The sequence below is a fragment of the Papaver somniferum genome, chromosome 7 (genome assembly GCF_003573695.1).
Source record: "Papaver somniferum cultivar HN1 chromosome 7, ASM357369v1, whole genome shotgun sequence".
Classification (NCBI taxonomy): Eukaryota; Viridiplantae; Streptophyta; class Magnoliopsida; order Ranunculales; family Papaveraceae; genus Papaver; species Papaver somniferum.
Window position 1 is genome coordinate 227,213,175 of NC_039364.1, and position 72,089 is coordinate 227,285,263.

At 37.0% G+C, this 72,089-nt stretch overlaps 4 protein-coding genes across 8 annotated transcripts; 2 read left to right on the top strand and 2 right to left on the bottom strand.

Annotated features, from left to right (window-relative positions):
* Nucleotides 1-7,123: 7,123 nt before the first annotated feature.
* Nucleotides 7,124-14,198, top strand: LOC113299727 (centromere protein C-like). 5 transcript variants are annotated; one of them, XM_026548800.1, is made up of 20 exons: nt 7,124-7,388; nt 7,657-7,913; nt 8,095-8,186; nt 8,297-8,399; nt 8,513-8,691; nt 8,787-9,526; nt 9,618-9,767; nt 10,122-10,271; nt 10,354-10,447; nt 10,788-10,873; nt 11,053-11,152; nt 11,550-11,635; nt 11,880-11,976; nt 12,083-12,187; nt 12,410-12,495; nt 12,764-12,875; nt 12,965-13,050; nt 13,270-13,366; nt 13,503-13,610; nt 13,757-14,198. In XM_026548800.1, the coding sequence occupies exons 1-20, from the start codon at nt 7,233-7,235 to the stop codon at nt 13,885-13,887; spliced, it is 3,015 nt and encodes a 1,004-aa protein (XP_026404585.1). In that variant the 5' UTR covers nt 7,124-7,232; the 3' UTR covers nt 13,888-14,198. The 5 variants fall into 5 exon arrangements, with proteins under 5 accessions (XP_026404585.1, XP_026404586.1, XP_026404587.1 ...); XM_026548801.1 differs by having other exon boundaries at nt 12,770-12,875; XM_026548802.1 differs by having other exon boundaries at nt 7,124-7,244.
* Nucleotides 14,199-14,721: 523 nt separating this feature from the next.
* Nucleotides 14,722-24,581, bottom strand: LOC113293438 (G-type lectin S-receptor-like serine/threonine-protein kinase CES101). The gene is made up of 9 exons (XM_026542074.1): nt 24,335-24,581; nt 23,366-23,568; nt 22,892-23,052; nt 22,693-22,797; nt 22,536-22,606; nt 15,804-15,905; nt 15,561-15,733; nt 15,271-15,483; nt 14,722-15,194 (listed from the first exon to the last, which is right to left on the bottom strand). The coding sequence occupies exons 5-9, from the start codon at nt 22,597-22,599 to the stop codon at nt 15,180-15,182; spliced, it is 567 nt and encodes a 188-aa protein (XP_026397859.1). The 5' UTR covers nt 22,600-22,606; nt 22,693-22,797; nt 22,892-23,052; nt 23,366-23,568; nt 24,335-24,581; the 3' UTR covers nt 14,722-15,179.
* A 420-nt stretch (nt 24,582-25,001) lies between these two features.
* LOC113296056 (putative F-box/LRR-repeat protein At3g58880) lies at nt 25,002-26,709 on the top strand. The gene is made up of 3 exons (XM_026544395.1): nt 25,002-26,048; nt 26,152-26,316; nt 26,404-26,709. The coding sequence occupies exons 1-3, from the start codon at nt 25,002-25,004 to the stop codon at nt 26,707-26,709; spliced, it is 1,518 nt and encodes a 505-aa protein (XP_026400180.1).
* A 9,768-nt stretch (nt 26,710-36,477) lies between these two features.
* LOC113296057 (F-box protein At1g52495-like) lies at nt 36,478-37,833 on the bottom strand. The gene has a single exon (XM_026544396.1). The coding sequence runs from the start codon at nt 37,831-37,833 to the stop codon at nt 36,478-36,480; it is 1,356 nt and encodes a 451-aa protein (XP_026400181.1).
* Nucleotides 37,834-72,089: the final 34,256 nt, after the last annotated feature.

The window sequence follows — 72,089 nt, forward strand, 5'->3', positions numbered from 1 at the left end:
ACATGAACCAATTGATATACCCTTATATTCCCTAATAACAACCTAGAAATATCAATCACCTCACAATAATCTCAATCGTATGGTAGCGAAAAATGATATTGTGGAATTACAAACGATGAGATGAATATGTTTGTGACTACTTTTTATCTTGCCTATCGGAGACTAAATATCGAGCAAATCTTAGAGAAGATAGTACTTAATCACGATAGAAAAAAGCAAGATCAGAACACACAATTACAGAGAAAATAGTTGGGTCTGGCTTCACAATCTCAATGAATTCTTCAAGTCGTTAACCTACAGGGTTTTAGAAAAACCTAAGGTTAAAGGAGAATCGACTCTAGTCGCAACTACTATCACATAGGAGGTGTGGGGATTAGGTTTCCCATTTGCTAGAGTTCTCCTTTATATAATCTTCAAATCAGGTTTTGCAATCAATGTTACCTTGGTAGCAATAGCATTCAATATTCACCGTTAGATGAAAACCTGATTAGACTCAAGCTAATATATTTTAATTGTTAGATCGAACTTAGCTTGTTACACACAAATGAAAAGTGACTTCATTTAGAAATGAGTAACCATACCTAAACGTGTACACCTTTGTTGGCTCAACAATAGTTAACCGAAGTTAGCCATATGAACACTTTCATATCAACCATATTCATCTTCACCATAACTAGTTCAAATAACTCAAATGAAACTAGTTCTAGAGTTGTTCAATTGTTTATATATTCTCATACAAGTGTACAAGACACAATGAAAGCAAAATCGATTTTGATTCACTCGAATCAATTCAAGAACATTTTAGCCACGGTTTGCAAAAGATTGCATTCCTTATTATATAAATGTATTAGTTCATGAACAAACCGATTTTAGAACATAACCTACTCAAGTATGCAAACAGGTACGCATACCTAAGTAGCAGGACTTGGACCGTGTTCGCCAGTATGAAACGGGTACGCATATTGTCGTACACTTCCAAGCTTCAGTTGAATCCAGTACGCGTAAAAGTACGTATACTATAGTACTCGGACTTCAACTGACTTCGCCAATACGCGTACTTTAGCTCCCGGACTTTACCTGACCTCGCCAGTACGCATAAGGGTATGCATACTACATTCCGGTCTTGGATCAACACATATGCAAGTACGCATACTGTGCTTATAATCCAATTATGGTTAAGTGTTTTAAACTCCCATTTCAATGATTGAAGCATTCTTAGAAGATGACAATAACTGTCCCACACAAACTATTAGCTTCAAAGTAATTTTCAAGTGATCAAATGATCATTATGAAACATTCCGAGTCTACATCAAATGACTGTCTCACACAAATCATGTAAGATGTTACAAGGCGATTTTCACATGATCATCTTTTGACTTTCGTCAAGAATATAAGATGAACCTGGTTAAATCTAAATCTTACCAACACATATTTCTAGAAATATATAAGCGAGTTAAACTCAGCTCGAAATATCAAATGTGTATAATCGAAGTCTATATAGGTATACGACTTTTGTCTCAAATAGGAGATAGAGTAGATAGACTTTTGAGTGATAGATGAGTTCAAGTCTCCACATGCCTTTTGTTGATGAAGTTCCACAAGCTCCCCTTAGTAGTTATTCGTCTTCAATCGAAGAATGCCGTGAAGTCTAACGCTTAACTACACTTTCTATCATAATCCGACACTTAGAAATAAGTATACTAGAAATCAAGACTTATAGTTTTGGCAGCTAAACTTGATAACAAGCTTGAGATAGCAACGGTTGCGAGTTCGACCGAGCAGTGCTCTAACACCTATGGGTATAACATACCTCGTGTAAGCACTTCTATGGATGTTGGTCTAGTTACGTCCCCCCTCAGGATAGTACTGGTCCCCCTGGTTTTAAGTAGAAAAAGCTTTAGAAAGGTTGCGAGTTCGACCGAGTAGTGCTCTAACACCTATGGGTATAACATACCTCGTGTAAGCACTTCTATGGATACTGGTCTAGTTACGTCCCCCCTCAGGATAGTACTGGTCCCCCTGGTTTTAGAAAGGTTGGTCAAACAGGATCACCCGAAGTTACGGGGCCATTTTGTCGAGTTCCTTCGACATGGTTCTCTCAAACGCACAAGAATTATTTTCGAGCAGGTTGGCTCCTCAACTATTGATAAACCTAAAAACATTCGTCAAAAGCTGCATCACTTTTTTCTTCTTTGTCAAATGTTGTTTCATAGCCCAGAGTCTATTCCTTCTAATCATGCTAGTTATGAAGCGGCTTCCTCTATCCCACTCTAAAAAATGTTGGATTTCGTTTGTACTGGTTGTACTTGATTCACCGACTGACCCACGAAGCTTATAACAGACGAAACTGATTTCACCTTATCCAAATTAGAAGTTAATCCACCAGCTTCTTCCCAGGAATATTAACTACTAGAAATGATCTGGGGGGGATTAATGTGGATCAGACCGCACTAACCTCAATTCGTTTTCTTTTTATTCCAAGGCAAGGATTCATCAAGCATTTACCCAACATCAAGGAACTATTCGTGCGTCGGTGAATCTGCATCCCGCGCATATTCGACATTATAGCCCGCAACTAATTCAGCTTCCGCTTTTCGGAGATCAAACGGATCTCGATTCGTGCAATGCGTTCTAACAAAGTCAAAATACCAAATCAAGAATCAGTGAGACAGGATGAAGAGAGAAACATTGCATGAAATTTAGACATTTATCTTTTGCTTACGTTTTATATTCTTTAATGCAAGGCTTCTCGCGTTCAGGCACAAAGAGATTTCAAACTATATAAATAAATAAAATATGAAAAATGGAACTCCGATATCGAATCGAACCATAAATCTATGGAGCCAATCCAACACGACGATGTCATTTCAATCGAAAACCAAGTCAAACGAAAACCCTGAATATCTAGTGAATGACCTCATTGATCACATACGCTATCTCTTAAAATTCTCTCGCTACTTCCAGAAAGGAATTCCGCTTAGATCGGAATAACATTCACACCAAAATTTTATGATTATGACCCAGAAATCGGGTGAATGGCGAGCCATTCATATTTATTTTTGCATTGTAGGTACGGCTAACCGATTATAACAATTATATGAAAATGAATGGGATGGTATTTTGATTATAGAACAATTATTTTATTCATTTTTCTTTTTTGAATCATAATCCAATAAAAAACTTCTCGAGTTAACATAATTTGTAGGAAATATTAATTTCATGTTTAGAACGAGTCTTTTTTTTTAATGTTATTTCGTCATGTACAATTTATTTGTTTGTGGGATTCTTTTCCGCCGGGCGTACAAAATAATTTATCTTCTCTATACGATGAAAGAGAGACAAGGATAGCTTAGAGGGTAGATTATGGCGGTTTTTACTTTGTTGGGTAATCAAGAACTCCGGTTTCAAACGAAGTAGATTGAAAGGTTATTTGTATATCTTCCCTCATTAACCTTGTTCTGCGCCACGAATCGCGCTTTATCAAATCTAACGTTTCGACATACCAAATCCCCAAACAACTCATGGAAATAGACAGGGGTGCAAACACTAATAGAGTTAGGAACCATTCATTATCTCTGAACAACGAATTGGGCTATGCTCTCGAATAAACGATGAGTTGGGGGCTTCTTATCTTGTCCAAGTGCTAACAGGATACCTCAACCTTCTTGCATAAAGTCAGCATCGGTAGAATTGGAATAGTGAGCAATTAGGAGTCACTAACAAGACTACATATGATGAAAGTATAGGTGTGGACGGGGTAGCCCATAAGCAAAGAGTAGGAAAGGAGATGGTAGATAAGAGGAGGAAAAGCTCAGCGCATAAATTTCCCTAAGATGGACAGGATTTATTCCTTCTTGACACCTTTTAAATAAGTGGGGTCATTCTTCCAAGATGGGAAGGACGGGCATGCATCTTTTGAAGCATGGGCTCCGACCCCTCCCGGGCAGAGGAACGCGGATGAATTTTAAAATCCTCGAAGACAAGCACGTCCCCTATAGACGTAAAGAAAGAACTTAGATCAAGTCAAATCGTCTCACACATCAGCGGGTTGATTCTTCATTCTCTCTTTTTGTAGGAGCAGATCCGCTGATCGGTTATCGTTCAGTGGATCTGCTCCTACTCAAGGTCAGCAGACCGATTACCGTTCAGTGCCTTACTTCAAAGTCATTTATTCTTATCAATAATACGCGCACATCCCACTCCAGCAAGTATCTTTCCAGTGATCTAATCCGTCAGCATGCGTAGAACCTTGGTCATCGCTTTCTAGTTTTTTCATCATCCAATCTTGAATGAAAGCTAGTATTCTTTTCAAGCTCTAACCCGCTTTCGCTCGCCACGACCAATGAGGTCTCGGTTGATTTCCTTTTCTTTAACTACTCAGATGTTTCAAGAACAGGAAGAGCAAAACATGAGTGAAAGGTACGAAATCTCTTATATATTCCCTTAGCATTGCTTCCCTACCTCTCTTTCAAAAGACGATTCTCGTTCCTCCCATGTCATGTCAACTATGCAAACTCGTCGAACATGAACAAGGCTAAGCGATCTGCCGAAGCTGTGGGATGTCAAAATGCATCGGTAGGGGAGCGTTTCCATAGAGGGAAGCACCCGCGAAAACAAGTGTGGACGAAGCGGAAGTTTTCATCAAAGTCATTCTTAACGTTTTTGGCCTTTCAAAGAATTTCATCTGTCCCACATTTGAAAGAGGAAGCATAGATCCAATTGGTCAACTATATGTGCAGTGGCTTCGTTTTCAAATCTTTTTAACTCGTTGGATGCCTAGCAAGGGAAATGGTGTGAGTTTCTCTTCTTAGGTCTTGATCCGATCAATCGGGAAAAGCATGGAAAAAAGGATCGAATGGTACGATTTCTCCGTCACCCCTTTCATTCTGGGATAATCTCGTAGTTTTTGGTCTGTGAAGATGCGTTGTTAGGTGCTCCGTTTTTCCATTGAGGCCGAACCTAAACCTGCGCTCGAGAGAGAGTCATCCATACACTGATAATGGGTGTATGGATTATCGAGAAGAGAGGAGTCGCGGTGGTCCCCCCGGACCGCCAGGATCCCACGGGTGAATAGAAAGTTGGATCTGCATTGGATCTCACCTGAATCACCCCATCTATCCTCTCCTGATGAAAATTTTGGTTCGGACAGGAGGAGGAGTTCTTTGGAATTGTAGGAACTCTTTCGCTCAACCTTTCTGATTTTTTGTCATAGATTACACTCTATCTGATGGAATTATTACAAGCAACTCAACCTTTCTGCAGTTCGGTCCTAACGGATGTAGTCCTTCCTAGCGCAAGCACAGAAGTGCAACCAAGTTTTCATCGAAGTCATGCGTAGTCGCTTCATTTTTTGCCTTTTCCATATGTCACATTTGAAAAAGAAAGCATAGATCCAACGGATCAACTATATGCGTAATGGCTTCGTTTTCGAATCTTTAACTCGTTCGATGCCTAGCAAGGGAATTGGATCAACTATCTGATAGTCTCAGTTAATAAATTAAAGCAGCAACAATGTGGATTTGTGGGTGTTCATATAGAGATTCAGTAGAGAGTATTAAGGGTGTATTGGATCAGGATTTGTATGGATAAAAACAGATAGTCGTTTTCCTGAATCTAGTGGATTTATAATGTTTCTTAAATGAATCTTATAGATTCTTATAGATATATAATTTTAGATTATAATAGATAAGCTAGGATGAGTTCAGATTTACAAATTGCATCATATATTCCTTTCAAAAGAAAAAAAAACATTCATAAGTTGAGGTGGTGGGTGATGTGTGGAGGTTGGCAGTGATAGTGGTTGGTGGTGACTGTGGTGATTGTTTTCAACGGTGGTAGTTGGTGGTCGATGGCGGTGGTTAGTGATGGTTGTTACTGGTGACCAGTGGTGGTTGTTATTGGTGGTGATGCGGTGGTTGGTGGTGGGTGGTGTAAAAACATAGCATGATGTGATAAAAAATAAAAAATAAAAAAATTGTCCATAAGAATCCATGAAACTCTTGCGTTGTGGGTTGAGATTGATATAAGATAATAACATACATATTTTGCCTACAAATATCCATAAGAATCCATATGTATCTTGGCCCTGAACTATCCTAAGAAATCTTAAATGAATTGAATACGTAGGATATTTGTGGAATCTAAAACTATCCTAAGAGCAAGTCTTATGGTGGAATCCAAACTATTCCAAGTGTGGAAAAACCATGGAATGTCAAGTTTAGTGGCTTCCAAGTTGGGGTCTTCCACAGAAAATCCAAGCAAGGTTCCACGATTTCGTGGAAGGGTTCGCGGAATCCATCTGAACGCCAATAAGAATAGCGCTAAACGCTAATAAGAATAGCGCTAAAAAAACGCCATTAAGAATTGCGTTTTTTTTATCCGTAGATTTAAAATGAGTTGTTGAAATATAACGGCTGAGAAAAAAGCTCCATTGTTAATAGCATTTTTTTAGCTCCATTCTTAATTGCATTTTTTTAGCTCCATTAAGAATAGCGTTTCTACTATTCCACCATTACACTTGCGCTTCCATCCACAGTTCCAAGTGTTGAGGTGGCGTGGAAGATGGATTGATTCCACCATAAGACTTGCTCTAACTGAATACCATGGATATTTAATGATTCATTATAAATCCTAATCGAATACCTAGGAGTTTTTAGGATTGTTAAATATCTATTTAAATCCTAATCCAATACACCCCTGTTAGGTTCTCCCGACAGTCGATAGATAATCTAAGGGTAGGAAATTACAAATACACCCCTAAATTATCGGATGTCGAATATTAACTTAACGGAAGCAGCCTAATCCGATTCCGATATCGTTAAGAGGTAAAATCCGATAGAATATCCGATTACGATATTCGATAACCGATATGTCGGATTAAATCATATAGGATGTCGGATTTTCGAAAACGGATCTCGGATATTGGTTATCCGTTGCCAGCCCCAACCATAGTGCTAGCTCTCACGCAGATACTACTCCAACTCATGGAACAGGGCTCAAATCAACCAGGTTGTCCGACGCATGGGTGCTACGTGGTAATAAGAACACAGTCACTACCCGCTACGTGTAATTTCCATTTACAAATTACATTGCATCCACATCAGTCTCCCTAGTCCTACTCCCGCTCTGTCTTTTCATTTCAAACCCACACTTTCTCTCTCTCTTAGGGTTTTTCCCGTTCTTCATCTCGGATCCATGCGACCAGACATCTAGTTAGGGTTTTTTCACTAATAATGGTAGCGGAAGTAAGTAATCCAGACTTGATTGATCCTATTGATTTTACTACTGTTCTCAATTTGCTTCCTCGAACTTTCAAGGGTTTGAAAAATACTACTTCAAGCACGAACCAGAACGATATGGAATTGATCAAAAATTATCACAAATCTGTGGTAACTTTCATATTTTCTTGTCTTTTAACTCAAATTGGTTTCTTAATTACTTGTTCTGAGCTTAATTTCAAGTAGTTTGAGAAAATTACCCTAAATTGTTCTCGATTTTACTGATGATAGGGTTTTAGAGTGTTACTTGTGCATTTTGAGTTACGAAAATACCCTATTTATGTGTAAAATGTTTGGTTGTTTTAGTTGATAATTATCTCATAGAAAAAATGGATTTTCTGGGAAATTATTGTAAACAAATATGTGTTTTGAATGCTAGGCAATTAAAAATTCTGAGAACTTTATGGGACAAGCGAAGACAATAGTAAACAGAAAATCTGAACATGCAAACAATGAGTTACCATGCGCTGTCCAATCTGATGATAAGGAGGAGGAGTTACCATGCGCTGTCCAATCTGATGATAAGGAGGAGGATATAGTTGTTGAAATGGACAAGGGTCGGGAGAAAGAAAGACGCCCTGGCTTGTTGGGTAATCAGAGACGGCCTAAGTTTTCTTTGAAGCCAAATGTTATGAGGTAAGGGAAGTTGAATTTTTTACTTTAAGAGTTTTTGTTTGTTAGTGGTTGATGTTATCTTGTTACGAGGTTTGTTTACTCGTAGAGAAAAGGGCCCATGATCGACCAATTCACTGACAGGGTCTTACAAGAACACTTGTTTGGTTTGTAGTTGATTGGTGTTTTTATGTTTTTGGAGCAGTCAGACGAATTTGAATCTTGAAGACATGGAGAAGGAAATTGAAAAAATAACTGACCCGATTGAATTCTTTAAAGCACACGAAAGGCTCGAAAGTAATTCTACTTCTTCTTTTGATTTTTGTCCCTATTTAGATCCTCCTGCAAGTTTATGTGTTACAATTTCTCTCTTTCTCTTATCCTCTCTTTCATGATATTGTTCGTAGATGCCAGAAAGGAAATACAGAGACAAACGGGTGGTGTTCCTACAAATTCAATCAAGGGTGATATATCCACGAAAACTCGAGTTCGTCGACCTGGACTTGAGGGGTATGATTGGATTCTCAATCATTCTTTGCTTAATATTAATATATATGATTAACACCATCCTACATTATTATATTCAGTAAGGAATTTCAAATGTGGATTGTGATTGATGTCAGGAGGACGGTTGGTCACAAACACCGTTATTCATTGGTGGGTGCTGGTAGTAATGACGTCTTCTCTTCGCAAATTGAGACTGACTTTTCTAGTCAATCAACGGATGAACCAACCACTGGGACAATGGATCAGCAGGACCCAGCAGAGGAAAGCATATCGATGGATGTTGGCTTAGAAAAAGGTTTTGAACCACCATTTATAAGCACATACGATTCCTTTCTAATATTCCTCTGTTTGAGTGTTGTCCTGATAAAAGAGTGGTAAATCTCTGAACAGATTCAGTAGCTGCAGCACAGAACAATGTCGATCGCCTTTTGCATGAGCTTTTGTCACCTGCATGTACTGCTCTGGATGGAGATGGAGCGCTACCTTTCTTGCAAGAGCGATTACAGATTAAACCCATTCATGTGGATAAATTATCTTTTCCCGATCTTGATAGTTTTCGATCAGTTAATGTTATGGCACCGCCTGAGCCTGCGGGTAAGTCAAGGGAATCATTATTAGAGATGGAAAGTCTTGTAAGAGAATCAAGAAATAAAGCATCTACAGAAATTCACCTGTCGACAAACACTTCTATGTATCAACGGGCTTCACCAACTTCGCCAGAGAGTCCGTTGGCTTCACTATCTTTGTTGCAAAAGCGTCTTTCGCTGAAGGGTCAAACAGCCAGTCCATTCTCATTTCGTGGTATCGACTATTCACCTGTCAAGAGTACTGGTAAAGACATAGGGGACCTTTCACCTGATGGTGAGCGTGATCATAATAACGAGGCAAATGATACAACAGCTGAAGCGCCGGATAAGAAGGCTTCAAGTGCTGCTTGCGAGTTCCAGTCTGCGACACTTGTAAATGATGATACTGCAGGAACTAATACATTCCAGTCTGCGACGCTTGTAAATGATGATACTGCAGGAACTAATACAGTCTCAAAAGAACTTCCAATGGAAACAGTGGTTTGTTCGGCTAGCAGATCAATGGATGCAGGTGGACCAGATGGTGTCTTGCAGGAGGATAAGGTGAGTGTGTCTAGATGGTTGTCATTACCGATGTTTAATAGTATTCTAGTACTGATAGCGCTAGTTTGTAAATATTTGATCAAAATTGCAGGTTGAAAATGTATGTCAGGAGACTGCAACTTCTCAACAAAAAGAGATTGACCTCGAAGGTTTGCAGACTGACCTTGTAAAAGAAACAGTGGTTTGTTCGGCTAGCAGATCAATGGATGCGGGTGGACCAGATGGTATCTTGCAGGATAAGGTGAGTGTGTCTAGATGGTTGCCATTACCGATGTTTAATACTCCCTCCGTCCCTAATTAGATGACCTACTTGGTTTTAAGTTTTGTCCCATAAATAGATGACCTATTTTTGTTACTATAAGAAATATGTATAATTTGATAGTTATGTTTATGTTCGTTACGTAGGTGTTTTAAAATGCTTTTCAACGGTATAAAGTTTACGAAAAACCGTGATATAGTTTAAGAGATAAATCATTTCTGAGTTTTACTAACATCCTTGTCTTAAAAATTGTGCAAACTACAACTAGGTCATCTAATTAGGGACGGAGGGAGTAGTATTCTAGTACTGATAGTGCTAGTTCGATTAAAATTGCAGGTTGAAAATGTATGTCAGGAGACTGCAACTTCTCAACAAAAAGAGATTGACCTCGAAGGTTTGCAGACTGACCTTGAAAAAGAAACAGTGGTTTGTTCGGCTAGCAGATCAATGGATGCGTGTGGACCAGATGGTGTCTTGCAGGATAAGGTGAGTGTGTCTAGATGGTTGCCATTACCGATGTTTAATAGTATTCTAGTACTGATAGTGCTAGTTTTGATTAAAATTGCAGGTTGAAAATGTATGTCAGGAGACTGCAACTTCTCAACAAAAAGAGACTGACCTTGAAGGTTTGCAGAATACGGATTGTAGTGGGAGTCTGTTGGGTATGTTCATGGTGTCTCCTTCATCTGTGTATATTATATGGGATTATTATGATGTCTTTTATTTTCTTCCTTTATTTGTTCTTTCTTGAAATTAGTGTTTCTCAAAATAAATTGTTTCACATTATTTAATTGCTGGTAGAATCACCAAATAGCATTTCAATCTCTAGTATGGATAAGCTCATATTATAGTCTCAGTATCTCTTGGAAACCTGGCGAAGAAATGCCCCAAATAATGCACAGTTCAACTCAATTCTTGGTTTGAATCTGGTTCAGAAATTCTGTTAGTCCAAATTCACTAATAGTGGCCATTGATTCTAGTTATTTCCTGCTTTACATACAGATGGAGTCAATTCTACTGCTGGAGAGCATCGGTCAGGAAATGGGGACTCTCTAACTGCAAACAATCTTCCTATGCAAAATAGCGAGGTTGATCAATACTTCCAATTGATGTTTCATATTGAATAAACTTTTCTGAACTATGTCAATGACTTTAAGATGTGTCAGCTTAGACTATGCGTCCTAGTAGTTCCTAGTAGTGGGGTTGTTATCGTATCTAAAGAAATTACTGATATTGCTCGGTTCTGGATTTTTTGTGCGAGTTTTAGGTCGAGGATATGAGGCCTAATGGAGTTGCTTCGGAGCAGAAAGAGCCTGGATTTGAAGGTCTACCTCCAGGAGATATTGGTTGTACTGCAAGTCACTTGGGTACGTAAACTAATATTTTCCCTGTCTTCCTTACTGGGTCCGTGTAGCATGTTCGACTTGGAATCATGCAGACAATTGCCTAGGATCCCTCATTAGGAGTCTGAGCTGCAGATTTTTATTATCTTTCCTGGTTTGAAGTTATAGCCTATATCAAACTGGATGAGCATTTATGTCCCACTGAAACAATATAACGTGTGTCTGTCTTTGGTGACTCACAATGTTAAACAAGTATGTCATATCCATATTTTAGGTTTAATCTTATGAATATTGTGCCATGTTTGGTTTGTTAGGAAATAAATGAAAGCCAGCTTCATTTGTTTCAGCTTCATATGTTTGTGATGGGCTTCTTGATGACTTCTATCTCTGGGCTTACGCATCTGTTATTTCCCTTTGACAGATGAATCTGTTTCTGCTAAGGGAAAGCACCAAACAGGAGATATATTCTCACAAAATCCTGACATCCTTACTGAACAGCACGATGAGGTATTTCATCACCTATGCTTCGATAGAAAATGTGTTTCTGTGGTATTGTGCGAGTGCTCTGTGTCTCCCGAGTCTTATGCATTTGAATATTTCTTGTTTTGTGTGTGAATCATATTATTCAGTTTGTAGTTTGTGTGCAAGTAAGATGAGTGCTCTATTTGGTTTTGGTAGGTGTTCCATTCACAGATCCACTTTTTCATTTGCTTTGGCTATTTTTTTCATTATGATTTCATCTCGTGGACAGACGTACCCGGAGCCTTCTCTGAATGAAAGCAGAAAAAGGAGAGCACCTCCAGGAAACAGAACTAAGACACAGAAATCTCGTCAGAAAAATCTTGCAGGTGTTTATTCGAGTATTGGTTGTAACACTAATATCTTCAGCTTATCTTTCATGTACCATGTGGTTGCAGTTTTGCTGAGTTTACAAGAATGCTTGTGCATTTTCAGGAGCTGGGACTCAGGGGGAGTCCGATGTGAGACGAAGCACCAGACCCAGAACAAGACCATTGGAGTATTGGAAAGGGGAACAATTCTTACCTGGAAGAGTACAAAGTATGTATACTTATTCTCACTTGAGTACGACAAAGTTCTGTCTAATATTTCTGGTTACTATTTTCTCAGTTACATCTCTTTCGGGTTTTCAATTTTCTGTAGATTTGAATATTTTACCGTTGTTGCTTGGTTTGGGAAGCTCTTTTGACTCATTTATTAGTGATGGGCTTCTTGATGATTTCTATCTCTTGGCTTACACATCTGTTTTTTTTCCAATGACAGATGGGTCTGTTTCTGCTCTGGGCAAGCTCCAAACAGGAGACGTGTTATCAGAAAATTCTGACATCCTTCCTGGACAGCACGATGAGGTATTTCATTGGATTGAGTAAATTTAGTATACTTGGATAGAAACATGTTCCCCGGATTCGGGTTTTGTATAAGTGCTCTTTGTCTCCCGAGTCTTGTGGATTTGAGTGTTTCTTGTTTTTGCGGGTTTCTTATTCACTTTGTAGTTTGTGTGCAAGCTAGAGAGTGTTCTATTTGGTTTTGGGAGGTGTTCTTTTTATAATCCTCCTTGTTCATTTGCATTGGCTATGTTCTTCATTAAATTAACTTCTTTTTCTGATTTGATCTTAGGGACAGACATACCCAGAGCCTTCTTTGAATGAAAACAGCAAAAGGAAAACACCTGCGGAAAACATAATTGAGAAACACAAGTCTCGTCGGAAAACAGCAAAAAGAAATAATGGTGCTTATTCGAGCATTGGTTTCAACACGAATAGTTTTCAGCTCATTTGTTTATGATTGGCTTATGCATCTTTTAATTTCCTATGACAGATGAATCTGTTTCTGCCACGGGCAAGCACCAAACAGCAGATGTAATCTCACAAAATCCTGAAATCATTACTGAACAGCACGCTGAGGTATTTCATCGTATTGAGTAAATTTAGCTATGCTTGGATAGAAATATGTATCAGTATTGTATAAGCTCTCTGTGTCTCCCGAGTCGTAGGCATTTGAATATTTCTTGTTTTGTGTGTTTCATATTCACTCCGTAGTTCGTGTGCGAGTAAGATGAGTGTCCTCTTGTCCATTTGCTTTGGCTATTTTAACATTCTTTTCTGATCCGTACTTGTGCACAGACGCTCCTGGAGCCTTCTTTGAACGAAAACAAAAAGAAGAAAGCATCTCTGCGAAACAAAAGGGAGAAACAGATTACTCGTCGGAAAAGTCTTGCAGGTGCTTACAGGAGCATTAATCCAACAGGAATATGTTCGGCTTATCTTTGTGTGCCCATGAAAATAAAATTTTGCCCTTCTTGACAGATGGGATTTTAATTTAGCTGAATTTACAAGAATGCTTTATGTATTTTCAGGAGCTGGGACTAAGTGGGAGTCTGGTGTGAGACGAAGCACCAGACACAGAATAAGACCACTGGAGTTCTGGAAAGGGGAACGATTGTTATATGGAAGAGTACACGAAAGTATGTATACTTTTTCTTAAGTACGGCAGAGTACATCTGTCTAGTTTTTCTGGTTATGTGTATTTTTTAGGTTACATGTCTTTCAGGTTTTCAATTTGCTTTGTTATTGCTCCTCAGTGTATATCTTTTTTAAATGTTTTCTGCAGGCCTGTTAACAGTAATCGGAGTGAAGTATGAATCTCCACCAAAGAGCAAAACAGAAAAGCCGACATTCAGAGTGGAGTCTTACGTCTCTGATGAATACAAAGAGCTCGTGGAGAATGCAGCTCTGCATTAAACAATATCTCCATGACAGTTTCTTAGGTCACTTGGAGAACTTATCTGGGCAACCTACTCATTGCTAGAGGGTGTTGTTGGTCCTTAGTTATCTATATGACTGTTCTGTACATGCTTTTGTCTGTATAGGTACGGAAGAGTTCCCCTGGTCATAGGTGGCTAGGGTTCTCAGTACAATTGATGATGAAGATATTCGGTTGTGTAATTGCCAAGCTGTAGGTCTGTGATCTTTTGTTCCGAGTAAGAACATTAGTATTCTTCCAGGTTCCTTCTTCATGGCTTCTAATGTTTAACCGACACCATATGTTACTATCCCTCTTCCCGCTTGTTATTTTCCTATCAATGAAAAAAAAAAGATTAGACGGAATTATCATCCGTCTGGTAAAAAGGTATTGTTGGTAAAATGTCAGTAGTCGTTATAAGTCGCAACCAACATGGGAAAATGAATCTTTAGTTCTTTGTAGTAATGCGCTATCGCCTAAATCCGCTCTGTCATGTTCTAGAATTTGTAACAGTCTTTAATATCCACCTGTGCAGTCTTCCCAATATCATCCTCAACTGCCTTTTTCATCCTCAACTGCCTTTTTCACTTTGGGTATCCAAATTTTCTTAGAATCCCTACTTCCGGAAACATCAGGACATTTGCCATCGAAATTGCCGAAGGTTGAGCAAAACTTTCAACTTTGCAATCAAGAAATCAGGTGATGGTGACAATAATAGTTTCTACAACGAAAACTAGTTAGTTGCTCGTTTCTTCGTTTTTCAATGTATAAGAACAGAAGAACTAGACTTGTTCAAACATAAACAAAAAATGAAGCAAATTTTTCAACGACCTTCGATGCTTGTGATAGTTACATTATTTACAGAAAAAAATGGCTTTGGCGTCTCAGAAGATGAACCTGAAGGAGAAGACACCTCTCTCTCAATGAATGCAGGTTGCTTTGGAGTCGGAAGATTTACAATTTCGCTTGTAAGCATCGATAGTACAGTAGACATAGTTGGCCTGTGTTTTGCAGATTCTTGTACACACAACAGTCCCACATGAATGCATCTCAGAATGTCTGCCTCAAAATTTTGTTCAGATAACAAACTTGGATCAATCAATGCTTGCGCCATGCTCTCCTTCCACAATTTCCATGCCTGAAATTTTAGGATTCAGCTTTTCATCTAGCAAAACGTTACTTGCCTTCAAATCTCTATGAATTACTCTTAATCTAGAATCTCTGTGAAGATAAAGAATCCCACGGGTTATCCCCTCGATAATGTGGAAGCGCTTCCTCCAATCCAAGAGTGTTAGTTGGGTTGGATCTGATCCACAAACCACATAAAACAAGTCAATACAAAAGCATATACTAATACCAAGAAACTTTAAGAAAGGTCTTACCAAAGAGAAATATGCATCCAAGCTTTTGTTAGGCATATATTCATATACCAATATCTTCTCATCCCTTTCAGTGCAACAACCTAAAAGTCTAACTAGATTCCTGTGTTGAAGTTTAGAGATCACCAGAACTTCATTTTTGAACTCTTCTAAGCCTTGACCGGAACCCTTGGCAAGCCTTTTCACAGCTACTACTTGTCCATTTACCAAATTTGCCTGATAATAACCATTGACTAATTAGTTTATACGACTAACATTTTACCAGGCGTGTAGGTGAGAACAATAGTCCATACCTTATAGACTGAACCAAAACCACCGTGCCCAAGTTTTGACGCGTCGCTAAAATTGTTTGCAGCGTTAGCCAGGGTTTCAAAATTGAACATTTCCAGTTCTTGGTTGTCCCCAAACATGTTTGAATCTGACGTCTCTCCATAACTATCAAGTAAGTAAAGTTCTGTGCCTTTTCCTGCAAACATTTGTAAATAGTCAGTATTAAAGATTGTGGAAATTGACATTGTCATGGTAATTTTTTATACCTCTCTGTTTTGTCATCCACCTCCAGCAAATGAATGTGCAAAGACCGGTTACAGCTATTCCTATGATGATCGCAATTACGTGGACATTTCTGAGGCAGTACCCTAGAAATATGCAAGTCAGAATAAAATTTGACATGAATGTAAAGAAAAAAGTTACTAAGTGAACATGACAGAGTTATGGATTTTTGAGCATAGGTTGATTGTAGATAGTGCCATTGTGCCCCATTCGAACAGACTTTTTTCCTAAACACTTGTTGGCTGTTGCCCAACAACAAAGGAAGAAATCAGATCAGAACTCACTAAGATTCTTCTCTCTGAATTATCGTAATTCAGCAAGCCTAAAATTTGAGGCCCTTGTTGATAAAGCTTGAACAGTTTAGCTTAATTATGAATTTTAAAAGATTGTACTGAATTATCAGTTGCATATCTGTCAACTCAAGTTTCATAACTTTAGTTCATATCTTGTTTTGAATTGAGTTTTTATCTTCTCTCAAACAACAAGACCGATAATTCTACAACTACCGCGGCATGAATCCCGTGAGATTCACCGCAACACATAGACCACGGTGGGACCCATAAGCTATGTTGTAAAAAGCTCTAGGCAAGGCAAGGCGAGGCGCCAAACCTAGCACCTTTGGCGTCTAAGGCGTCCCAGACGAACGTCCGAAATTTAGAGAATGACAGAAAGAAATATAACTTGGCGCCTGGACGTTTTTTTTCTGCCAGGCGCCAGCCCAGCGCTTAAGCCCCAAAGGCGCTCGCCTTTTACAACATAGCCCATAAACCCACCCCTGCAAGCTCCAGCGGGTCCCAGGGCTGTGATTTGCGGCGAATCTCAAGGGATTCCACTGCGGTAGCTGTAGCATCGTTCCAACAAGACTGGTGGTCACTGTCGAGTCAAGGAGACTCAGAAGTCAAAACTATTGTAACTGTTGTATGTGTTCAATTAGTTTGGTTTTGTTCCTGCTTTGTATTATTTTTCATTCTATGAGCAATAAAATTACTCTTTAAGATTCCCTAAGTTTTCAATCTTCTTCTCTATATCGTATCATTCAATTATGTGGTTTAGCTGTTGGGAAGCCATATGTTGATGCAAGTAAGTTTCTCTTTAGTTTTCACGTGCTTTTAGATTCCTGATACATAGTCTCTTTCCCTCTCCCGCAAATTCTATTAAGTAAGTTCTCTTTTTGGATTGCAGATTGAAAATGATTATGGAACTATCAATAATGCTTACAGGCTGCTGCTAAATCTTACACAGGTCTGTGAAGCAGCATATTTTGCTCTCAACTTTTATTTCCTACTCTCTTGACCAAATTAATGCAATAGTACAGGCCTTCCAGTGGAAGAAAGGAAACGGTTACTACATTGGATAGTGGTAGGGGGTGGTCCTACTAGAGTAGAGTTTAGTGGTGAACTGAGTGATTTTATTATTAAGAGCAGAAGGATCTCGTCGTTCTGATCCTAATCATAAAACAAACATCCACAGCGATGTTGAGTTTTGAAAACGAGGTTTGGAAGTTGTTTCCAGTATAAGTGGAGAACTGGAAAATGCCAAGAAATCTGCTACAATGGATTCTGACATTCTCAGTAGTGACATCTCAGAACTTGCCAGAGGATTGTCAAACATTGGTGAGGTCATGAGATAGGGATTATCAAGCATCGGTGAATTGGCTTCTACAATGAATTCTGCTAAAAAGGTCATTAATTCATTAAGCACTTTGTTTTTGTGTATCTCCCATTCCTATATTATTCTGGTTCTAGTTTTTATGTTCATGTTTTCCATTTATGTAGTTGAGGGAAGAAGTTGAAGAGGTTAAGGTTCAACAAATTGAAAAGACTAGTCTATTGGAGATGAAACTGGTACTATCAACTTGTATACTTCTGTGAATTTTGCATTTTGTTCCAGTATATTTTTTTAAACGTGTAACTAACAACTTTTTCCCTTGACTTTTCATACTATGACAGAGATTCAAGTTCAACAGTTGACAGAGCGTATCAATGGTCTGGAGTTAGAATTGTTGTTTATTTCGGGCGGTAAAACATCTCCTTAGATTGGACGTGGGTAACCCTGATACGCATCGTTGTTTGGTATACCTTTGAAGCTAGTTCCCTTGCTTGATGCTCAATACTGTGGAGCAAAGAATATGCAACCTTATACTGCAAAGTTCTCTTTTTATTCCAGTTCATAAATATTTTTTGTTATTTTTGTGGCAGACTCGGTTTTTTCATAAAGTGGATACTACCTTTTGTCTTTTGTAATCTAGGATTGAACGCCTAAAAAAGCTTTATGGATTGTTGGTATGTGCTTGAATTTGACTGAGACAGAGTGGGTCCTTGTTGTGTTTTATTAGAAATGCAGCACCAGGTCCTGTGAAGCAATGGAGGCTCAAATACTATGTTGTAGTCCACAAGTTGCTCGGAACAGTTCTAGGTGATTCGGATGCAGCTTCCAGTAAGTTACTCTACTTCATTCCCTTCTCTATGATTCTGTCTTGTGGTGGTAAACTAATTTCTGTTTCCGTTTGTGTGAATGATGAATCAGAAAAAATTGTAGAAGGTTACAACCATGGAATACAGTTTTTCCTGTGAGGAGTGTCCTTGCAACAACCGTCCATCACGTATTCCTGTGGATGCCACACATACTCGAAGCAACATCACCATTTCAATTCCTATAACTGAGCAGACTAAATCACAACCAGTCACCGAATATCTGGATCTGGCGACCACAATTTGTCTTGCCACTACAAAATTTTAACGGCAAAATTTCAGATTTGCTTCGTATTCATTTAGATAACGAACCAATTTTTGTCTGCATAAATAGATATAAGGACAAAAGTTACACGTTGTCAGCAATAAATTTTCGGAGACCAATTTTTTTTTTGTCGGTAGAAAACACTCCATTTGCGACAAAAATTTGTTTGGATACTAATAGTTCTAACAACAAAATCTTTGTTTGATGGGTATTCATTTTGGAGACAAACTAATTTTGTCGCTGTAAGATATATTCAGGGACAAAAGTCTTGGATCGGTAGCAATAATTTGTTTGGAGACTATAATTTTCCTTTGTTGTTAGAAAACAATTCCGTGACCGAAATAATTTGTCACAAAGAAAACTTTAGAGACGAAGACAGGATTGGTCACTATATTTGGTCGCAAAAAAAATATTTAGAGGCGGAGACAGGATTGGTCACTATACTTGGTCACAAAAAATTTCAGTGACAACTTTAAAGACTAAGTTTACCACTTGTCATGGAAAAAATATATATGGTGACCAAAAAAATATTCCTCCTTAAACATTAGATTTGTAGACAAAATTTTAATGGTCACATAAAATTTTGTCACTAAACGTGTGTTTTGTTGTAGTGAGTTCATGACTGGCTCAATTTTTTTCCTGTTAAAGGGTAACCCTCCTTCTTTTTCATCCTCATTGAAGATTATGTTTAAATCATCAATTAACACTCATGGAATTTGGTTAAGGTTAACCCTTTGAGATATATCTTCTAAATATCCCATCACTTATAATTTTAAATCAGTTTTAGGTGATCCATAAAAACAAGTGAGTAACTATTCCTTGGAGTGGAAATTGTTTTTTACAATTACATTAATCATGTTTAGGTTGGATTGAACCACTTCAAAGTGAAACTCATCTACCCGGGCAATTGCAAGTCCCCAGCTATTCCATCTGGGTCTACAATAGAATGAAAAGGAATGGAAACAAGAAGGGGATTTTAAGAAAATGCCACACTTCCATTATCTGGTTTAATAAAGTGTCACCATTTTTTTTCAATATTAATGAAATGCCACAACCGTTAGCTTTCCTATTAGGACCCACACACATGGTCTTTTTCATTGACTCGGTCAAAAGAATCTGTCACAATTTACATATATACCCTTGAAAACCCTATTATACTAGTCAAGGATTCAGAATCTTTATCACCGGTAAAAAAAACTACCTCTCTTCTGGTGTTGTTGCATGTATAGCTTTTCCATTAATGAATTTAGAAGATTGGGAGTGTTAGAGGGGAAAATTGATTGAGTGATGAATTAAGGAGATAAATTTGGTTATTGGGTTTAATTAAGTTTTTTATTTGTTCATGTGTTATCAATTAGGGTTTATAATCGAAGAAGAAGACGAATTAGGGGTAATTTAATTTGGGTTCTTCACTGGTGAATAAATCAGAGATAGGGTTTGAACGTGATTTAGGGTTTTGAAAAAATGGGTATGAATCAGAGAAAGGGTTTGCACATTATTTGGGGTTTTGTCCAAAATTAAAGAAGGTGATGAGTTCTGGTAATGGACTGAAGATGTGTTTGTAGTAGTGACTGATTGAGGGTTGGAAACAGATGAAGAAGAAATGGAGTTATCATGTGATAGACGCATTTATATGTCTAATATATATCTCAATTGTATATATTATTAGCACTCGTTTTTGTATTTATTTGGTTATTTTATGTATTTGTAGGTGTTTTTGGAACAATAAGGTTTTGCGGCGAAATTGGCTAAAATATAGCATTTGGACCTCCGTTGATAATGTACCGGAAGCACCCCAGAAGCGTACCGGAAGCACCCCAGAAATACCCCGGAGGAACCCCGAAAAAGTGCGGAAAACACCCCAGAAAAATCGCTAAAGGCACCTAAGAGAAATTGATGAAGGGACCCATAATTTGGATAAGGGCACCCTAGGGCAACCCCTAGGCACCTTCTATCGGCACCCCTACTCTGGATAGAGGGCATTCCTTCTCAAAATTAAAATATTGAAAATGGCGGGAAAAAGAAGTGTATCGCTGGCAGATTGGCATTCGAATTTTTGAAGAGTTTCAGAGAGATTCAACTGCAGATTTCTATTGGGATGGACCTGTTACATTATAACAAGGCTGGTATACATGAGTGGATCGAATTATTTGGGCTGGATAAGCCGGAAAAAGGAATACAGGGAAGCTCTAAGTCATTGCAACCTGATGTGATTCCATGAAACGTCATCAACAGAACCTCTCTACATCACAATCCCCTGCATGACTGAGGAATTTCCTATCTTCACCAATCACATCCAGAATGGAGACTGTCGTTGTTATCTGCCACAAAAACATCGATTTCCCGACGAAGCTGCTTCACAGTAAATTCATATTCAATGGTTGAAATCCTAGTACACCTTCATCTTAGAAATGCTCAGCTCACCAATTAGTTCGTGCATGTAAAGGCTCACTGGATGGAGGAGCAAAGACTATCATCTACGGTCTCCGTAGTAACTCAAACCATGGTAACGACATCAACAAGGATATGTGGAGGAACTCCATTCATGGTGTCAGCATCAACAAGAATTTCTTGAGAAAATTCAATTGTGATCTCAACATCAATCTCATGCGCAACATCCGGCTTGTTTAGCTATCCATTCTCTAAAGCATTACTCTACAGGTTGTACTTCTTCAAGCCCTAATGATTCATATCACGATGTGTAGACATGAAAACGTTCTAACATACACGTCTTTCCAGAGCTTGCACGACAGACAGGCACAAATCAAAGTCTTCTCCAAGATGTTCTCATCGCCTCTGCAAATGAGATACGACATGCTTCAGGCCATGGGTTTAAAAAAAACGTACAAATAGTGAGGAATGGGACAATGCTTCCTCAACGAAAGATGTCTGTCTATGTCTCTGCTAAAACATACCAAAAGGGCACATCAATCGTACGTACGAGCAGCAAGATATGACTTCGACATTCAAGTTTATGGAATCTGAAAATTTGCACGGGATTACAAGTTATGAATGTGCACGCGTTATTGAATGCTCTAAACATCTCCAAGCTGAAGGATTCTTTTTGCATATGATTCCTAAATCTCTTAGTTTCGAAAGTTAGGGTCAAGCATTGAATTCCGAAGTCGTATGAGTTTCCTACAGCTTCTAGAGCACACAACATGCAAGCAACAATTCTTAGACGAGATTCATAACCTCCACAGTCGATCGATGTCCACCAGGTTCTTCTGCTAAGTCCTTCATCAAGGTACCTCCAACTTCGACCACCTAGGTCCTTACATCAATTTTTCTACCTGGGTCCTCTATCTAGGTCTCGCCAGAAGAAGGGAAAACGAAAGGGAGAGATTTAACAAAATACTGGGGACTGACGGTCCACTGGTCATGACGATCAATTTCACGTCCAAGGCAGGCTCATGTATCAACCTAGGGATTCAGGTTGCAAATTAATCAACGCCATCTAAATCCTTCATCAGTCTTTCAAGCGTTCAAGACACAAGCAAATGGTCTAAAGACACAATAGAGACGTTTTGCAGCAAGTCTGTCTAAAGTAATTTTACACTGCCCTGTACAAAGCAACGAGTTGGGAGCAATTTGTAAGGAATCTAAGTTGAGTCATATGTCATTATCTTTGTATGGATGTCCTCTATAAAATATCCAAAATTCATATTAATAGGATAAACGAGCAAAGAGATGTATCCAATACATTGGACTACATGTTTCGCCTATTTAGGCACCTAAACATGCTCAAAACTCAAACTATTCTTTGATAAAGCTTGGAAATTTCCTGGGCATGAAAAAACATGGGTAGATCGCGAAAATCCGACATCGGACGAAGATTCTACAACGTTTTTACTGAAAGACTGAAGTCTGGATTTTTCTTATTCTATCTCCTATCAGAGGTGAAACTTCCTGATACTTGGATGACCATTTTCATCTAAATTTGAGCTCAGATAGCACATTCAATCATTAAGTCAGCAAACCTTGTATGTCACAGTTTCTGTCATCCATCTTTGTTTGCGTAGAATACGCGTATGTTTCTACCATCTAATAACTGAAACATTGTAAAGTCCAACATTCAGTTAAAACCAGAGCCTCCTAGTCCAGATGGAACTATTTTAGTGTTTTCGAAAATCTTACCTGACCGTCAATTCTTCTAAAGCTGTGCTAGCTGACTTTTCAGACACGAACTGCACAAACCATACCCTTTTGATTCCCCACTCCGATGATCACATATAACCTTAACTGATTGAGCAAATAACGTTCATATCCTTAAAAGTATAGTCTCAGTCATTTAGTAGCTTCAGAAAATGCAGACTTGGGAATCAAAATGGAATACCTTCAATGATTTCTCCGTGTTGCTCAAAAGCTTCCTTGAGTACAGGTTCGTTGTCTAATTATCAACAATCTTGCAAGAGGGAATGCTTTGAAAGCAGTCGGAAGATTCGAACACTGCATTTCTTTTTCTGATCAACTAGCAGGCATGCACGCAGAATGAGCCTGAGGAAAAAGGTAAGGATAAATTTATACATGCCGTTGCAGATGTCAATATGTTTAAGTGTCAAACTCTACTTAATACATAGTTGCGTACAACTACAACTTAGTTTTCTTTTGAATCAATCAAACTCTATTTAGAACATAGTTACATACAAGCACATATAGAAGTGCTGGAGTTCATAGCTGCAAAACATGATAGACCAGCGAAAGAAACTTTCCAAACATTCATCATCAGAGTACTAATTACCACAAATTCATTCAACTTCTAAAACAACTTCACACCCGGTCTTATAACCAGGAGAAATACTCCACAAACCTGAATGGGTTAAAAAAATTGATGCTTCGACGACCGGTTCTCACAACATTTTAGGTTTGGAATTCGTACTTTATGATTCTGCAGGTACACCTATGACTGCCCAAACAACCACCATGAAGGGCAGAACTATGGTTTGGAACATCATAACCAAAACCGCATCCACTGTTAAAATCTGATGGTGATCACCCATATCATGAGAATGACTGCCAAAAAAAAAAAACGCTGAAATGACAAACTCTTTGAGTTCAAACTCGTCAAAAAATCGAGAAGCTTAAGACACTATCAAGCTTGCCTAAGGCCCTAAGAACACTTTCTAGTTTTGAAGTGTTGACCTGCAGACAGTGTTTCAATTTTTCTATTGTGTTTCTCCTACAGAAGTTCTACATACTTAAGGTGTCGAACTAAACTGAGGCAAGCTTGAATATCGAGCCTAAGCTAGACCGGTTAGTAAACATGATAAGCAGGACCAATTTCACATTTAAGCAACCGCAAGCTACACTCAGTTCTGTAAGTCCCCGTGACAAATTATTTTAGCCAAACACAAAAAGAATAACATCTCTGGACCGAAATGACACTTAAAACCTTTTAATCCACCACAATAAACAAAGAAGACCATCAAGCAGGACTACGTTGCGGTTTTCTGAACCAGGGATCTAATTTATCACTTCCAGTCATTTTACCAAACAGATGATGCGCAGCTGTTTAATCAGACAAGTGAATGTCTTTGCTAATAAGATGATAACCTATCTTCGAAATCTCACAAAATAAACAAGACCCATAGTCAATCCGACTTTAATGCACAAAAACATTTGATCAAATGGTACAGATAACGACACTGGGTCGGATTCCTATCAGGTTTCATTATCTTATATAACATTGAAATAAAAGAATAACATTTCATTGTTGAAATTGAAATTGATAGCAGATTGAATGTTTTAATAGAGGCATTAAGCGCGGAAGAGATCATACCTTGATTTGTTTCGTTTTCAAAAAGAATTTGGATTCTATTAATTTGATTAGTTAGTGTAGTTGAAGTTTTCATTTTGGTCGGATTGAATTCATGGACTCAAAAAGTAAGTTCCTTCGACTTGGGTTCACTAGAACTGTGATGGAAAGAAGATTGATTTGGTAAGTGGTGTATTGTTTGGTGAATGCCCTTTCCATTTGACTTGGGGGTTCCTTTCAGCTATCCGCCATCATTATAAACAATTCACAACAGAAGCAATCCCTCTCTTCAACCGGGTCTGATGATATTAATAACAAACCTAATAACAGTGAATCATATTTTGACTACCTATTGACCTTGTGATTGACTTTCTTAAGTAACTAACCAACTTATCCAGGTTTCAAATTCTTGTGAGAAGTACTTAAAAGAAATTTGCTGGCTAGTGCAAGAACTAACAACAACGAGCAGAAAACCCAAAAATCAAGTTTACCACCATTACAACTCCCGCAAACTTCCAATACCATGATCATGTTCATCACTTAAAGACGCTCAATTTCAGGTTTCCAAGATTACTTTTTTTACTAATTTAACAATAAAGATTTCAACAATTTGGGTAAACTTGATAGATATCTTTCTCGATCAACTACAGCAAAGGGTTTAGCAAGAAATCAGAAGTTCTCTTCAAGAACAATGCAAGAATCCAAGAACAGCCAATTCGCTTCTAGTATTATGAATGAAGAAGAGAAAGAAGAAGAAGAAGAAAAACATGATAGATTTGACAGTTTACCCGATGATCTAATTCATCTCATCCTCTTCTATTTCAATGACACGAGAGATGTAGTGAGAAAATTTATTCTCATCTCTAAGCGATGGTTAAAACTCTGTAAATCTCTCCCCTTTCTTATATTTTACAGAGCTTCTTTTCCTCAAGATGAGGAGTTGCATGATCAGAATTTTATCGACTTTGTGGACATGGTCCTCCTTCATCATCAGGATTCCCCTATTTTCAGTTTCACTTTGCATTGGTTCTACTCTTCTGATGATGATGCGGTTATCAGAAATACTAATAGGTGGATTCATGCTGCCCTGCAGCGCGATGTTCAAGAATTAGTTATAAATACAGGGCAGAATGAACACTTCACATACAACATTCCATACAAACTCTTGAATGCGAAGCAATTGAGGAAGTTAAGAGTTAACTTCTTTTGCGTTTCTGGGTATTCCCATATTGTTCTGCCAGATAGAATCCATTTGCCAAATCTTAAGTATCTCTGGCTTGCTGGTTTGTCGATTTCTGATGAATCACTAACAAAGAAACTGTTGTCGAGCTGTCCCTTGCTTGAAACTTTAGAGCTGCATGACTGTGATATGCGCACAGATAACAAAAGAACTTTGACAGTGGATTGCCCAAACCTTCAGAGGTTTGAATTTGTTCATCTCTTTCCGCATGTGTTGTCGTTAAACAACACAATGGCCAGAGTACTAAGGTTAACAGCGCCGAATCTCCAAAAGTTTACTTGTCGATCTTTCTTCGGACAAGCTTATTGTTTAGAAAATTGTTCTCCTCTGTCAGATGTTAGTTTCGAAATGGTATTAGAAGACGAGGATGATGCGAGCTATAAAGCATTGACAAGTTTGCCCGTGGAGATAAAGAAAGTGTATGTGAAAAGGGTGATGCAGTTTATAAGAACAGTTTGCAAGGTCAAAAGCATGACATTGTCTTCGGGAATCCTTGAGGTACGAATTCCTTTTGTTTCAAAGCCTTGTAGATTTTACCTGCAATGATTTTTCTCAACCCTTGGTATATTAAATTTGATAATAGTGTTCAATGTTTATTTAGGTTCTGTCTCTAGCTCTTGACATGCCTGATTTGCAACCACCTGGCTTGTGTAATCTTCAATGTTTGAAGATTGAAATGGCGTTCACAAAAAGTAGCTTGCGGGCATTAGCCTACTTACTCAAGATCACTCCCATCGTCGATTCAGTTTTCCTTGTATCGGAGGAGGTAACATATCATCCCTTTGTATGTGATTGAATTAGGTATCGCTCCTGTTGTCACTTAATGACATTTCATAATTATTGCTTTATATAGTCGAACCTAGAAGATGCTGGAGATGAGTGGGGAGAAGGAATGGTATTGCCACGAATGCTGTCTCACCTCAAGTTTATTCAAATTGAAGGAATGGAAGGATGTGATAATGAGCTCAGAGCTCTGCAATATTTGCTACGAAATGCAAAGGTTTTGATGGAAGTTCAGCTTGTTTTCTGCTCTTTTGTTGGTGCACCTGAAGTAGAGCAATTTGTGGAAAAGGTAAGAGGACTTCCTACAACATCTTCAAATATGACAATCACGAAGAAGCAAGATTTCGAGGAAGGTCAAATGTTTGGGGCAGAATGAAGCAATGCAAAACAAATCTTACTTGCAAAGTCACATATCAACTTGGTTTTTTCCCCCCTTTTAAAGCAAATGTTAGACTGATTTTAGTTATTCGTAGTTGGCATGTCCTGTAATCTTGTAGTCAGTTCTCTTTCTATACAATGTTTTCCTTTATTTTCAAAATTGAAGTGGTTTACGTTCTTCTGAGTCTGTTATTAACATGAATAAGTGGACCAATATGAGTTACCAAAATACGAAATAGCAAGGTAAGATGTGGCATTTTCAAGTTAAGCGAATGTGCACCAAGTCGAATGACTTGATTCAAACCCAAGATGGAGAACCCATGCACCTTTGGTCGTATCAAGTATATTTGAAGCATTGGCACTTGGCAGAGTGTTGTGCCACTCTTGTCAAGGTTGAGAAAAACACACTTAAGCTGACAGACATTTAGACAAGTGAAGGTAAAGACTCTTTATTCTCTTTTCTTTTATCCCGTCAAATTGATTGCCAAGTTCTGTTTTCACCTCCTCCTCTTTTTCCCCCATCGTGTTTCTTCCTAACTCGAGTCACATGACTTGATTTCTCCATCTAATTCCCAATTCTCTGGTTTATGAGGGCTGGTCACTATTCAAGATGAAGTAAATAGAGTCTTCAACTTCGCTGTGGAGTTGGGACTACATTTTGGTCGTAGGGAACAAACTGCCAAAAGAAGAAGATTTTGGTATTACAAATCTCCCACTCGACCAGCAGTACTCCAGTCAAGTGCATGACCCAACTAGATCTTTTTTTTTTAATTTTGTTTTTATAGGTGAAAGTCGGACTCAAATTCCTTTCCGAATCCAGCCAGTTGGACTGGCTCAACTGTCAGACCCAACACGACTAAACCCACTATACAACTAATTTAATACAAATCTTTGTTGGGTACAATAATCAAAAACAAAGAAAAATCAAATAAGCAAAAGTTCTTGATACTTAACTCCTTTATAATGGAAGTGATCGCTTTGACGAAACGAACAGGCTCCCCATATCTCCGCAACAACAACAAGGCAAAAATTTAGAAAACAGAGTGAGTCACGTGTTCAACACGTTGCCCTTACGACATTAGCGCCCGACTACGTTCAAGAGTGATTCTATGACCCTCACAGGACGGATATCTCCGGGATAAAACACCCTACTACACCTACTACTGGCATATGTAGTAGATGCTCAACTTGAGCTTGGCAACTCCGAAAAAACTATTAAGGAAAATCTCGAACGCTTAAGGAAGCAATATAAAAATATTTTTCCTTGGGGGTCTCTCTAAAATATAGAGAAACCCTTTCCCATAGATTTTACAAAAAGTAGTGAATTTGTTTATATAATTGACAAATACAATTTAAGAAGAGCAACTCTCCGATGTGGGACTAAAAATCTTATATAGTCTTTTAAATGAACTAAAGAGTGGAAACTCCACGATGTGAGACTAATAAGTTTTTCATTCAAAAAAGAAACAATTAATTATTATTTTATTAAAACCTTTAAAAATCAATTTTATTAATCGTTTTTCCAACAATCCCCCACATGAATGAAAACTCAATAAAACGTGAAAAATATAAATAGATCTTGGTAAATCAACACCCCAATCCCACGACCTAACCTGATCGAACAGGAAGAAATGTCGTGCGTTTGTTGAAGTCATTCAAGCCATTTCAACGTCCTCTCCTTCACACAACAGTGTGTTGATCCCAGGGTCATACTATGGATTGCATAAATCATAATAGTATAGAGAGCGTTCATCTTTAGTTTCTCACAAGTGAGACTAAAGGTTACTTTCACTAAAGTGAAAAATCATGAACTAGTGAACCTATAGTGACCCTTTGGTCCTAAGTTCCAATAATAGCAAAACCATAAAATCGAAAACCACATAAAAAGCGCAGGAAATACCATTTTAGGCAGAGGTGTCCATGAGGTCTTGAACCTTTGCTTAGTGAGATATTACCGGAATTACTTGCTAGAGACAGTGAACTATGTCTTGAACTTCTAGCGTTTGATGTAATTCGCGATAACAACCACGGATGATATCTCCAATGTTGCTTCCAAGCTCGTGTCGTATTATCCAATTTGGCCCTGGACATATCCTGTTTCTCAGAATGCTCTAGAGAATCAAAGCTCATATTCTCATAGGAAGCTCATATCCTGTTTTGAATGATTTTCAGGCCGATTCAATGGCTGAAACTCATTGGGTATCTTCTTATGGAATAAACAAGGATGTTGTGGAGCTTCGTTTCGATCCAGTTGGGCTAGATTCAGAGTTTGAAGAAAATCAGGGAAGTTTGTGCATGGGTAAATATTTCACGGGATTGATCGAATTCAGGCGTGTATTGCACGAGTTTAAGGGAGTAAAGATGCATTATAGATTATGTAGAATGTATAAAATGATACTACACCAGAAAAAAACACAAGCAGATGCGTGCAAGGGAACAAAAATGGAAAATATTCGAGAATATCTTCTTTCACTGCCGAATACAGAGAGGATTATTCGCTTTAACCTCAAGGGATTTGGGTACTGCTTCGATATAAATAGGTGTTATGGATCACAGAGAGCGGTGTGGAGAGTTGGGAGGAGAAGAGAGGAAGCTGCAGAGGAAGAATCACCAATTCTCTTTGTTGTTGCTGCTGTTCGTGATGAAGATGAAGAACACGAAGAACAGACTCGCATAGACAGTCGTAGTGTGAGTCGTAGTTTGGGTCTTGCAACAACATTTTATATTATCGTTCTTCTTGTAACAGTTGAATTCAATTGTTTTACCCTCTTTAATCAACTTTTGAGCTTTCTACATGTATTTTGAGATTATGATTAATATGAGGAGCTAAACCCCAACACTGGGCGATGGAGGAATCCTTATTTCACACTTGGATAATTATATTTAATTCTTTTCATGACTTTTGCATTAATTTTAATTGAAATTATGATTTAAATTAATTAGTTATGATTTGATTTTATGAGTCATGCTTAGCTTAGATGATTTGATGTCCCATGCTTAACATTTACACCTAATATTTTGAGAATCTACCTTGGCAATAAATTAGAGTCAATATATTTAATATATTTTTCGAGCTATTATTGATAAAAGAATTATTATTTGAACCTTAAGAAATGAATTTGGCCGAATCATAAGCCCCAGTAACTCTCACCATTGTTAATATTTTTATTGTATATATATATTTTTTAATTAAATCTAAAAAATTATCCTTCACAAGTCCGAGAGTTTGAACCTCATTACTATAACCCCAGAAAATCCTTAATCAATCTCCAGTCAGCTATGTTGAGTATCCTCCATGGCAAGTTTAATATATGAGCTTAAGCCCCAACCCCCTCGATGCATTTTTAACTATCTCTTTGTACAAACCTTTCGTCAAAGGTTGCGCGAAATTCTCCTTGGACTTTATCCAATCAATGGAAATAACACCGATTGAGATTAGTTATTTCTTAGCTTTAACTATTACAGCTTGGCTAACACAATGTATAGATATAGCTGGCACAGGCCCATGCCAGAGACGAATGTCTTCTAAAAAGCATCTTAGGCACTCGGCCCCCTCTCGTGCTTTATCTAACGCAATACTCTCAGATTTCATAATGAATTGAGCAATATATATATGTTTGGAAATCTTCCAAAAATTAACCCTCCTGCTAGAGTGAAAACATATCCACTCGTAGACTTAGAATCCTATGAGCAACTATCTAGTTCGCTTCACAAAGTCCCTCAAGGACAACAAGATACCTTTCAGAAATCAAACAAAAGGTAATAGACTATTTTAGGTACCATAATACTCTACTCAGTGCATCTGAATGCTCTTGCTCTATACTACAATTATATCTACTTAACTTACTCATTATATAGGCAGTGTCTTGACTCTTACAGTTCATTAAATTCATCAGACACCCTATAACTCTTGAGTATTCAAGTTATGATACTTCATTATCCTTATTTTTCTTGAGTATACAAGAAGAATCATACGAGGTACAAGCAGGCTTACAATCATATTAATTGTATCTCTTAAGCACAATTCAACACGATGAGAATGACTAAGACTATAAAAGTTTGTTTATCTTCTAATCCTCATCCCTAATATTACATCAAAAGGGCCTAAGTCTTTCAAGTTAACATTCTCATTCAGTTCATGTTTTTAGTGGAATCACATCTATGTTTGTATCAAGTATAAGCATATCATCGACATACAAGCATACAATCACACATGCATCCTTAACAAGTTACTTATAATATACTTGTCAGATTCATTAACTTAAATCCACTACTCATTATCACATAATTAAATTTTACATGTCATTGTTTACGTGCTTATTTTTTAAAAACCGTACAAAGATTTGTTCAACATACAAACTTTGTCTTCATAACCTTTCACTACAAAGTCCTCAGGTTGGTCTATGTAAATTTCTTTATCTAATTCACGGTTTAGAAAGCTGTCTTAACATCCATCTGATGTATCTCCAATTTGTTTATGGAAGCAATATCAAATAGCATCTTGACAGAAGTAGTTCTCGTCACAAGCGAATATGAATCAAGCAAATCTACGCCTTATTTTAATTTATAGCCTTTTTGGATCCTAATATTTTTCCACAGTTCCATCTACCTAACGTTTCCTCTTAAAAACTCATTTACATCTCATGGACAAGTCTGGTTCCGACGGACTGAGTCCCTTTCACTAAATGAAGTTTTTTACCAGAATGGGGTTTCAGTAGATGTCAATGATTCTTTACAAGTCTGGGGCTCAGACTAAGCTAGGCATGTTATGAAGTCGGCTTCATAAGAAGTCTCAAGTCTATTATTTTACTTCTCTTAGGATCAACCTCAACTTCATCTTCCTTTAAGATAAGTTCTGACTATTTGAAAATAAATCTAGGGGATCAACATCACATCTTTAATGAGTTACAAGATTAAGAATAAACATGTTCAAAGAACTCATCATCCCTAGATTCCGTAATAATTTCACACCAAATCAGAAAAAATCACACCAAAGTCTGAAAAATCAGAACATACAACCAAAAATCTACATGTAGAAGTATATTCAGCATACTATATATGAAGATACAATCAAAATTTTTGGTTTTTATCTAGTTCTTTTAGAAAGGGGAATGAAAATTTTAGTCAAACACCCCCACACTTTGACGCATTCATAAGAAGGTCATCTACCTTTCCATAAATCATATGGAGTTTCATCTGATCCTTAAAGGGTAATCTATTCAGGATATACTAGTTAAGAGAACTGCCTCCCCCCACAAGGCCGCAGGTAATCCTGAAATCAACATGAAAATTATCATCTGCTTAAGGATACAGTTATTAGGTTCAAGGCTTCTAATTGGTTTTGAACTTCAACTTTATACATCTTAAGGATTTTAAGGCATCATCCTTATCCCTAAGCAAGTATACAAGATAGTACCTCGTACAATCATCTACGAAAGTTATAAACCATATTTTACCATAGTGGTTTTGGGTTGAACTCATGTCAACTAGGCCTAAGTGAATTAATTCTAAGGGCTTATAATTACTTTGAACATTTGTGCTAAAAGGTTTTATAGCATATTTTGATTCTTCAAAGATTTCACTTTTGTGTTAAAAAATCCAAACTAAATTTGGGTACGCAGTCTATGCTTGCCAGTTAAGCATTGACTTATCAGTTTACATTTCCAAGTATACCATGCAAAACATTCAATCACACAAAAGAAAACACAAGAATCAACTATGTTCACTTCATCAGTTTTTTTCCATTAAGCTTATATAAACCCCAAGTCTATTAATCGTTGCCTAAAAAATCAGTGCCCTTAGTTACAACAAGTTTTCTAGATTTAATTTAAATCTTTTACCATCTACAACAGAATAAGATAAAAGATTCTTGCATATGCCTGGAACATGAAAACTTCATTCAATGTGAGAATATTACAGATATGAGCTTCTGCTCGACCTTTTCCTTTTATGCAACCTCTGTTACAGATGAGTTACTCATAAAGAGTTTCTCAACATCCTCTATCCTCTGATAGAAGGTGAACAGGTCTTTGTTTCAACAAAACATGCTTGGTGGCTCCAAAGTCCACCCACCAATCTCTCAAATTGGTTATTAAAATAACTTCCGACATCATGCCACTGAACTCGTTCTAGTTTGTTTCAACTAAATTAACATTAATTTTCTACTTATTAAGGTTTTTATGCTGTCTAAAATTTAGTGTCGTATGGATAGGATTTTACACACATAAAAATCACCCTTAATTAAAGTAATGCTAGATTCAGGTTTACGAAACATACATTTCTTAAGAAGACTACGCTTAGAGTTGCATTTGATGTTCCCACCTTTATCAGCTTTGAAAAATTTGTGTTCATCCACATGCGCCTGTTAGCCATGTCCCTTTCCAGTTTCATGTCACAATCTTCGTTTATACTCTGACTAGGAAACGGTAATTTCCCAATCACCTAAAACACCACATCTCACAAACCTTAGTTCCGAATCGGAAAATAAAATATGATTTTTGAAGATAACATCTATATTTACAAACTTCCTTTGAATCAACATTTCAAAAAACTCATGGTTACCCCATAAAAACTACTTTAGTTAACAACAAATTTCTGCTCGTCATAATTTTTCAGGAACGTTTCACTGTTTTGTAAAATATCAAAAAAAATACTTTTACAACTCCAAAAACTCCGAAATTTTATATGGGTAACTATCAGGATGCCTACTACATTAGGTCAAAAAGATAATTCCTTCTAGATTAAAATCTAAAGTTGAAATTCTACAGCTGACCAGAAATTCGTTTTTGTTTTTCACTCCACAATTAACATCCATGATTCACAAACCAATCAATCGTTTTCGATTATTATGAATACTAATGTTTTAAGATTGTTGGGTGCAATAATCAAAAACAAAAAAAAAATCAAATAAGCAAAAGTTATTGATACTTAGCTCCTTTATAATGGAAATGATTGCTTTGACGAAACGAACATGCTCCCCATATCTTCGCAACAACAACAAGACAAAACTTTGGAAAACAGAGTGAGTCACGTGTTCAATACGCTGCCCTTAAGACATTAACACCCGGCTACATTCAAGAGTGATGCTATAGCCCCCACAGGACGAATATCTTAAGGATGAAACACCCTACTACACCTACTACTAGCATATGTAGTAGATGCTCAACTTGAGCTTGGCAACTCCGAAAAACCATTAAGGAAAATCTCGAACGCTTAAGGAAGCAATATAAAAATATTTTCCCTTGGGGGTCCTTCTAAAATATAGAGAAACCCCCTTCCCATGGATTTTACAAAAGTAGTGAATTTGTTTATATAATTGACAAATATAACTTAAGAAGAGCAACTCCCCGATGTGGGACTACAAATCTTATATAGTCTTTTAAATCAACTAAAGAGTGGAAACTCCACGATGTAGGACTAATAAGTTTTTCATTCAAAAAAGAAACAATTAATTATTATTTTATTAAAACTTTTAAAAATCAATTTTATTAATCGTTTTTCCAACAATCTTCACGGTGACGGGGATTAAACCCCTGACTTCCTCCTCACTGGTATTTGTTGATACCTTGATGTATCAAGTAATGCATCCTCCAACTAGATCATATATGGAGGATGCACTACTTGATACACCAAGATCTCAACAAACTAGAAAGGGTTCGACCAAAAGAGCTGCACTTAAATTCATGAGTTATTCTTTTAAAGCCAAAAAAGAAAAATGAAAAAGGAAAGAAGAACGACCTTCTCATATGCACTGTTTTAATAAATAATACTTTCTTCGTTTCAGGAAAAATGATACTTTTACGTTTTTAATTTGACCTATCCATTTCAAGAAAAATGAAACTATCACTTTTCCTGAAATGGAGGTAGTAATATATAACCTTATTTTTCTTGATGATGGCATCCGAGCACATATACAGTAAAACTTCGATAAACTAATAGTCTTGGGACTGCTAAATTTTACCAATTTAGCGAAGTATTAATTTATCGATAAATTAATAACTTATTATTATATCGAAACATACCAAATTTAACTTAAATTTCTAAAATAAGTGTGTAATATCAAATATTTAGAGATTTTATTTTTAATTCAAATTATTTTATGACATATTGTGTGTATAGATGTATATGCTTTAACATTAAAATTAAAACAAAAAAAAGAAAAAGAAAAAAAAAATAATATCATTTCGGAACTTCTCAAGGAAGTACAAAAAATTAAAGATGAAGTACGATGTATAATAAATGTGAACAAAAACAAATAACCTTAAACGCCTATTTTAATAAACACCATGATATAATTGAACACTGATTATCAATTAATATATCAGTTGGGCCCTATTGGAAACATAAAATTCTTATTATATTACAAATTTAGCGGGATTATTAGTTTAGCACACTGGCTCAAATCGGGACCGACAAAATTTTTTATGTTAGCAAAGTTATTAATTTATCACAGATTAATTTAACGAAGTTCTACTATACATGCAACCCGCTAGAGTCGAATGCTAAATGGTTAACAGCCTTAACATGCAATAGATTCTCGGAGAAAGGTGTAATAGAATAGCTCTTATCGGAGGAAGCAATACGATCTAATAAAATCTCAAACGGATTTCTACAATATTTCTTTACTTTACGGTTGTAATAATGGATTAGTTTATGTTATTGCTCAAGAAGAAAGGAAGCCACGAATTCTCGTAAGACTATCCGTATTTACTTTACGCGTAGGCACTTTAAGTTTCTTTAATATCTTTTGAAGGAAATAAAAAACTCACCATACCAAAGGCTTTTCATGTTTTTAGTTTTATCGAGATGTACCACAGGCTACCTTCAGCATCTGAAGAAGTACGGATCAACGATTGGATAAAGGTGTGACAGGCTGGTATAAAATATTACTTTTCTTTGATTGATAAAGAATTTGGTGCTGACGAGTTTCGAGCTCAGATCACTGGTATCATCAACCGATAACTTTACCACTGTATTACAGTGACATCGGCTAAAAATTTACTTGTCACTAGGTGACCAGAGGATTGTAGCCAAAAATTACATTATCAGACCAAAACCCGAGTTTGAGGTAAGTTGTGTGTATCTTATATATCATGCCAAGTCCTAAGAAATAAACATGTTTCACGGGGTATCATGGAAATGGTGAAAAGATCCAAGATGTGCATCGGTGTGTAATAGTATACATCTGGCATTATGGCTACACTCAGTATTCACAAATGTTTGCATGATGATATGAAGATAAAAAATGTCTCAATTTTTTTTTTAAAATCGAAGGTTATATTAAAGTTTAAACCTCAAAGAGGTCTATTATTTATAAGTCCGGATAGCTAGGAAAAGAAAAATAAAATCCCCCACTTGAATACTGACGAGTTTCGAACTCAGGTCTATGATATCGTCACCGAATAATTTTATCACTGTATTACAATGATAACTGTCAAATTATTTATTGTTAATTCTGAAAGCTACTTTAACTTCGATCATAGTTTATTAATTTTGTATGAGTACATTAAGAAAGAGTCAAAAGGATTTGTATGTAGTTTTGCTATTAAGTGTGAAATATATTCCATGTCTCTTTACAGCGTCCTTTCAATACATTCCAACCCCAAGTCTCAAAAACTTAAAAATTGTATCCATTAGAGGCCAAAGAAAGAAAAAAAAACCTTCTCATATGCACTGTTTAAAACATAATACTTTCTTTATTCCAGGGAAAATGATATTTTTAAATTTTCAATTTGACCTATCCGTTACAAGGAAAAAGGTGAAACCATCACTTTTCTTGCAACACAGGTAATATAGTCGGATGGTTGACAGCCTTAACCGGCAATAAATTCTCGAAGAAAGGTGTAATAGAATAGCTTTTAGCTGGGGAAGCAATAGGATTTAATAAAATCTCAAACCGATTTCTACAATATTTCTTCTCTTTACGGTTGTAATAATGGATCTCTTCACGTTGTTGCTCAGGAAGAAAGGAAGCCGAAGATTCTCGTAAGGTTTTTACGACTATCATGTCTAAGCCGCTAATGGCTTTCAAATCTACATATTTTATGTCACTCCAGAGACAAGGCATCTGGATCGTTTTTTTATCCCAAGTACCACTCACGACACCGATATCATTATAAATCCACATGTTGAGGCAGTCGTCTCCTTCTCGGACTGAAACACTTATGTGTCCATCCACTTCTACTAACTTACGAACCAACTGTACTTGTATATTCGAGTGCCAGAGATCAAGGATGAAACTAGGGATTACAATCTCTCTAAACGTCTCGCTTCCAAGATCAAATACCATTATGACATCATTCTTGTCTTGCCCCGCCTGGCAGCACATCCAATATATAGAACCATGCACATGAACAGTTTCGCTACTAACTGCAATGTTCGATGGAACTCGGTTACCATCGATCTTTCTCCATATATTATCACCTACTGTTAAGACCTCACAAACGAATTCATGGCTAACAATCATGAAAGGAAAGTACCTTACAGAAATATCATATGCGGAAAACACTTTGTGTTGCTTAGTGGCTGGGTCAATTCCAAATCCAAACATATACTTGTAAAGTCCAGTTTTCTTTTTGCGACGAAATTGTACTTTAGGATCAATACTGAGTTCTCGAGTACTTGCTGGTTTAATCCATGGTGTTTTTTGTCTGGTGCAGGGATTATAGATGATAACATAACCATGTTCATCTAAGTTGACAAAACAGATCAAACCGCCCACAGGTTCGAGCATTAATATGCAGGACCGGACATAAAGTGTTATGTCTTCACTGGAATAATAACTTGGAGTAATTTTGGTGGTGTCTGGTAGTTCACTTGGACGATCATCAAACACCAAGTCCTGTTCGGAGAATAAAATACGACTGATTTGTATGGATACAGAAGCACGATGGGTTGGATATATAGCAGCACGGTGGGTTGGATAAATAACGAAGGTGCTGGTGTTAGTACTATTCGATGATGTAAAGTGTAGATCAATGAAGTAACGATCTTGTGTAATCATCCATCTCCAACGTTTAGATACAGACTTGAATCTCATCAAGGATTTCGGAGGAAGTCTGCGTAATATGTCAATTAAAACTAAGTTGTTTCCCTCAACCCAACAACCACTATCCTGAGACATTGAGAAAAAAACACCTAAGAGATTGTTAGCTGAGCAACTTTCTCTGAATCAATCTGATTGTTAGGAGGATGAGAAACTGTGGTTCAACAGAGAAGCCAAGAGTATATATATATATATATAGAAGAGAGGGAGCCTAAGAATCCTAATCCAAAACAAATGCTAATTGAAAGCAAACGCACAAGTGTCTGACGAACGTCCGATAGGAGACAACACAAGAAGGCGTGTCCTAATACAGCTCGGCTTTTTAAAAAGACTAACATCCTTCTTATTACTTGCAGAAAAAAGAAAACTAACTAAATTTAACTGGATTCCAAATCCGTGTGTATCTTTGTGCACCCTGAGGCATAGCTTTTCTTTCCCTTTTCTCCTGCGAACCAAATCGTGCTCGGATCAGGTATTTTCTCAGATCAAGTTTGTTATAATCTGTATTCCACCTTAAATTTATGACACCCCTCAAATTTTCAGAACTTGAACATAAGAACACATGGCAGTAATGTAGGCGGAATAGTTAAAATCTGTTATATTAACAAACTTTTTTGATTTTTATTAATTTTTATGTTGTTTCCTGTTTCACTTAATGGTGATGATTCTCAAGTAAGTAAATAGGAGTAATACAAAATTTGGACTTCGCTTATACAATAGGCACGGAGGGAGTATTAGTATTGGACAATGGGTTTTTTGATTAAGTTATTTAGTGTAGGCAAATAATTACACAGGGTGATTCTTTGATTTAGCGGCATTATAGTATTTTTGTAATTTTTAATATACTAAAATAAATTTGTGCTACACAGTTCGTAGAAGGTTCGTACAGTGATGTGGAAGCTAATCAATGGCCAAACAATCAGTTTCCACATATAGCATCGGTTACTCATTTTGTGATTCAGAAAGGTGTATTTGGACATGATCAAAAGGAGGGTACTTCAATATTACGATCCTTCGCACAACAGGCACGAAGAGAAAAATAAAAACAAGAAAAATTGCGATGGGAAAAACATTAACAAGGTTTGTCAAACAACCAGTTTCCACAAATAGCATCGATCACTGATTCAACAGTGCCTCAGAAATGTGTCCTTGGAAATTACGTGGTTCAACTCATAGCTTACATCCACAGGAAAACAGAAGCAATCGTATTACAGTGATGTGAAATACAATGGAAGCTCCGGCACTAAATAGGAGCTTGAGGATATATTCTTGCCATAAACAAAAGACGTATTCAGAGCAAGAATATCACCCACAGTAAATGACAGTGTGCACACTCTTAACACACAAGGGAAAGCGTATAACCATATCATATCCTCAATATTCTCTTCTCCGCCAACACTCCCCCTCAAGTTGGTGCGAAAATGTCAATTGAACCCAACTTGCCCAATATTTCACGAAACTTTGCAGTTGGTAATCCTTTCGTGAAGATGTCAGCTAACTGTTGCTCACTGCGAACAAAGGGAGTGCAAATGATTTTGGCACTCAATTTCTCACGTATAAAATGACAGTCTACTTCAATGTGCTTGGTCCTTTCATGGAATACCGGATTTGATGCTATATGAATTGCCGCTTGATTATCGCAAAACAATTTTGCTGGTTGAGAAGAACCAAATCCTAAATCTCTTAAAAGGGAACGGAGCCGAATAATCTCACAAGTAGTTGATGCCATTGCTCGATATTCTGCCTCGGCACTTGATCTGGAGACAACATTCTGTTTCTTGCTCTTCCATGTAACTAGATTTCCTCCAACAAAGGTACAAAAGCCTGTTGTAGATTTCCTTTCTACTGGACAACCAGCATAATCAACATCAGTATATGCAGTTATGCAACTAGCCGTTACAGAACTGTGGCCATTTTTCCGCATCCAAATACCTCTTCCTGGAGAACCTTTCAGATATTGGATAATTCGATCGACTGCATGCATATGACTGATTTTAGGAGCATGCATGTATCGGCTGACCAAACTCACTGCATACGAGATATCTAGGCGGGTGATGGTCAGATAGATTAGCTTGCCTACCAGTCTCTGAAACAAACCAATATCTGACACTAGCTTTCCATCATCACCAAGTTTGCTGCCACTATCAATAGGTGTGTCAGATGGTTTTATTCCCATCTTTCCACTCTCCTGTAACATGTCTATAACATATTTCCTTTGGTTAAGAAATATACCTTGATTTGAATAAGCCACCTCTATTCCAAGAAAATACTTCAATATACCCAAGTCTTTAATGGCAAACTTTTTATGTAAGAATGCCTTTAACTTCAGGACTCCTTGTTGATCATCTCCAGTGATAACAATGTCGTCAACATAAACCAACAAAATAGTGGTACCTGCCATTCCTTTTCTAGTAAAGAGGGATGGGTCTGCAATGCTTGTTTTAAAACTACTAGTCTTGAGAACTCCACTCAACTTCGCATACCAAGCTCGTGGCGACTGTTTAAGACCGTAGATGGCCATCTTAAGTTTACAAGCATATCCATACCGAGTCTCTTGAGGGTGACCAAGGGGGTATACTCATATACACCTCTTCCTCTAAATCTCCATGTAAAAACGCATCTTTTACATCCATTTGAAACAATTTCCATTCTTGATTGACTGCCAAAGATAGAAGTACTCGAAATGTATTCATTTTTGCTACAGGTGCAAATGTTTCCATGTAGTCAACTCCATAGGTCCGAGTAAATCCCTTAGCCACCAATCTAGATTTGTACCGTTCAATGGTTCCGTCGCTCTTATACTTGATCTTGTATATCCAACGACATCCAACTTTTTTCTTCCCTACCGGCAATTTGACAATATCATATGTGTCATTGTCATCAAGAGATTGGAATTGTTCTTTCATGGATTTCCTCCAAATTGGTTTTGAGTTAGCCTCTCTGAAATTTGTGGGTTCACGTTCATTTGATAATGAACTCAAGAATGAAAAATGAGGTTGAGTGACATTATCATATGTTATATAGTCTTCTATAGGGTAGGAAACTGTGTGATATGTGAGATAATCTTTTAGATTTTCTGGTGGGTGACTGTCTCTTCCCGAACGTCGTAAAACAGGAGGAATTGGTGCCGATGGTTCTGTAGATGATATCTCAGAAGAAATTGTGTCACCATTATACACCTCTTCGGGTTCAGATACTAAGGGAGAGATCATGTTACTACCAACTGGAGATGTATCCTCTTCGGTTGTTTCACTTGTTTGCGGAGCACGACCAGTTGAAAGTGGTAGAGAACTAACAGGTGTTAAATCACCGAAATACTCTCCCTGAGAACGATTCTCGGAATCAAGCATTGGACGAAAGAATGATTCTGTTTCAACAAACCTAACATCACGGGAGACAACCAACTTTCGAGAAGTAACATTGTAGCATATATATCCTTTCTTGGTTGATGAATAACCAAAAAATACACAACGCATTGCTCGGGGGTCTAGTTTATCACGGTGAATTGCTTGGAGATGCACGTAACAAACACAACCAAAGACCCGCAGGTGAGATGTAACAGGTTTGTGACCCTTTAAGACTTCTAGAGGAGACTTGAATTTCAATAATACGACTAGGTAGTCGATTAATTAGATAGGTAGCCGTTAAAACCCCATGAGACCAGTATTTTTTTGGTACATTCATATGAAGCATAATGGCCCTGGCTGTTTCAAGAATGTGTCTAAGTTTCCTTTCGGCTACCCCATTTTGTTGGGGCGTTCCCACACAACTAGACTGATGGATAATCCCTTGATTTATAAGAAAAATAGGAAGTGAACCTTTGAAAAATTCAGTACCATTATCATATCTAAACACCTTAACTTTCGCACTAAATTGAGTAACCACCATAGCATGAAACTCCATAAACGCAGAATACACTTCAGTTTTTGATTTCAATAAGTATAACCAAGTTGCTCGAGAAAAATCATCAATTAATACTAAGAAATACTTGTATCCATCATATGAATCAATAGGTGCAGCACCCCATAAATCCGAATGAACTAAAGCAAATGGTTCACTAGAAACAGATGTTGACTTAGGAAAAGGTAAGCGAGCTTGTTTAGCATATTGACAAGCATCACAAACAGTTGATACACCTGACAAAGATGGAAAAAGACTCGACAAAATACGAGAAGACGGATGCCCCAAACGATAATGTAGAATCTGGTTGTCCAAAGAGCTGGTAGTGTGTAAAGCTTTGTTAACAGAATTGCAGGGATTAAATAGATAGAGTCCATGCGAATATATTCCTTCACCAATCAATTTCTTCGTCGTTCGATTCTGAAATATGACGGATGTAGGAGTGAATAAAACATTACAATTCAATGAATTTGTAATTCTCCCAACCGATAACAGTTGAACAGGGAATGATGGAACAACTAAAGCATCATCACTTGAAGAGTTTGGAAAAATATTAATTTTACCACTTCCTAAAATCGGTACAGATTTTCCATCAGCAACAGAAACCGTTTTCTTTTCACAATTAGACATAAATGATTGGACTGAATCTGGATTGTTTTCCATATGATCAGTGGCTCCAGAATCAACAATCCAACTATTCATTTTATGATTCGAAGTAAGATAGGATTGAAGAATACCTGAGGCATTAGTAGAAGGATCTTCAGATGACCTCTTTGTTGAATTACTATATTGTTGAAGAATGTGGTTCAACTGACTTAAAGTGATATAAGTATCATCTACAGCGGCTTGATCCTTTTGTTCTTTCTTTTTATTGCTGTCGAACATGGGTTTTAAGTGCGGGTGAAGCTGCCAACAACGATCCTTTGTATGCCCGGTTTTATTGCAATGATCACAACGGTAGATTTCTCGTTTCCCTTGGCCCTTATTGAGATTACCATATGACTTCCCTCTTTCAACAGCAAGAGCACTGGATTCTTCTCTGACAGGAACAACTTTGGAGTCCATAACTTCTTTTCGAGTTTCTTCACGCTGAATAGTTGCACAAATGCTAGACAGTGAAGGAACAGTTGAGTTCATAAATACATGACTCTTAAGAGCTTCATATTCAGGCTTTAAGCCGTGAAGTAATGAGAAAATTTTATCTTCTTCAGCGCGTTTAAGAAGTACTTTTGGATCTATATTATGTGGTCGATAAATAGCTAGTTCATCCCACATTCGTTTCAAGTTCCCATAATGCTCAATAAAGGGTTTATCGCCTTGAGTTGCTGCTGCAATTTCATGTTGCAGCTGGAATATCCTTGCAGCATTATTTTGATTACCATATAACTCCTCTATAGAATCCCACATGTCCTTTGAAGACTCAGAAAAATTAAAAACATTAGAAATAGTTGGTTCCATGGAATTAAGAAGCCAAGTCATAACAAGATGATCTTGAGAGATCCATTCTTCTAATTTCTTATCATCACTTGGCCTACTATTTTTGTCGTTAATGTAACCAAGTTTTGATTTTCCACCAAGAGATAAAGTCACAGCTCTTGCCCATGCTACATAGTTGGTACCATTAAGAGGGACATGAGATAGCTTTATGTTTGTATTAGAATCGGACTCCGACATTATCAAACAAGATATATTGATTCAGATCAAAAAAGAAGAACAATAACCTCTTCAAGAAGAAATATGACAGACAAAAAAAATCCAGCAATAACAAGTTTCAGAAGGTTTCAGAAATCACTGACCAGATATCGCAATAACCTGCTCAGATGCCATAAGGCGGAAGATAAAATATGAACACACAGCGGAGAACACAGGAATTACGTGGTTCAGCTCATAGCTTACATCCACAGGAGAAGAGAAGCAATCATATTACAGTGATGTGAAATACAATGGAAGCTCCGACACTAAATAGGAGCTTGAGGATATATTCTTGCCATAAACAAAAGACGTATTCAGAGCAAGGATATCACCCACAGTAAATGACAGTGTGCACACTCTTAACACACAAGGGAAAGCGTATAACCATATCATATCCTCAATATTCTCTTCTCCGCCAACACTCCCCCTCAAGTTGGTGCGAAAATGTCAATTGAACCCAACTTGCCCAATATTTCACGAAACTTTGCAGTTGGTAATCCTTTCGTGAAGATGTCAGCTAACTGTTGCTCACTGCGAACAAAGGGAGTGCAAATGATTTTGGCACTCAATTTCTCACGTATAAAATGACAGTCTACTTCAATGTGCTTGGTCCTTTCATGGAATACCGGATTTGATGCTATATGAATTGCCGCTTGATTATCGCAAAACAATTTTGATGGTTGAGAAGAACCAAATCCTAAATCTCTTAAAAGGGAACGGAGCCGAATAATCTCACAAGTAGTTGATGCCATTGCTCGATATTCTGCCTCGGCACTTGATCTGGAGACAACATTCTGTTTCTTTCTCTTCCATGTAACTAGATTTCCTCCAACAAAGGTACAAAAGCCTGTTGTAGATTTCCTTTCTACTGGACAACCAGCATAATCAACATCAGTATATGCAGTTATGCAACTAGCCGTTACAGAACTGTGGCCATTTTTCCGCATCCAAATACCTCTTCCTGGAGAACCTTTCAGATATTGGATAATTCGATCGACTGCATGCATATGACTGATTTTCGGAGCATGCATGTATCGGCTGACCAAACTCACTGCATACGAGATATCTGGGCGGGTGATGGTCAGATAGATTAGCTTGCCAACCAATCTCTGAAACAAACCAATATCTGACACTAGATTTCCATCATCACCAAGTTTGCTGCCACTATCAATAGGTGTGTCAGATGGTTTTATTCCCATCTTTCCACTCTCCTGTAACATGTCTATAACATATTTCCTTTGGTTAAGAAATATACCTTGATTTGAGTAAGCCACCTCTATTCCAAGAAAATACTTCAATATACCCAAGTCTTTAATGGCAAACTTTTTATGTAAGAATGCCTTTAACTTCAGGACTCCTTGTTGATCATCTCCAGTGATAACAATGTCGTCAACATAAACCAACACAATAGTGGTACCTGACATTCCTTTTCTAGTAAAGAGGGATGGGTCTGCAATGCTTGTTTTAAAACTACTAGTCTTGAGAACTCCACTCAACTTCGCATACCAAGCTCGTGGCGACTGTTTAAGACCGTAGATGGCCTTTTTAAGTTTACAAGCATATCCATACCGAGTCTCTTGAGGGTGACCAAGGGGGTATACTCATATACACCTCTTCCTCTAAATATCCATGTAAAAACGCATCTTTTACATCCATTTGAAACAATTTCCATTCTTGATTGACTGCCAAAGATAGAAGTACTCGAAATGTATTCATTTTTGCTACAGGCGCAAATGTTTACATGTAGTCAACTCCATAGGTCTGAGTAAATCCCTTAGCCACTAATCTAGATTTGTACCGTTCAATGGTTCCGTCGCTCTTATACTTGATCTTGTATATCCAACGACATCCAACTGTTTTCTTCCCTACCGGCAATTTGACAATATCATATGTGTCATTGTCATCAAGAGCTTGTAATTTTTCTTTCATGGATTTCCTCCAAATTGGTTTTGAGTTAGCCTCTCTGAAATTTGTGGGTTCACGTTCATTTGATAATGAACTCAAGAATGAAAAATGAGGTTGAGTGACATTATCATATGTTATATAGTCTTCTATAGGGTATGAAACTGTGTGATATGTGAGATAATCTTTTAGATTTTCTGGTGGGTGACTGTCTCTTCCCAAACGTCGTAAAACAGGAGGAATTGGTGCCAATGGTTCTGTAGATGATATCTCAGAAGAAATTGTGTCACCATTATACACCTCTTCGGGTTCAGATACTAAGGGAGAGATCATGTTACTACCAACTGGAGATGTATCCTCTTCGGTTGTTTCACTTGTTTGCGGAGCACGACCAGTTGAAAGTGGTAGAGAACTAACAGGTGTTAAATCACCGAAATACTCCCCCTGAGAACGATTCTCGGAATCAAGCATTGGACGAAAGAATGATTCTGTTTCAACAAACCTAACATCACGGGAGACAACCAACTTTCGAGAAGTAACATTGTAGCATATATATCCTTTCTTGGTTGATGAATAACCAAAAAATACACAACGCGTTGCTCGGGGGTCTAGTTTATCACGGTGAATTTCTTGGAGATGCACGTAACAAACACAACCAAAGACCCGCAGGTGAGATGTAACAGGTTTGTGACCCTTTAAGACTTCTAGTGGAGACTTGAATTAAATAATACGACTAGGTATTCGATTAATTAGATAGGTAGTCGTTAAAACCCCATGAGACCAGTATTTTTTTGGTACATTCATATGAAGCATAATGGCCCTGGCTGTTTCAAGAATGTGTCTAATTTTCCTTTCGGCTACCCCATTTTGTTGGGGCGTTCCCACACAACTAGACTGATGGATAATCCCTTGATTTTTAAGAAAAATAGGAAGTGAACCTTTGACAAATTCAGTACCATTATTAGATCTAAACACCTTAACTTTCGCACAAAATTGAGTAACCACCATAGCATGAAACTCCATAAACGCAGAATACACTTCAGTTTTTGATTTCAATAAGTATAACCAAGTTGCTCGAGAAAAATCATCAATTAATACTAAGAAATACTTGTATCCATCATATGAATCAATAGGTGCAGCACCCCATAAATCCGAATGAACTAAAGCAAATGGTTCACTAGAAACAGATGTTGACTTAGGAAAAGGTAAGCGATCTTGTTTAGCATATTGACAAGCATCACAAACAGTTGATACACCTGACAAAGATGGAAAAATAGGAAGTGAACCTTTGACAAATTCAGTACCATTATTAGATCTAAAATAAACAGATCCCATGATTTATAAGGGAGTTGTCGGTGACAATTAATTTATCATTACCACATTTGTGTCACATGACATGATTAATTAGCAGGGTGACAGTGTTGGCTTCTTTTGTCCATTTGTGTTTAGTAAAGTATACGAGTTGCAACAAGATGATTGGGCCATGGCGGCAGTAGAGGTGTAAACCGTGCCGGCACAACCCATTAAGTGGTCAGCCCGCCGTAAGTGTTATCTGTCGTGCTGTGCTAAAAATTATGGCGTGCCGTGTTGTGTCGTGTTTGAGAGCTTGATGTGCCTGGCACATTTATTTTATATTTTTCGAAATAAATATTTTCAACATATTTGGATGTTATATGTGTTGTTATTGAAATAATTTAACACAACAAAGATAAAATGTCAAAAAATGGTTAAAACAAACATTCTTTTGTGAAATATAGAAGAAAAAAGAATGTGTGGTGTTGTACCGTATTGTATAGTATGCTATACATGTTAGGATGTGATGTGTCGTGTTGTGCCACGTGCTTATCCGTGCCATGTGTTGTGCTACTGTGCCGATTATTCTGACCCAGCACAACACATTAAGTTAACATGTTGTGCCGTGCTGGGGTAACTCACGTGCTGTGCTGGGAGGTGCCCATGATGGCGCATAACGACCATATTTTTTCTACCATATAGACGTATTACAAGACGGTCCGAGCATGAGTACGAGTAAATAAAACAATTAAGATATGTTCATTTCTCTTTGCAACATAGAAGACATTCGAATAATGAGGTGCATCTAAACATATTCGAGCGCGATTGTCCTTTACATAATCTCTCAAGTCAAGTACCAGTGGTATATGCAGGATCAATTATCAGTATTAAGAAAATAAATAATGCAAAATGCAAACTAAGACAAAATAAGGTTAATTATTTGGGATTAGCCCAGTTGGTCAGGAGTCTGACTTTCAAGTAGGAGGTCATCGGATCGAGTCTCCACTCAAGAATTTGGAGATTTCATGAAAAACTCTTCTTATATAAATACTTATAACTTTATTGTGGGAATGGTCTTGATCTGCTCAAGCGAGTAGGCTCAGTAGCTTCAGCTTCCAAGGTATGCCAAGTTACAAAAGAAAAAGAAAATGTTCATATTCATCGGTTAATATATCTATCATTCTCCTTAAAATTAAGAAGAGTCAAAGACGCTAATCTCTCATTCAAGGATAAATAATCATGATATAACATTTCTTTTATACAAGGAATGGATTAATTTCATGAGCTAAAGCATTGGTTCCCAGCATTGATTGTCTTTTAAAAGCACGAAAAAAATTTCAGAAAAACATAGCAACATTAAAAGATTCTAATTTACAAAGATGCTTGACATAATCAGTGAAAACATATGTTGAAATTCTGAAATTAAATCATACCCTGGATTATCAAAACTTATTCAGTTAATGGTTTTGTCTTTATACTCAAGTCGGGATTGGGTGCGGGGTGAAGCCCCACCACAACAAAGGGGGAAACCTCATCGTCGTCGGTGCGTAATAAAAATTATCACATAGAAAAATTGAAACTGATGCTGCCGCACGTGATGTTCTTATACAAAGCCACAATGGAATTTCTAAAAGGGTTAATGATGGGATTAATCTGACCACTACATGGGAAAATTTGACCGCGCAACTAAGTGATTCTACTATGAAAAATGATAGGGATAGTCGAATAATAATAATAACTTTGACAATTGTTGAGCAGTTTCAAAGTATGTATAACACTCAAATTAAATTAAGGTTAACGACATACTTTAACATAGATTGAAAGGCATATGACAGTACAACATTTTTTAACACAAATTAAAACAATTTAATTTTTAATTTGAGATTTGCATTGCGAATAATGTGAATGATCACATGATAGATCTTTCGACAGTCCTGTAAAGCTACAGGAGTATACATAAATCTCTATGTACCAAATTTGGAAACTCATACGGAAAATGTATGTTATGAGAAACACATGTTTGAATTGACCAACTTAATGTGTAATAAATTATTGATGATTTTAACATTGATATGTTGGCGACAAGAAATATATACCACTATAAGATATATGTTTCAGGAATTCCAAAACAAACAAAGGAAGAATTGATGTTTGGAAATCGTAAAACACTCGACGAATAACTAAAAATATTACATGACAAGGGCAAGTTTATGGTGAGATCCGAAAAAGTGGTTCAATTTAAATTATACTTCAGTGCAGAAAAATATCGTATAAAAGAGTCCAATGCAATGTAGGGCGCAACCTTTAACGTTAAAGGAACCATTATTGGAATCACAAAATTGGTTAAAAAGACCAAAATCAATAATTCCTGGGTGAAATGGACAGTTAGATTTTGATACTGTTTAAATGGACAAAAATGTAAAAATAGGCAGGATGTAACCAGTTTCATCGTGCCCATTTTCAAATATTTTTTCTTATTTTTAATTTACACATGATGTATCCAGTTTCATCCTTGCTATTTTTTAAATTTAAGCTAGGATGCATCCAGTTTCATCCTTGCTATTTTTTTGGCCATTTCACCCAAACTATTTTTTACTCGTCCATTTGAACCGTGATTTAAAAATATTTGGACAAATGACCCATTTTCCGGATTGGAATTGAGGCAAGATCCCCCTGGTATTATATGGCATGTCCAGGATGCAAAGAACAACATGTCTACATGAAAGATGAGCCATGGGTAATGTGTCATAGTAAATCCACAAATACCACGATAACAAGTAGAAATATTTAGTCATAAAAATTCAGTTATTTCTTATTACATGTTACAAAAAGAAAATGTTGCAAAACTAACGATACGGTAAAAATCTCTATCATCAGCGTTTTTGGTACACAATGATGATTTTTACTCCGGATTCCTTCCATGTGGAAGTAATGAACTAGTGCGGAAGAACATTTTGATTTGTGCAAAGAAATTTCTTTAACGTATGGTTCTTAGATAATTATATAAGCTTGGCATGTTCGGATCCAGAATATCCCCATCTTGCAAGACAACTCGTGCTCAAGTTCCAGTAAAACTGATACTTTCAACTGGATGTAATCATGTACGGAGCGTGAGGCTCTAAACTGTCAATCACCACATTTCCTTTCACTAACAGTAGCCTGCTAATTTTCCAAACTAATCTCAAAAACCCTTGGATACTCATCCTTTAAGTCTCTACCGTTTCCCAAAACAGTTCTGATTAACTACCTCATGATCACTAAATAGTTGCAAATATATTTGAAAATCTTACCTGATAATTTTACAACACTCATTAACTTTCTGTACCAAAAAAATAAAATGAAAACCGGTAGCTATCGACTTAAAGATGCTAAGTATATATATTATTGAATTCTTTAAAGATTCTCAAATTCTCTAATGACTGAAACTCGAACACTATTTTTAGTTAGATATATGTTTCATCAAAGCTCTTCATTTCCAAAATTTCCTTCTAATTTATGATTATCAGCATGTACCTTTGTCTTACGTAGCTTCAACGTATTTGCAAAGGTCATTAAATTGTATACCAAACAATCATAGAGTGACACTGTACCGGCATTTTAGTGTTTGGTGGTTAGTTTAAAAAATAAACCATGAAAATGTCATTTGTGCTGCTACTGATACGGATCGATTTGAGAAAATGTTAATTGACCATATAAATTAGAACCTTAAAAACAAAAGGCTATTTCTGAATTAACTTACCTGCATCATTTTAAAGTAATAAATTAGACATTATGGTTATTGGCTTTTTCAATGTTTGTCCTCCACTTAACAGTACCATCCACTGAAACCTCTATACAGGAACTTTTTGCCATCAACTGGATCATCCATTTCGCAAATTCTTAAATAAAAAAACATGCCAAGATGTACCAAATAAAGCACAGGCAATTCGCTAGTCCAAAACTCTGTACGTACGTACCTTATTAAAAATGATGTATGCTACGGATGGAGTTTAGCCCAAGTACCAATAGACCCAAGTACCAATAGTATACTTACATTTGATTAACATGGATACACTACCTTGCTTTTTTATTTTTATTTTGAGGGAAATACACTACGTTGATATCATCATTGTGACGGCAGTATACTACTTAAACCTTCATAGGAATATATATAAGTTGTTTTCCATGAAAAAAAAAACCGTTATCAATATCAACCATGGAAATATGTACATATTTATTATTGGTCAGTTGATTTGCAATACTGGTATAATGAAAGATATATGATCTCTTATTTTACCCGGCTAAATTGGGCCTATGCCTATAGATTATTTCATCCAACCAATTCAAATGATAAGGGGTGTCTAATGTTTATGTAAACTACCAAAATTACCCTCAAAAAATATTAATATTACTAAATTATCCCCATCAATCCTTAATAAGCCTAACTAACAAAAAATCAGTTTTTATTTTTAACATAAAAACCGATTCATCTCCTCCTCCGCTCCCTCTTTTTCCATTTTTTTCAAACCAAAAATCGTCGATGATCGACGACGATTATTCTTTTCTTTCTTCTATAAAATGTCGAAACCAACAACAAGAATGAAGTATGCTACTAACAGGAATTATTCTAGCGACGACGATCCCGAACTTGTTGAAGCGATTCGAAATAGAACGAGGGAAGTGCAAGAACAATCCGAAGCCGCTCGTATCGCACATGAGGAAGAAATGGGTCGAATCAGGTACTTTTCTATGAACCCAATCCTCTAAACTATGTTTTAGTAACATGCTTTAGGTTAGAAATCGAGAATTTTGAAATAAAAAAATTTCAGTGTTCACAGAATCGGATTACGTTAGTCAAGAAGTAAACCGATTCTTATTAGAAACGGATTTTGTTCATAAAATTATAGCCCGATTGTTCTGTATGTGAAAAGGAAACGGGGAACGTTATTGTATAAATAACCTGATTGTGGTAGCCACTGTTCCTGGATCTTTTTTTTAGGAATCGGATTACATATGTCTTCAAAAAAACCGATTGTATAGTTTAGAAACGAACTTTATATGTATATCGAGTAAACCGATTCTAGGACTACTCTTGGGGCACTGCCATCCTTGCACACTCTTTGACGCAGTTGAGAAAGGCTTCTAGGGCTCAAAGGAACCAACTCGGAGGGAATATGGCTTTTCTGCAGGCGTGGATATATTTGCACTTCCCAATATTTGCTAAAAGGGCTTTTGAGAACAAGGATTGGGACAGACAATAGTATGGAACCAAGTACACCTACAGAAGTAAGCCGAAGAAACAAAAAATGGATTATTTGAATTTGAGACGCCAGTTAGACAACTTGACGACGAAGGATGTTGTCTTTGATCCTTACAAGGAGGCTTCAGCTAAAGGAAAAGGAAAGATGGTTGGGTGCTCAGACCAAAGTGAATATCATGGGATTTTGTTTCACCCAAGAGGATATGTAATGTACAACCCGTCGAGAGTCGCAAGACAATGCGGTTACATACAAAGAATCCCAAAGGCGCACAAGGATTTCAAATTCAATGACACAAAACGAAAGCACATGACAGTGATATTGTCATTGTTCTCAAGCCTTTGCCATCATGTGAGTATTGGGATAACAGAGCGTTTCACAAATATCCTTTGGTTGGTCCTTCTCGAACAGATGACGATGCAATTGCGGGTTACATGCCGTGGTACCTCAATGTTTCGCATACTCGAGTGATACGAGTAGATGAGAGGCCCATGATAGAGGAGAAAGATACGTCTCTCGAATACTTGGTGTGTATTGTTACTCAATTACGATTTTGTTAATGGTTTTAGCATTATATATTGAATGTTTGTTATTTGAAATTGAAACATAGAAAGACGAGTCGAATACTTGATAACCCGGGCAAAGATGGAAATCAGGGAAGGGAAAAATGTAAAGGCCAATGAAAAGCTAATTGATGAATTGAACAGTCTCTAAGATGTAGAAGCAGGTGCAAAGTTTGGGGAGCAGGACGAGGATGATTCTAAGGAGGAGGAGGAAGAGGATGAGCCAAAGAAGAAGAGAAAAAGAGCCCCTTCCAAAAATATGTCTGAAGGTGTATCGAGCAGCGCCCGACCTACTAAACGAGCACGCGGTGGACGTGGTCGTGGTGGGGATGTTCATGAATGAATGGTTGTAGTCATGTTTATGTCTTTAAGTATGGATAATTATGGAGTCAAAACTTATGTCTTGTCTTAAACTTATCGTCGAATTATGTTTGGTTACACTCCTAGTCTATGAATGACTTAATCTGGTTTCTACTTTATGAATGACTTAATGTGTTTGAAATAATTTCAGGATCCTAGCATTTTTCTATCAGAATCGTGTTACATATAACTATATGTAACCCGATTCTGACAATTTCCCAGAGGTTCAGTTTCAGAATCGGTTTACATTTAACTTTATCAAACCCGATTGTGATGAAGAAAACTCCTGTAACTTTTGAAGCCAAGAATCGGTTTTCATCAACCAATATGTAGCCCGATTGCTAAGAAGAAAAGTTCTGTAACTTTGACAATCGGTTTAAATGTGCATTAAGAAAGCCCGTTGAGAGGCACAATTTATATGATTTTGTAAGGACATAATCGGTTTATGTGGACATACATAAAATCCGATTGTTTGATTTGAATTTGAAAAAAATAGCCGTTGAGTCCTTATCTATATAAAGACAACCTCTTTCACCCACTCCCATATCACACACTTAGCCTAGAAAATGGAATGGGATCCGCATGAAGATTTGTGTCTCGTTAAATCCTTTGCTAATACGTTCCGTGAATGTCCGAATGAAATCTATTCAATGTTTTGGAAGAGAGTTAAAGAGTTCTTTTATGGGCGTACCGCGAATCCCAACAACCGCAAATGGAGAGACTTGGCATTTCGATTCCAATACATTAAAGGGGCAATGCGAGAGTACGTAATAGTTAGAAATATGGCGTACCACTATCATCCAAGAGCTCCTCTTAGGGAAAAAGTGAGTAATGCTATCATTTTTATACCCATGTCAACTACACTAGTTTCACATACTAACATATAATAATTCATTGAATTTCAGCTGGAACGTTTCAACGGGTTATGGAGAATTCGTAATGGGGAAAGAAAGTTCATTCACCACAAAGAATATACGACGTTGTATCGACGTGCTCAGAGGTTCATTGATGGGCATTTGATGTGTCAAATTCTAGAATTCCCATACTGAGTCCTATATATATGTAGTGGGCTAATTTCCTAAACTATGTAATGAATATTTTGTTTCTGAAAGTAAGGCATAATCGGTTTACATATGCATCACAAAAGTCCGATTTTAGGAGTCGGTTTATATAGGTATTGATTAAAATCCGATTCTGGGTTTACATCTTCCTAAGCGTAAAACTCAACCCAGAATCGGGTTACAAATGCACTAATATAAACCGATTCTGGATCGAGTAAAAATTAATTTTTTTTACAAGTTTTGATTCTCGATTAATGAAAGTTAATTTCAGGATTAACTTGATTAAATATTATTTAATAATCCAAATTAACACTAATTTAATAAGGGTATATTGAGCATTAATATAAATATTGGATAAGGGGTTTCTATGAATTTTCTCCCGATGATCCTATTTTGTCATGTAGTTATATGCCCCAATTAAGTGTCATAGGCCCCAATTTAACCAGATTATTTTATCGACAATTTTCATTTTCTTTTCTCGTCATCCGTATGAACTCCTACACACAACATATACACACGGTGATTACTTTGTATTATTTAAAAGGTCAACTCTAAATTTCAAATTACTAACCACTGGAAAAACCTATGAGGAAATCAATAGGATTCATACCTATAAGTGGTTTTTTTTTTGCCACAGCTTGAATGCATTTCACCTGGCAAACTGCACTTGTGAATCCATGGAAGTAGACTTTCTCCCTAATTATTATTCCTCAAAATTCTAACATCTTCTTACTAAAAATAGTATTCGTTCCAGTTTTGGTGATGAAAAAATATGGATCGATGCTTCCTTGATTATTGCACCACGAAACCTAACTATATAGGGGGATAAAACTTACCAAAAGACATGTCTTTTGATCCGTTGTTATTTAACCGTAGATCGAAACTTTGAACAGAAGAAATATTTTAGAAATCATATCTCCATACACTTCTGTTTCACATCCAGTCTATATTTCAAATTGTAGACTGTGTGTGATTCACGCCCATTCATGGATTCAACATTGGAACAAAAGTAAAAAAACAGGAAACATATACTGGTTTAGAACATTGGAACTCCATAAGCAGACAAATCTTTAACACTGTCTTTTACGGGGAGATATCATCAGCATCTTCAAACAAAATCTAGTTAAAATCAAAACAAAATCAAGAAAACAAATACCAAGAATACCATAGACATATTTTAGTTGATGGTCATATGGTAGACATCGCAAGTTATCGCTGCTAACCCCGAGATATGCATCATGTAACTCAATTCATGAGCAATACAAAACGTCCAATTTACATGTCCAATTTTGTTAATGATTTATTCGAGCATTATGAACTGTCGATGATTTATCCGAGCGTTATGAATTATTTTACTTGGCATGACACGCATTGATTAGTATTTGATTTCATTTTATTGATTAGTTTAGTTGCGTCATTTTCTAACATTATGGTCTAAAAACCTTCTAGACTCCATTGATGAAGCGATTCAGAAAAGAAATGTTACTCAAAAAAGGGTTGGATCTAAACATATCAACTAAAGATGAATGATTATTTGTTGTCATTTTGGAATTAAATTACTGGAAAGTTTGGATACTTACGCAGTTCTTTATATGCGTTTTCATTGCCGCCGGCCAAATCGCTATTTAGGCTTTGCAAATTGCTACATTGTCTTCGTATATCAGAAAATGAAGAGTTCTGATAGTGATGTTTTGTAAATTACTACATAATCTCCATATGCCTTACTTACCGATGACTGAGCGAAACATGATACAGCTAAATTTGTGTCCAATTGAAGTGGAACTAATGGACACGTCTCCACTTCTATTCTCCAACATGATCACCAGATACTGCAACAATCGGTTTCTCGTCATCTTCCCGAGTTAATATGGGAACCACACCCCAAGTTCACCCTGAAAATTTTTGATATCTAAATCATTGCATGGTCTAACGACGTGTGAAAATAATAGAGATACCAAACAGTAATCCAAACATTCATCAAAATTTCCAATTCAATTTGCGAGGGAAGAGTACCTTGTAGTGTGAAGCAGGCCTTTGCTTCTTTGCAGCCTGCATTGACACATAAGAGTGGTTTTACTTTGTTCATGCTTGCTTTATCTACTAACACATCTCAGGGGTTAATTAATAATGTAGATGCTTATCATTTCTATTGGACACGGTCCCTATATATATATATATATATATATACATGCCAAGATCAAATAAGATTTTATTATGCCGAATATACAGGTTCGAAGGATTCCATGTATGGAATTGTAGAAAACGTGCAACCTAATCCCTGTCAAAAAACCACTAAAAGCACACCACAAGCTCACAGAAACCCCATTAATGGAGTTGTAGAAAACGTGCAACCTAATCCCTGTCAAAAAACCAGTCAAACAGTTACCAATTTTACCTCCAACATTAGCTCCACCGAAAAAGCCATGCAGCCACAAAATCCTCTTGTTACCATACCAAGTCATATTTCCCAGCCTAATCGGGAAATAACCATAAATTCCGTTGAGCCTAACAACAAGGAGAATCAGTCATCTAATATACCCACATCCAATGCAACTCCTCTTTCTACCGAAAAAAAAACAATATTAGTTTGACCAAAAATCTTGTTGCAAACCCATTACCCATCTCTCTTCCAGCAAAAAAACCCGACACCTCCTCCATAACCCCCAGCAAAACCTTGCCCAACCCAAAACCCATTCCCACTGCTGAAGTCAACAAACCATCACTGCAGAAACATACCCCTTCACCCATCCATCACCATCCCCCCAAAATCTCCACATCCAGCTAAACAGATTACACCCCAAGCTCAACCCCAAGAAAAACCAACTCCACCAGAGCAAAATCCACTCAAAAGCATTCGTCAATGGAAGAGAGTCGCCAGGCAGAATCATAGTACTGAGCTGACAGAAACAACCCCTCTTGCTGGCAATAAGAGAACCCCAGAACTCATGGACTGTGATCCACCACTTAAGCAAATCTGCTATAACAATGTTGAGGCTGTGGCGACTTGCCCAGAAAAGTCGCAAGGCCAATGTTAATACAATCCTGGAACTTTCGTAGTCTAAGGAACGAGACGATAGTTCTAACATTAAACTCGTTCCTCCGAAGCTGCAATCCAACCATATTATTCCTTTCAGAGACAAGACTAAATGAAACCAACAGTATCAAGGTTTGCAGCTCTCTGAAGTTCAGACATTTTGTCTATGTTCCGGCGAACGGGAGAAGTGGTGGTCTTGCCTTACTCTGGCAAGATTCAGTTGACTTAACTGTAATCTCTAAATCTCATAACTGTATCCATTGTACCATTGAAGCTCGGCTCTCAGCTCCAAGTTGGGAATTATTCTGTGTGTACGGCCCCCCTGCACATGCTCAGAGAAATGGTTTCTGGAAAAATATGAGTACCACTTTAGAAGGAACTGCTGGTGCCTGGTGCATGATTGGAGATTTGAACGCTCTAATGCATCAACATGAGAAGCAAGGCGGCTCAGCAAACACCGACATCATCTGCGAAGAATTCAGAGCCATGATTAGAGAAAGAGATGTCATTGACCTTGGTTTTGCGGGCCTGCTTTTACTTGGTCTAATAATGCATCCCAAAACATCCCTATTTTTGAGAGGCTTGACAGAGCTATATGCAACTCAGAGTGGAGAGTTTTATTCTCTGATGCTGCTGTCCTACATCTTCCACGAATTGAGAGCGATCACTCCCCTATCATTCTCAACACCATGAGAAAACCCCCCAAAAGGGTTCCGAACTACAAGTTCGAGTTCTACTGGACAAATCACCCTGAATTCAAAACTGTCCTCCAAAATAACTGGGAAAAAGAAACTGGTAGCACAATGTCTAAACTCATAGACCTGGGTGAAGGGCTGTGGAAATGGAGCAAAAGCACTTTAGGAGATACAATAAGGGAGATTGAATAAGAGAAACAAAATCTGGTTGATCTTCAAGCAAATGCACACCTGACTGACACAAGGGCAGCCGAAAAAGTCATCTGCAACAACATTATCTCCCTCGAAAGAAGAGATAGAATGTTCTGGGAGCAAAGAAACAAATCAAAGTGGGTGCCATCCATTGATAAAAACACTCAGGTATTTCATGTCTCTACCATTCATAGAAGAAGCAAAAACAAGATCTTTGCTCTTAAGAATCAAAATAATGAATGGGTCTCTAATCCCGACCAGATTAAGGAGACTCTCATTAGCCATTTCCAGGATATGTTTACAAAGGATTCAAATGTTAATCCCAGGGTCTCGACCATGGACAGTAGTAACAAATTGAATCAAGATGAGTGCAGGTTTCTTGACTCAATTCCTAGTGCGGAAGAAGTATTCAGTGTAGTGAAGAAAATGGGATCCCTAAAATCACCAGGTCCAGATGGTTACCCAGCATTATTTTACAAAAGGTGTTGGGAGGTGGTTGGTCAAGAAGTTGTTCACCTGGTACAAGACTGTTTCAGATACTCCACAATCCCACCTGGCATGAACCATACCTACCTTGCTCTCATTCCAAAAAATAAAAATGCTGAAGCCGTAGTTGATTACAGACCGATTGCCTTATGCAATGTTCTGTACAAAGTTGTTACCAAGATTCTCACTAACAGACTCAGCCCTTCCCTAGACAGTCTCATAGAGAAGAATCAATCAACATTCGTGCCAGGAAGACAGATACTGGATAACATTGTCATTGACAAAGAGCTATTTAACTCCATGAAATACTCAAACATGACCCAAGGTTCTTTTGCACTGAAACTTGACATGAGTAAGGCATACGACAGGGTGGATTGGGATTTTTTGAGTCAAGCTCTCTCGAATATTGGTATCACAGATGGAGCCCATGATCTTATAATGAGTTGTGTAAGAACTCCAACTTTCACCATTCTCATCAATGGTCATCCGGAAGGATTCTTCAGTGTAGGAAGAGGCATTAGACAGGGGTGCCCCCTCTCTCCATATCTGTTCATCATCTGTGCTCAATATCTCTCTGGCATCATCAACAAAATGGAAATGGAAGGTATATACAGTGGGTATAAACTCAACAGATGGGCTCCAAGCATCTCACATACAATGTTCGCAGACGATGTTATGTTATATGGTAACACAGATACCATAACTATTAACTCTATCACCTCAGTGCTGCAACAGTATCACACTATGTCGGGACAACTTGTCAATTATGCAAAATCCTCCATATATTTTAGCAAAAATGTACCAGACACTTATGCTGAAGAAATCATCCAGGAGCTGGGAGTCAAAAAAATGCCTAACGACGAGAAGTATCTAGTTGTCAAGATCTTACAACAAGGTAAAAGGGTCTCTAATTTCACTTACCTCGTTGAGAAGTTTGATGCTGCATTGTCAGGCAGGAAGAAGACCAATCTTTCACACGTAGGCAGAACTGTTCTCATTCAATCTGTCCTAGCACTCATCCCCATCTACTTCATGGCAACTAATATGATTCCAAAATCAGTCCTTGACAAACTGACAAGAATCATAAGAGATTTCTGGTGGGGACACTCAAGAGACAAAAGGAGGATGCACTTCTTGAACTGGGACTGGTTCAATTTAGACAAGTAAAGAGGAGGTCTAGGTCTGAGATCACTCTATGACCTCAACCTATCTCTTGTTGCCAAATTATCATGGAGGTTTTTACACGATCAGAACTCTCTTTGGGCCCAAATCCTGAGGGCTAAATACCTGAGAGAAACCTCATTTTGGGATGTCAAGAAGATCCAACCTTGTTCTAGTACATGGTCTGCAATGCTTGACAATAGAACAGAACTCAGAAAAGGATGTCTCTGGCTTGTCGGAAACGGGAAAAACATCAACATTTTTACGGATCCATGGATACCCACTATACAAGGAGCCACTCCTCTCAGATCAGATAATGGCAGTCATGGATTTACAAAAGTTAGTGAACTAATTGACAACAACACAGGGCAATGGAACGTTCAAGCTCTCCAACAACTTGATGATCCTTACATATCCAACCAGATTCTGCGTATTTTCCCAAACTCTACTGCTGATGATAAGCTTGTCTGGAAGTTTACTGATCATGGAAACTTCACTCCTCAATCTTTCCAGAAGATGTACAAGAACCAGCAGGGTGAGTCTTCTACCATCTGTGAGAGCACGTTTCCCTGGAAAAGGTTATGGGTTGTTAAACGCGTCGCTCCAAAAATAAAAATGTTCGTGTGGAGAGCATTACACAATGGTCTAGCAGTCTCCAAAAGGATAGGAAAATACATCAATGGAGTTTCAACAACCTGCAACATATGCATGAAGGAAGAAGAATCTGTAGACCATCTCCTGATTCACTGCGATCTGGCTCGTGCTGCTTGGTTCGCTTCCCCTCTAGGTTTGAGATTACAGGGAGACGACCAAAGAACTATTTCAAGCTTATTGGAACTCTTACTTAGCAAGAACGATAATGAAGCTTTTCTGATCATGGGAATGTGCCTTTGCTGGGCAATTTGGAAAGCCCGGAATGAAAAAGTCTTCGAGAACAAGAGTATTAATGTTCAAGGGATCCTCACAGTAGCATTGTATTGGTACAATCTTTATTTCAACTTTAATGATGATGAAGACTCTCCTGTCACAGATCTGAATGTCAACCCAGACGTGTCCATTCCAGTCACCTGGACTGCTCCCATTCATCCCCACATCAAGATAAATGTTGACGCAGCCTGGAAAGATGGTCGTTACGCGTGTGCTGCAGTGGCAAGAAACAGTGAAGGCACATGCTTAGGAGCTGGAACCCGTCTAGGAAGATCAGACAAGGTGGAGTACGCTGAAGCAAATGGATTTTGCTTAGCGGCAGATCTTTCCATATGGCTCCAACTCAACGCCATCATTATTGAAGGAGACAGTCAGATCGTTGTCAAAAGCTTAAAAGGAGAGTTACAGAACACCCCTTGGAGAATATGGAGATTGAAGGATGACATAACTCAAAAAATGCTTTCTCTCAACAGTGCAGGCTCCTACAATTATGTGCCAAAACCATCCAACTCTGCGGCTCATTCTTTAGCGGCACTTGCTTTTACTCACAACGTCCAACATATGTGGACAAGCTCTAATCTCCCTGCTAGAATTGTCAGCCTTTGGGATGTAGACAATTTCTAGCTCTCCCTCTTTTTTCTTTTGGATACAAAAAAAAAAAGGAATTAGCGTTTATTAATAAAAATAAACTATAGTTAAGGAAAAAATATACAATATTTTCTTAATGTAGGAAATACCAATTGGTCATGAGAATAATATATTAAAGTTAGTTTGGTCCAGTTGACCCAGTCAACTGTCTGTTTGGTATTTTTTAAAAATATAAATTGTTGTTTGGTCTAAAAAATTATTGTTTGGTCCTAGGGTGGACAATACCCACACGGGATGATGTCATCAATGATGTCACAGTCCTTTGATAGTGTCAAAAATACCATTTTTCCCCATTTTTCTCTCTCTTAATAAAAATAAGTAAATAAAATAAAAACTTAAAACTTAATTATTTTTTGAACCATATGTCCAAAAATGATAATTTTATATATTCGGAAAGCCCTCGACGATAGCTTTCCAACGAGTACCATTGTCGCTATGTTTCAGAGCTTTTAATTTTTGCCTTATTTTTTAGCTATAAAATGAATTATGGGCTATTTTGCGTTTCCTCCCCTGCCAAGATTGCTAATTAGTGTTCCCTTCCCAAAAAGATTAAAATTAGTGTTTCCTCCCATCGTTCGGTTTTCCATCCATTGCTCCGTTAGATGAGTCAGCACCTGTGCACGTGTGGAAAAAATAAAAATAAAATTATAGTAAAAACCCAAAATAACCTCAGACCTGTAGCAACAGCTCACCTTTATTCATTTGAGATCGAATCAACCCAAACACAACATTCCTCAACCAACAACACTAGTTCTTCATAATTCGAATCATACACTATATCACTCATCACAATTTCCTTCATCAAATTGACGCCAACATCGTCATCTACTTTCCTTGATTTCAAAATCAAACACATAGAAAACACGACCACCAGATCCATTTCCTCTAAACAAAACCCATTCTTAATTTCACATTCATCAATCACCACGGACTCCTCCATTACAGCAACAACAACAATCAACTTCAGGAGAAGCAGATTCGAGTCCCTGTCTTTGTTGTTCAATTAATAATCAAAAAAAAACCCACAGCTTCTGCAACTCAACAGACCCATCTGAATCCCCCTCTCAAAATTTCAGTTAGCCATCAATTCCATCATAATCTTCGATTCCATCAACTCAACAGACCCATATGGAGACATGGGTTATGTTTGATTTCGTGAGGAACTGAAATGGGTTGTTAATGGTGGATCTCTACTGATTTTAGAAAGGAATTTGAGGGTTTTAGATGTGAATCGGTACTGAGTTTACCATATGGATGTTTTATTGGGGATGATTTTGTGTAATTGGGTTTGCCGAGCAGACGAGAAATGATGAATGAAAAAATTACTCAACCAAATCGATGCCATCACCACCAAATATGATCTTTGATAAACCATTCTTCAATCTCTTCCATTTATCACCTAATCGACAGCAGAAACAATTCTTCCATCACCTTAATCGAACCCTAATTTTCTTAAAAACTCCGAGTATTTCTGATCTTCAAAAATACTCGTGAATACCCATCTGAGACCATGGTTTCCGGCAGCAGCAGCTAGGGCAGAGGTCTTGTACTCTTGGTGTTGTTGAGAAGAGAAAAGCTACGTGAATACGACCTAGTTTGTACGGTTAAGAATTGGGATCGGTTGTTGGCACCCGACTCAGCCAGGTGTGTGAGATCTATTTTGTTTTAGTTGAGGGTATTTTGGGAAGGTTAGGAAACACGTGTACCGTTTATGCCACGCGTGCACCTGTGCTGACTCATCTAACCAAGCAATGGATGGAAAACCTAAAGATGGGAGGAAACATTAATTTCAATCTTTTTGGGGAGGAAACGCTAATTAGCGATCTTGGCAGGGGAGGAAACACAAAATAGCCATACGAGTTCATTATACAAAATGAACTACTTTAATGAACTATTATACGAGTTCATTCTACAAAATCAACTACTTTAATGAACTATCATGTTAATTAGTTCATTTCAAAAAAGTGAACTCTTTGGATTAAATAACATACGAGTTCATTCTACAAAATGAACTACCATACGACTTCATTCTACAAAATGAACTGGTATAATGAACTATTATTACGAGTTCATTATACGATATGAACACCTATCACGGATTCATTCTACAATATGAACTACCTTTACGAGTTCATTTTATAAAATGAACTACCATAATGAATAATTATTACGAGTTCATTCTACAATATGAACTACCATTCTTAATTACTATTACGAGTTCATTTTACAACATGAATTATCAATCCTACAATATGAACAACTATTATGAGTTCATTCGAAATTAAGAACATCTATCACGAGTTCATTCTTCAATATGAACTATAATAATGAACTACCATTGCGACTTCATTCTTCAAATTGAACAATTACTATGAGTTTATTCTACAAAATAAATTGCTATTGTATACGAGTTCATTCTACGAAATGAACTGCTATAACTAGAATGAACTATCATGTTATAAAATAGTGTTCATTCTCGAATATGAACTACTATTATACCGAAAAAAATTAAAAGCTCCGAAACATAGCGATAATGGTACTCGTTGGAAAGCTGTCGTCGAGGGCTTTCCGAATATATAAAATTTATTAATTTTTGACTTATATTTTGAGAGATATTTAATTTTTAAACTTTTATCTATTAAGGTTAAGAGGAGAGAGAAATTAGTAGAGAAAATAAAGAAGAGAAAGAAAACCAGGAAAATGATCGAGGAGGAAAGAAAATAAGAGAGAAAAATGGTACTTTAACTTTAGATATTTTAATATTTTTAAATAATTATGGACCAAATGGAAAAGGTGATTTTTGAAAGAACCAAAAAGACATGGGACCACCTAAAAAAGGACCAAACCATATTTTTTCCTTACTTAATCCGAAAAAATATTCTATTTTTTTTATATGGAAATCTTCGGATTTTTCCACACAAAAGATTTCCAGCATCCGCTATATATTAGCTTAGATCGTATCAATCCTATTAAAGTTCTATAAAAACCTATTTGGGTTGATTTTCCTCCCGATATAGAAATTCTTTGATTTCTTTTCTAAAAAGAGAATGTTTCGACAATTACCCCAAAGATCTTTTCCATTAATTTTCGATGATTACATGATCTTTTTATTCTTCTTTGGTATGTAAATCTCGTAAAAATAACTTATCTATGTTATTTTCCTTTAAAAGGAAATTCTCGTTTTTTTTCCCAAAAAAAATTTCGTCCGGTCCCTCCCCAAAAGATATTTGTAGATTCTGTGGCTAATCCGAAGGTCCAGATTCCATATTCCATTAAAAATTAACGGCCACAAAATGTAAGGGAGCTAACTTTGGTTTCGGCCAATCATAAGCAAGAGTTCTGTTCACCGACCAATGGGAGAGGAGGTTTTTGCAACTCTCGACGTGGTGTGAGAGATATAGAAATTCTTGGATTTTTTTCTAAAAAGAGAATGTTTCGACAATTGCCCAAAGATCTTTTCCATTAATTTTCGACGATTACATGATCTTTTTTTTTCTTCTTTGGTATGTAAATCTCGTAAAAATAACTTATCTATGTTATTTTCCTTTAAATGGAAATTCTCGTTTTTTTTTCCAAAAAAAAAATTCGTCCGGGCCCTCCCCAAAAGACATTTTTAGATTCTGTGGCTAATCCGAAGGTCCAGATTTCATATTTTATTAAAAATTAACGGCCACGAAATGTAAGGGGGCTAACTTTGATTTCGGCCAATCAGAAGCGAGAGTTCTGTTCACCGGCCAATGGGAGAGGAGGTTTTTGCAACTCTCGACGTAGTGTGAGAGATGTGGTTGGGTGTTTAGGTTGTTGATATATATACGTGCTTTAATGCAAGATTCTAATTAAGATTTTATAAATTTAATTATTTTTAATAATAATTTTTTGCTTCAATGTGATTGGTCGGAAAATATATTGTGGGGCTAAAAGATTCTCCTTATTTTTAATTGGTCGAAATTTTAAATGGTGGGGCTAGAATTAACCCTGAACTCCGGTTAATCAGAGCGCCCGAAAAAACTCTATTCTCTATATAGAGAATTGCAGCGTGCTATTGTGTCATTCTTCTACTTGGACATTTATCCTAATGGACTGGACAAATTCTAACCTCCAAAATCTTCCAATATTAAAAACACATGGGACCGAATGGACTGGACTGATTCTAAACTCAAAAATCTTCCAATATTAAGAAGACTAGGGTATGACCTGTGCTATAACGGCACGGGCTGCTATGACCGCGAATCTACACCTTAAATCAAAATGTGTTATTGTATCACAAAATATGGTGACCCAAATTTACATTGTGGCATAAATTTTCCGACTTGTATTCTAAATTTGCTTAATGAACTAACCTGTATCCGGGTTCTTTTTGGTGATAAGTAAAAAGTATCACCGAAATTTGTCAACTGTTTAGCCATAATTAAGAGTCCAGGGTTGTATCACAAATTTAAAATTGTTATTACAAAGAAATAAGATGCAGCATAGATATCAAATCCAAATCCGATGTTTGCTAAATATGATTATTGATATACACCCCTTTTCTCCAAGTTAATGCATCAAGTTTCTGAATTTTAGATTGCCTTTTTAGTTCATTTTAAGTTTCTTCACTAAACTTTTATCTGGGTATCATGTTACGCTAATGTCATGAATTTAAAATGGGATATTAGTTCTGGATACATATTAATTTTTATTCTATTTTAGTTTGTAAAGTTCTAAGTAACGTGTAGAGTGAAGCCCTCCCGCGGTATAACTTTCCCATGGTATTTTCATCTTAGTGGCTTCACACCGGTATTGGCATAGCTACATTCAATGGTTTTATCAAGAAAATTGATACCCGATTCGAAAAGACTGGAATACAGTATTATGGAATCCTAACACTTGTGCTACAATGATGGCATACTGGAATATGGTAAACTATTCCAATACTTGAACCATAATTTTGAGAATAGCATTTACCAAATCCTTTTGGGCCAAACACTATGGTGAGTATTATCCCTTAGCTATAGATTATTTAAATTTAAAGGAAAAACGTTTCAAGGTAACCTCACGATGGTGTTGTGCCATCCTTTAGCTATACTACACGGAAGTCCGTGTAAATAATGCCCAAAGGAAACTCAGTTACTGATTTTTTCCAAATTTTATTTCCACGAGTTTAGATAAATATTATTTATAGGTAAAAAATATTTGAAGAGAAAAAATGGAGATAAATAGGAAATAAAGATTCTTAATAAAATAAAAGAGCTAAAAGTATCAATTGAAATTAAAAATTCTTAAACGAAAACTAAGTATCCGTTGAAAATCACACCCGTAAAGTAGTTTTTTCGAAGTTTCTGTGTGATTTTCCTTTTCTACTATATATCCGGATCACATGTGATCCACTTTAAAATGTAGCTAAAGGATATCTCCACACTTAAACTACAACGAAAACCATAGTGGTTGGATTTCGGTAAAAATAAGGTATAACTAAAGGAAATCTCAAGCCATAGGGCGGTGGTGGGAAGATCAGCTCTGAGCTATCTCTTTAGACGATGAGTTGAGAACAGACATTATGCCATTGCCTCCGAAAAGACACACACTTGCCATTTCCAAAATTTAAAGTAATGTATGATAAGGAGGGATCCGCTCACACTTTTATTATCACACTATCTCACACGTTGGACGTTATTTTTGCGAATAAAAACCAAACGGTAACCGATTTGAAGATAATATTTTGAGAATATATTCCTCTTACCAAGTTATACATACCTACCAAAAATGAGCGTATTCCGAGACATATAAACCACCATCTACTACTTTAAAAATGAACCGTCGAAAATCAACGGATTTCTAGCCGTCGAAATTAAGACCAGTAGATTGTGAGGTTTTATATTTTGGAATGTGCTCATTTTTGGTAGGTATGTATAACTTGGTAAGAGGAACATATCCCCAAAATATTAGCTTCAAATCCGCTACGGTTTGATTTTTATTCGCAAAAATGATGTCCAACGTGTGAGATAGTGTGATAATAAAAGTGTGAGGGGATCCTTCCTCATGTATGATAGACATAGTACAAATATAGTTGGGTCCTCTCTAAGAATTTAAATATCCTTGGAAATGTACTGCATTCCTAGATTTGTGTATTATCAAATAGTCGTGAATAAATGTTAAAGAATCTATTGTATATACGATGGAATCGATTCCGGATTATACCATCATCATTCCCTACTATATTTATAAAATTGGGTATCTTTATGGTATATGGCTCTTTCTCTTCACGATTTACATGTAATTGATATCTTCATTTGTATTAGGGTTCTTATTATCTTGTATTTTGATGTTTTTGTTATTCTTGTAAGCTATCATGTAATCACATTTTGGTTTGAATAAATTGAAATTGTTGATTGACCAAAAAAAAAAATGTTTCGCGTGAAACCAAAAAATGGTCGTCTGTGGGTACTGTTTCTTTCGACGAATATCGTCAGTCAATATTCAGATCAATGTTTTCACCCGGCATATAATTCTAAACTGAACGTTCACCATCACCATCTTTGACCATGTACTATAAAAGCGGGAATATGATTTACATACAGTAATCCTGAAAAAGAAAATCGTTAAAACTTGTAACGATGAAGTTGGATAAGTGACGATTATGAAGTGAGTAAATGTTAAAAAAAAAAGAGTAGATGTCGGAATCAAAAATTGAAACATGTTACTCCCTTCGTCCTAGTTTAGATGCTAAAATAGGAGATTTTTTTTGTCCTAAAATACTTGCTACACTTCATATTTTTGCTCATTTTATCCTGATTTGCCCCTTATTTGGAATCATGCCATAACATGAAGAATTGTGTATTTCAATTTTCTAGACACTCTTAAATATTTTTCTTTATATACTTTCTTTAATTTGATTTTTTCGAAGTAAAAACAAAAACCTAGACATCTAAAAATTAGGAACCTTAAAAACTAACCTAGGGTAATGATAGACACATTTTTGTGTCTAATTTGTCCTCAATGTCCGTATTGTTGGAATTTTATTTTTGTACTAATATTGTGTTTTTATGTATTTTTAGGAAGTAAACATTTTTGGAAAATTCGGCTCGAAAAGTTGATTTTGGCACCCCCGGAGGACAAGTGTTATTCGGACTCTCGCTTTTGGATAAGGGGTAACCTAATTACTAAGGGGCACCCCCAAGTCACCCCCAAGGCAGCTGCTATTCGCACCCCAGTTCTGGTTAGGGGGAGGACATCTTCTTCCCAAATTCAAAAACCAAAAATTGGCGGGAAAAATTGTTCTTGAACTGCCGTGACTAGGGTTGAGGATTTGAAGGTGTTCCAGTGAGATTCAATGGCCCAAATTAAATGGGTTTGTTCCTAGGGCCTAGATAGAGCTGGTATGGGTGTTGGTTAGAATTCTTGGTTAGATAACCGGTAAAATTGTTATCTAACCAATTCGGTCAAAATTGGTTAGATAACCGGTGGTAATCAAATCAGGGAAGATATTCTAAAATAGGAAAAATATTCTATTCTTGGAATTCTTGGATGGAAGAGACGTGCATGGGTTGATTCTATTGGCTGGAAACAATCCCTACAGCTCAAGGATGACGCGTGAGAAGAGATAAAACAGGGAACAATCCGTAAAAAATCAGAGAATTAAAGAAAAAAGATATCGGGAATATTTTCATTCACTGCAAAGTAATGGAAAGAATTTTTGGATTAATGAGAAGTTATTCTTGGTCCAAAGGTGTATAAATATAACTCTTGGGTTAGCATAGAAGGTTGTCGAGAGTTTGGGGTCGAGAGGAGGTCCAGAGAAGCAGAAATCAAGAGTTGATGAAACTCTGTTGCTGCTGCTGCTGCTGATGAAGAACACCAAGAACACGAAGAACGGACTCGCGAGGACAGTCGTTTTTCTACAGTAATAACGACTCACACCTGTGGGTCGTACATCAGGCAGTCTTATTTTCCACATAGTTTGCGACACAGCGGCAACAGTCTTATTTTGTCACTGTGGGTCGTAGTTCTCTGGTTTTATTATATTTCTCATATTCTCATCATTTGTAAACCATTTTTGAGCCATAATAAATTGTTTTGAGATCATTTTTACTATGATGAGTTAAACCCCAACACTGGGACGACGGAGGAGGCCGAGCTTCATACATGGGTAATTTTATTAATTCTTTTCATGACTTTTGCATTAATTTTAATTGAAATTATGATTTAAATTAATTAATTGTGATTTGATTTGATGGGTCAGCTTAGCTTAGATGATTTGATGTCCCATGCTTAACATTTACACCTAATATTTGAGAATCTATCTTGGCAATAAATTAGAGTTGATATATTTAATATATTTTTCGAGCTATTATTGATAAAAGAATTATTATTTGAACCTTAAGAAATGAATTTGGCGGAATCCTAGTCCCAGTACCTCTCTACCAATTTGTCAATATTTTTGTATATATTTTTATTAAATCTAAAACTTTCATTTCCTTCACAAGTCTGAAACGAATCCTATTTACTACAAACCCTAGAAAAACATTAATCATTTTGGCGCCGCCGACGCGGATTTGTGCTTAGGTAGAATTTTTAGGTTTTTATTATTTTTTTTTACTATTATTTGTTCCTTTTTTACGTTTCTTTTTGTGTCTTTGATTTACAGGTTCGAAGTAGAATACTAAGGACTTGGGAACAAAAAGCTTAAAGCTAAAAGCTAAAAGAGAAGAAAAAAAAAGACATTTTTTTTTTTAGGATTTGTAAATAGGCTTTATCTTTCATAATTTTTGTAATTTTTTGACTTTTTATTTGGACTTTATTCTGGACAATTGGACTTTATTCTTTTTTTAACCCTACGGAAGGGTATTATTATTAAAAAAAAAAAAATAATAAAAAAAATTTATATAAACTGTGTGCAGGGAAGGACGACGATTACTATATCGTCTCGGCCCCTCGGGTTCGTACACGCATAGGAGTCGTGGCCCGAGTCGACGACAATGGTTCATCCCCCGTCTGGTACGGGAGGTAAGTCCAATCGAAACACTCGCGAATCCCCTGCAAGCGAGTTACTGTATGCCTTAAGGTGATAATTGTTTGAGGACGAACCAGACTGTCTTTATTTTTCTAGTAAAGGGCAAGGCCTGGCCTAAACAAGATAAGGGTTTGGATTTCATCACCGTTCCCTTCTTGCCCGTTTTAGGAAAACAAACCTAACGCGAACCCAAGCTTTAAATCTGATTAAAAGAGACCTATAGGGTATCGAGCTTGTTAGGAAAATTTTTCGAAGGATATTGGTTACCTTTTAAGCAACTTCAAAGTTCATGGTGACTTCTGGGAGTTGAAACAAGCCTCCTTATAACGCCGGTGAGGCCTTGGGTATCAAAGATCCATTGAGCTTCCCTCGCCTCAGTTTCATCTCACATTAGCTCGGATTGATCCAGAGGGGTTGCTCAAACTGTAACGAATTCCCCTTCGAGAGATAGAAGCTGGTCTAGAAACAATCTAAGTGGAGCCATCATGCTTTTTGTTTGCTAGAAATCTTTAGGTTTGCTTTGGTGGAGTCGAGTCGGCCTTGTTTGTGATTGTATAGAATCCCTCTGTAGTTTATATTTCTTCGGTGATGAATCCTTTTGAGGAGACGCCACCTGAGATGACGTTGCGAGAATATATGTCTAGAAATTCTCGTTATCAAGAGACGTCTTCGGAAATGACTCTTGGTAAATATATGCGTGGGCAGCGATATATGGATACTCCAACTTTTATTGAGGAATCACCTCTAACGATCTATGAGAAATATTATAAACATAGACCATGTAGTTGGAAACAAAGATTGAGAATTATTAAATGTCAAAAATTATATTATGATGATGAAGATAGTGCTGATGAAGAATCAGAAATGTGTGGGAATAGTGATCAGGAATTTGTTACCCCAGTTGAGCCTTATAATGATTACATCATTTTTGGTTCAGATCCTAATAATTTTAAAAATTATTCACCTATTCAAAAGGACGAGGATTTGACTAGAGATACCCCCGTTTCAGACGATGTAGTATGTCTTGTTTACGAAACCAAGAAAGGTTTAGAGGAACCGGTTTATCCTGAGAATACTGTTTTAGAGTCATACGATTTAGAAACAATAGTCTTAGATGAACTCGTAGAGGTGAGTGAGGATGCACCACAAGATTACAACTTAGAAGAATCAATTTCCCATTTTCAAGAATCTGATGACCTACAAATTAGGGAAGTTGTGACTAGTCTATCTAGAGACACTGAAAACTCTAAGTTTGGGGGTGAGTATCATCCTCCATGTGCTTTAACTCTTAGTAAGGTCCCTCACTTGGGACTTGACATCAATGCCTTAACCATCTTACAAGATTATCTTCATACTCGTTTTCCAGAACCTAATGATATCCAACAAGAGTCTCAACTGTTAGAAACCCATCCTCTGGTTGATGTGGTTAACCCAGGCAATAATACCAAGATTGATTTTGTTTTCCCACCAAATAGTTTTCTTCCAAATGTGGGAACATATAGATTTCAAATGTGTCGAATATTAAGTTGTGAGACTAAACCTAAATGCCTTAGGAAATTAGAATCGACACATTTGCTTAAGAATGACCACTACTCTCACTGTGGTCAATTATGTAAGTCAAACTTGATTGACTTAGAGGATCCTCAGTTATTTAGGTTATTATTATTTTGTGATTCTAAGTTCTTATTTGAGTTTTTCCAGACTCTAGGACCTAATAATTTGGATCCAACCTATGAGGAAATGCATCCGAGGAAAATATTTTATTTAGACCCTTTCATAGAACCTGAACCTGAACCACAATTAGAGATAAATATCTTAATCAGGAAACTAGATAAGGGAATGTTATTCTTGTTCACTTTCTTGGGTTATTGTAGTTTCATTTGGTCAGCTCTATTTCGTTTTGAAGACCCACAGTTATTCCGACTGTTACTTTATGGTTCGAGTTGACTAATCCTTTCCTAAGTCTGGCTGAAGGCTTTAAACTTAGCACTTCTTGGGAGGTATCCCATGCTCATGCAACACGGTAATATCTTTCCTTAACTCTTTTTGCTTCAAGTGGTAACAATTTCTCCTCGTTCATGCTGTTAATTTTATCATTGGAAACATTGAGGACAATGTTAGATTTAAGTTTGGGGGTATGGGAGAATCTGTTAGTTGCAATAAATAAACTCCAGAGCCTAGAAATTTATGCGTA

Excerpts from the sequence above, each read along its gene's own strand:
- LOC113299727 (XM_026548800.1), top strand. The coding sequence starts at position 7,233 with ATGGTAGCGGAAGTAAGTAATCCAGACTTGATTGATCCTATTGATTTT. Across the intron at positions 11,636-11,879 it reads TTACTGAACAGCACGATGAG|ACGTACCCGGAGCCTTCTCT; the intron begins GTATTTCATCAC and ends TCTCGTGGACAG. Across the intron at positions 12,496-12,763 it reads TTCCTGGACAGCACGATGAG|GGACAGACATACCCAGAGCC; the intron begins GTATTTCATTGG and ends ATTTGATCTTAG.
- LOC113293438 (XM_026542074.1), bottom strand. The coding sequence starts at position 22,599 with ATGGTAGAAACATACGCGTATTCTACGCAAACAAAGATGGATGACAGA. Across the intron at positions 15,906-22,535 it reads CAGAAACTGTGACATACAAG|GGTACTGCCTCAGAAATGTC; the intron begins GTTTGCTGACTT and ends GCATATTTCTAG. Across the intron at positions 15,734-15,803 it reads GTGGATGACAAAACAGAGAG|GAAAAGGCACAGAACTTTAC; the intron begins GTATAAAAAATT and ends AAATGTTTGCAG.
- LOC113296056 (XM_026544395.1), top strand. The coding sequence starts at position 25,002 with ATGCAAGAATCCAAGAACAGCCAATTCGCTTCTAGTATTATGAATGAA. Across the intron at positions 26,049-26,151 it reads TGTCTTCGGGAATCCTTGAG|GTTCTGTCTCTAGCTCTTGA; the intron begins GTACGAATTCCT and ends ATGTTTATTTAG. Across the intron at positions 26,317-26,403 it reads TTTTCCTTGTATCGGAGGAG|TCGAACCTAGAAGATGCTGG; the intron begins GTAACATATCAT and ends TGCTTTATATAG.
- LOC113296057 (XM_026544396.1), bottom strand. The coding sequence starts at position 37,833 with ATGTCTCAGGATAGTGGTTGTTGGGTTGAGGGAAACAACTTAGTTTTA.